The sequence below is a fragment of the Balaenoptera physalus genome (genome assembly GCF_965194825.1).
Source record: "Balaenoptera physalus genome assembly, chromosome: 16".
NCBI classification, from domain to species: Eukaryota; Metazoa; Chordata; class Mammalia; order Artiodactyla; family Balaenopteridae; genus Balaenoptera; species Balaenoptera physalus.
In genome coordinates, this window is record NC_138898.1 from 27,677,528 (window position 1) to 27,749,616 (window position 72,089).

General features: G+C 36.9%; 1 protein-coding gene across 1 annotated transcript; it reads left to right on the plus strand.

Moving 5' to 3' along the window:
* The first annotated feature begins 23,434 nt into the window (after positions 1 to 23,434).
* DEFB129 (defensin beta 129) lies at positions 23,435 to 49,647 on the plus strand. Its single transcript, XM_082432277.1, has 2 exons — positions 23,435 to 45,940; positions 47,618 to 49,647. The coding sequence occupies exons 1-2, from the start codon at positions 45,883 to 45,885 to the stop codon at positions 48,061 to 48,063; spliced, it is 504 nt and encodes a 167-aa protein (XP_082288403.1). The 5' UTR covers positions 23,435 to 45,882; the 3' UTR covers positions 48,064 to 49,647.
* Positions 49,648 to 72,089: the final 22,442 nt, after the last annotated feature.

Sequence of the window (72,089 nt, forward strand, 5' to 3'; positions counted from 1 at the left end):
AAAAATCATATGGATAGCATGAATGTGTGATGTGATGCAAATGGCACTTCACCTTTGCCATCTTCCTTCCAAAAACCCATAACCCAGTTTAACAATGAGAAAAACCCAAACTGAGTGGCATTCTGCAAAATATCTGACCAGTACTCCTCAAAACGGTCAAATTCATCAAAACCAAGAAATTTCTGAGAAACTGTAGCAGACCAGAGGAAGATAAAGAGACATGACAACTAAAGGTAATATGATATTCTGCATGGTCTCCTAAGACAGGAAAAGGAGGTTAAAGAAAAACTATTATAATAAGGGCAGAACTTAACTAATATCAATGTACTTAACTGTGACAAAGGCATCATGGTCTTATAAGATGTTAACAATAAGGAAAACTGGATGAGCAATATACAGGAGCTCTCTGTACTATCTTTGCATTACTTTTCTGTAGATAGAAAACTGTTCTAAAATTAAAAGTTTATTTAAATTAAAAAACGAAACACAGAATCAATTTGGCAGGAGTCTCTGTTTTCCTATTTATCCAAGAGCTTTCGTAGTATACCGTCATTAAACATTTGATGGAATCAACTGAGATTCAACTCTTTATAGGAAGTATACAAATTATAGGTTGTTTCTTGAAGATTTAAAGGACAATTCTCATTTTCTATTTCTTTTAGTTAGCTTTTGTATTTTTACTTTATTATTTTTCCCATTTTATTAAGATTTTCAAATGTATTTCCCTAAAATAATTTGTAAAGTCTTCTTTTTCTTTTTAATGTCTGTAAGATATATAGTGATGTCTACTTTTTCGTTTCACCATTGTCTGTGTCTTCGCTTTTTTCTTGATGTCTCACTATTCACTTATTAATTTGATAAGTCTTTACAAAAACCAAATTTTCTTTATTAATTTTTGTTTAGTTTCCATTTCTTTAATGTCTTTATTAATGTTTTTATTTTCACTTATTTTTCAAACAACTTCACATACAATAAAATCACCTGTTTTAAATGTGTAATATAAGGCTTCCCTGGTGGTGCAGTGGTTGAGAATCTGCCTGCCAATGCAGGGAGCACGGGTTCGAGCCCTGGTCTGGGAAGATCCCATGTGCTGCAGAGCAACTAGGCCCGTGAGCCACAACTACTGAGCCTGCGCGTCTGGAGCCTGTGCTCCACAACAAGAAAGGCCGCGACAGTGAGAGGCCCGTGCACCGCGATGAAGAGTGGCCCCCGCTCGCTGCAACTAGAGAAAGCCCTCACACAGAAACGAAGACCCAACACAGCCAAAAATAAATAAATAAATAAATAAATAAAATTTTAAAAATAAATAAATAAATGTGTAATATAATGTCTTATTTCTACATTGTTAGTTTTAATATGCCCTTTTTTCTAACATTATTAGATGATGTTTACCTCTCTTATTTTTAGCCTTTCTTCATTTCATACGTGAGCATTTTTTAAAATTTGTTTATTTTTTTATTTTTGGCTGCGTTGGGTCTTCATTGCTACACGCGCTTTTTCTCTAGTTGCAGTTAGTGGGGGCTACTCTTCGTTGCGGTGCACGGGCTTCTCATTACAGTGGCTTCTCTTGTTGCACGGGATCTAGGCCCGTGGGCTTCAGTAGTTGTGGCTCATGGGCTCCAGAGTGCAGGCTTAGTAGTTGTGACACACGGGCCTAGTTGCTCTGTGGCATGTGGGATCTTCCTAGACCAGGGCTCGAACCCGTGTCCCCTGCATTGGCAGGCAGATTCTCAACCACTGCACCACCAGGGAAGCCCCGCATACATGAGCATTTTAAAGCTATAGATTTTCCTCTCTACATAGCTTTAGCAATATCCCACAAATTTTTAGCATATAATATGTTCATTATTATATTTAAAACCTTCTTATTTTTCTTAGATAAGAGTACATAAATAGAACTTAGATTACATGAGGACTATGGGGACAAATATTGACCATGAAATTTTCTCAATTGTAATTACAAATATAGTAATATTGCTTTAATTATATGTAAACAAAATCAACTAAACATCAAAACTTAAAACAAACAGAACATATCATACACAGAAACGTTTACACACTTGTCCTTCATACAGTTTGTTTTCATTATGATCCTCTGTCTTGCCATGAACTTTTATGTGGCTTAAAACTGGCATTTATTTTTCTTTTATATTGACCTCTGTTATGATTCTTCTAGTCCTGGACTTTCTACATCAGTTAATTTTTTACAATTTTTTTTACTTACAAAAGTTTGCTAATACCATTATCTATTAATACCATTATCTATTAACAATTTCTCTTTGTCACCATCATTTCAAAAGTGAAAGAAATTTTACCACCAAGAAAGATGTATAAATGGCATAGTAGGAAAAAAAGTCAGATTTTTAACTAAATTCATCCAATTTCTTAAAATCTCATTGCATTATTCTAATTTTTCTAAGTTTATTACAGACTGGTTTAAACTTTATCATGAACTACATTGGGGTACATGGATCCTTTTAAGAATTCAATTATTTAGTTTTTAAATTCTCAAATTCACAATTTATATAATTACTGATACTCAGTGGGCAGTAGTCTTCTAGGGTGTGTCTACTGCACTATGTCTTGTCTTCTATAATAACTCTGAATCTAAACTTCCCTTCAGTTATTTTCTTTTTCTTCTGTAGTTAGGTGTGGAAGGTGTTTGCTTACCTGTCTCCTCTATTTTAATAAATAATGTATACTGCATATCTTAATGGTTAGTGTTTTTGTTATTTTTCATCTGCTTGTGACAGATGGGCTCTTGGTCTGCTCTTGAACTCTGATAATAGTGATAGTCAATACCCATTCAAAGATCATTACGTCAAAATACACTCAATAGTTCTGGAAGTTTCTAGACAATCGTTCCATTTTTTTGAAGCTTGAGATCAATCCCACAGCCCTGTCCCACATGAGAGTCCTGTACACCAGTAATAACGTGTCTAAACATTCCAGTAAAAATATTAGATTTTAATATAATGTATAAACTATTATATTAAATATAAATGATCTCAATAAACCAATTTTAAAAGAGAGATTATAAGATTGGATTAAAAAAGAAGACCTAACTATTTGCTGACTACCAAAAAAGCTCTATAAATATAAAAAAAATGTAGATAAAATGTTTTAAATTACATATAACATTAATTAAAAGAAAGCTGAAGTGGCTATATTAAAACTGGGCAAAGTAGATTGCAAAACAAGTAATATTAGCAAGGATAAAGAGGGGCATAAAGAAGTTAATTTGCCAAGAAAATATAACAACACTAAATGTGAATGCAACTAAGAATAGAACTTCAAAATAAAAACTGGTGGAACTAAAAGGAGAAATAGAGAAATCCTCAATTATAATTGGGGATTTCAACACTCCTCTCTCCATATATTTCTCAACGTATTGTTCTCCTCTTAATCATCACCTTCCTCCTGCTTTACTTGCATTTAATTTTCTTTTTAAAAATTTAGGGTTTTTATCTCAATAATGTACAGCCTCTAAATAAATGCAGGAAAAGCGTTTGAAACATTCAATATCTATTTACGAGAAAACCTAGAGACAATGTGTCTCTTTATTGCCTGCACCAAGGCTGACCAATCTGTCCAACAGTTTCCCTACTGGTTAATAAAGTGAACCACAATAAAGGCATTTTTCATCAAGTTAAAAAAAAATGTTAGTACTTTATTGCACAATCTGAACAACCACAGTGCACTGATAAACCAGCTCCCAAGGTGGGGATGCGGACCTAATTTAAAGTATTTGCTAATTTCCTTGTGTAAATTCTCCCACATAGCTTACTTCAAGCTATAATGTGAAGTCACAGAATATGGAGTTGGAAAGAGATGCTCACAATTGGCTCTATCTACTCAGTACAAGCCAACACCAGCACACTGCTACCCAGTATGCTAATGCAGCAATCAGCGCCTGTGTCACTAAGAACCAGGCAGCTGCTGCCGCTGCATGAACATGGCCTCCTGGCTCCTCTGACCGAAGGAGCTTTCCAAAGCCTGGCAGACAGCAGTGTTAACTGCACTCCTACACAACCTGGATGCCAGGATGCATATCATGTGGTCAGCGCACACAATCCTCATTCACTCCCACCCCGCAGGTGAGGCAATCATATTAGGTTCCAAGTCTGGAGGGGATGTTGGGAATCAAGCCTCAGGAAACAGTGAGTGAATGAAAGAAGTGACCTCAGAAAAATCCTGGGATGCAGTCAGGACTGGGGGCTAAAGTGTGCATAAGTATGTCAGTGAATATGTGCAAGTTCTGAATGTGTGTGATCTTGTGTGCAATAATGGGTTGAAAACAACCAATCACATGAGGCAGTCTTAGAGGGGAAAATGTCTTAGAGTCAGAAGATGTCCCTTCCTCCATTTCAAGCCACTAGAGTTATAGTTCTAACCTGCACAAGGGAGGTGGAAGGATAAAATCTTTGAACTGGATACAAGACTGGAATTTTGGAAAAGGAAAAAAGTGGACAAAAATTTGTAGAATCCACCCAGGACATAAGTTGTCAGGAAACACTACTCAGCATAAAAGGGGAATGTAATATAGCTCAGTTAGGAAGAAATCATATATATATACACATATATAATGACTTATAAAAACATTTATGAGAAACTTTAATAAACTATCTTTTTTTGCCATGGCACACTCATTATACCTTCCAATAATGCAATGTCAACTCCTATTAATGTTTCCTTTGCTTCATAAAGTCCCGCCAGTCACTGTCTCCCCAAACCCTCTTGCTACTAGTTGAAGAAGCAATTAACACATGCTTGAACTGACTGAAATATGAAAGTGGTGCTTAAGTTAAATAATAAGTAAAGGGTTTTTTAAAGGACTCTATGGGGAAAGGATACAGAGAGAGAATTCAATGCACAGAAAACAGCCTGTGCTGAGGCCCTGAATTAGAAGGAATATGGTATATTCCCAAAAAATGAGGCTTGTGGGCAAAGAACAAGAGAAAGGATGATGTTGGAGAGTTACTTATTAGGCTAATAGACCATGTTAAAGATTTTGATCTTTAACTGAAGAGGAATCGGAAGCCATTAAATATTTTAAGCAGGGAGTGATGTGGTCAGGTCTGAACTTTTAAAATCACATTGTACTGAATGCATAAATGTGTTGAAACTGGGAGTAGATATGGAGAGAACAGAGAAAAGGTTATCACCATGGGCCAGGTGAGAGGTGGTTTGGACCAGAATCAAGGTAGTGAAGATGGAACAAAGTGGGTAGATTCAAGAGCTATTTAGCAGCAGTAATCATTGAATGTGATGGGAGTGAGGGTGACTAACTCCCTGGTTTCAGCCCACAGTGATATGAGAAACTGGGTTATGGTGGTATCACTCACTGAAGGATAGTCTATATCCTTGTGTTCCCTCATTATCACAACTCCAGCTTCTGTTTGAAGCCCCTTAAATGAATTCTGGAAGCTATGGATTGAACCTGTAGTATAGTTTTAAATATTATGGCACATAGAGTTGATAGTGAGTGAGATCACTCAGTGAGATCCTAACAATATACCAAGATGGCAGTAGGATTCTACATTTGATGCACATAGTAACTCTGTTGAAATAATAAATAAATTTTTCTTTATTTAAATGACTGTAGATGGTGCTGATTCTGCTTTCTTCAATATAGTCACCAAAGTCATCTACTCCCTCTTCCCAGAATCCACTGACCTTGCTACCATTTCACACCCCAATTCACTTTTTCCCCTTATCTAGCCCACTCATGGAGGGAAAGGAGACTGCGTCTTTTCTATGTCTAGGAATATGGTGTGATCGGAGATGAATTGGCTCTCTGAAGCTGAGTCAATGCCCTGAGAAATGCAGATTTTTTTCCTTGGACTGTGACCTAAGAGAAGTGTCCATTTTTTATCAATAAGTGAGCACTATAGGTTGTAGTGCAGTGTGTCTTCACAATACACCTGTAGCAGGAAACTGAGAGTTTCATGCATTATCTTAATGTGTGGATCAGAATAAGTCCACCATGTAATGAATGAATGCTGGTCAAGCAATGCAATAAAAGTGAGTTTCTTTGGGACCAAAGTGTTGTACTCCAGATGCATAACCCATTTGTGGTCTTATTTAGTCCTGATATAAATTTTAGTAGAGGCTGTCCTCAATTTTGACCCAAAGCATTTCTCTTCATCAGTGTTAATGCTGTGTTCCCTCACTGCTCTCAACTACCAGTTTACCCAAATTCCTAGTCAGAATTTCAGAAAGAACCCCCTTGATGGTCTCTGCTGAGTAACACATTCTACACCTGGCAGCCCTTGGATGAACTGCATTGAGTCAGATGCCCATCCCTGTGCAAGGTATAGCGTAATGCTGCCTTCCAGAGGGAAGGCTATGAGTAGAACAATTACAGCTACATGGAAACTATAAGGATGACAAGCACTGAACTAACTAACACACTGGAAGCTCTATCAGAATCTCCTATTTCCTGAAATATGCAAGCACTTACCCAGTGACCCAAGATAGAAACCTAAGGGGAATGCTTAAATCCTCTCTTCCCCATTCTCTGGTTCCAAGTAATCAACAAATTTGGTTGAGTCTATCTTCTAATTATTTTAAAAATCTAGCCTTACCTCCATATATTTTCTAACATTGCCTGCAAACAGGCATGCATCGTATCTTACCAGATGATTGCAGCTCCTTCCTGTTCTGTTTGCCCTCAGAAGTCTTTTCTCTCATCTGTCCCCTACACTATTCTCTGAGCTACATTTATATAATAAAACTTTGTGCTTTTATCTATTTCAAACCTTTCAAGTTTCCTCTGTTTCCTACAAGGTCAAGTCCAAAGATGTTTAAAAGATAAGTCTGTAGTTTCACTTTTCATTTTTTTCCCAAGCCTGAACATCTTAGCCCGTATTCCCTAATTAGGCAGCTCCCACCTTAGTAGCATCTCTAAGAACAGGCCAATTAGTCTGAATCTGTCCCTGAAAATCTTCTTTAGTTCCTGCAATATTAAAGGAAGAGGTTCTCTGCTCCTGAATTCTTATTTCAAAGCTGGTGTAGTGGACATTTGTCAGGCTTCTCAGCACTTTTCCCACCCTGTTTTATTTTGGTAGTAGGAATGAGTCTGTACATTCCAAAGTTGCTCCCAGGGTATAGGCATGTGACCAGGCTATTATGAATAATGATGCAATGAACATTTATGTACAAGCTTTTCGGTGGACATATGTTTTCCTTTCTTTTGTATGTATAACTAAGAGTGAAACACTCAGATCATATAGTAAATCTATGCTTAACATTTGAGGAATTGCTAGACTGTTTTCCAACATGGCTACACCATTTTACATTCCCATTAGCAGGGTATGAGGGTTCCAGGTTCTCCACATCCATGACAAAACTTGTTATTATTTGCCTTTCTGATTATAGTGATCCTAGTGAGTGTGAAGTGCTGTATCAATGTGGTGGGGTTTTTTTTAACATCTTTATTGGAGTATAATTGCTTTACAATTGTGTGTTAGTTTCTGCTTTATAACAAAGTGAATCAGTTATACATATACATATGTCCCCATATCTCTTCCCTCTTGCATCTCCCTCCCTCCAACCTTCCCTATCCCACCTCTCTAGGTGGTCACAAAGCACCAAGCTGACCTCCCTGTGCTATGCGGCTGCTTCCCACTAGCTATCTATTTTACGTTGGGTAGTGTATATATGTCCATGCCACTCTCTCACTTTGTCCCAGCTTACCCTTCCCCCTCCCCATATCCTCAAGTCCATTCTCTACTAGGTCTGCATTTTTATTCCCGTCTTGCCCCTAGGTTCTTCTGACCATTTTTTTTTCTTTTTTGTTTTTTTACATTCCATATATATGTGTTAGCATACTGTATTTGTTTTTCTCTTTCTGACTTACTTCACTCTGTATGACAGTCTCTAGGTCCATCCACCTCACTACAAATAACTCAGTTTCATTCCTTTTTATGGCTGAGTAATATTCCATTGTACATATGTACCACATCTTCTTTACCCACTCGTCTGTTGATGGACACTTAGGTTGCTTCCATGTCCTGGCTATTGTAAATAGAGCTGCAATGAACATTTTGGTACATGACTCTTTTTGAATTATGGTTTTCTCAGGGTATATGCCCAGTAGTGGGATTGCTGGGTCGTATGGTAGTCCTATTTTTAGTTTTTTAAGGAACCTCCATACTGTTCTCCATAGTGGCTGTATCAATTTACATTCCCACCAACAGTGCAAGAGTGTTCCCTTTTCTCCACACCCTCTCCAGCATTTATTGTTTCTAGATTTTTTGATGATGGCCATTCTGACCGGTGTGAGATGATATCTCATTGTAGTTTTGACTTGCATTTCTCTAATGATTAATGATGTTGAGCATGCTTTCATGTGTTTGTTGGCAATCTGTGTATCTTCTTTGGAGAAATGTCTATTTAGGTCTTCTGCCCATTTTTCAATGTGGTTTTGATATGTAAATGAGCTAGTGATGGCTAGCTCACTAGCCATATCTGATGGCTAGTGATGTTGCACATTTTTTTCATTTGCTCAACTCTTCTACTATTACATGAAAGTCTGTTGTTAGATGGTTCAATGTGTTGAATTATATCATTATCTCTAAAGGTACCCAGCTTTCATCCAAATTTAACCTGTTCCTTTAAAATTTTGTCTCCTGGTGAATTGAAATCACCAAAGCAATACTCAATTTGATGACAGATTTTGGCCTCCAGAGCAGCCAGTTTTTCATTATCACCATGTTTAGCCATTGTGACTCTTTAAGGTCCCTGTCTTCCAGAGCCATGCCAGGCACGTGATCACTACAGTAACGTGTGGCAACATGTGGACTTCCCAGAGTCACTGCTGGCTAACAAGTGTGAGAAAGATTGGGACCATTTTTGGTTCATTTTTAAATTGAGTTATTTGCCTTTTATTATTGAGTTGCAATAGTTCTTTATATATTCTAGATACAAGTCCCTTATCAGATACATGATTTGCAAAAAATTTTCTCCCTTTCTGTAGATTGTCTTTGTGCTTTCTTCATGGTGTCCTTTGAAGCACAAAAGTTTTCAATTTTGATGATGTCCAGTTATTCACTGCACTCTTTTAAAATAAAGACTTAAAAAATAAAGATAGGCTACATGCAAACTCTGGGGAATGTGATTTGTGTTTGTGCAAGTCATTAACTGTGTTACTTGAAATATGCTCTTTTTTATTCTTTCCCAGCATGGTAAAGCTTACCATGCCACTATTCTTCACTAAAGGATACAGATATTTTGCTAAATTTTTATTTTACTGCTTCAAAGTCATTGACTATATTTTAATTTAGTGACACACCATAATTCAGCTACTTATAGCCAAGATAACAGGATTATCTACTTTTTTGACAGGGCCCATAGAAATAGATTTGTTACCAAACCAAACTTGGGTCTGCTGACATGGGGTTGTGGTGAAGGAAAATGCAACGTTTATTGAAAGGCCATGCAAGGAGTATGAATAAAATGTTTAAACTCCTTGATTGCCCTCAGGGAAAGGTTTCTAAAGACTGGGTGAAGGAGAGGGTTGGCGGGTACTTGATCAGCTTCCATGGACATTCTTCTGATTGGCTGGTGGTGAGGCAATCGGGAGTCAACATCATCAACCTTCTGGTTCCAGCCAGTCTGGGATCTACATGCTTGTGGGCAAACTACAGTTCCACCTGGTGGGGATTTCAGCATCTGCAAAACAGCTCAAGAATATGGCTCAGAATATTATCTATAGCCCTTGAGGAGGAATTAAAGGTCCTTCATTTTGTTTAATGGCTAAAATATTATTTTGTCTTGCTTGACTGTTTTCCTTTGTTTCTGCATTTTCCCAATTCTCTGATTAAACTTGCTCTTTGGAACTCAGGGAAGGCTTAGGAGGCTAAAGTTTTTCTACAAATAAAGGGCAGCTGGAAGACATGGGAAAGGAGGTCTGTCCCAGGAAGGCCCCAGGAGGTCCTGCTTGGTTACATGTTCCCTGAGGAGGGCTATGAGCAAATTTTCTAAGAAGAGGTGAGTGTGGATAGGAAATGATTAATATCTCTGACAGCTTTCATGAGTATTGTCCAAGACTCCTAGGGAGATGGGTGGTTCCAATTGCTGACACTAACTAGAAAACTTTACCTAGAACATTTGGCAATTTAAAAATGTTCTGTGAATAAGGTTTTAGAGAATGCTATAAGACAGATCCAAGAAAAATAAGGTACCCATAATAGAGCCTATACCAAAGGGAGCATAACAAAAACATGGGATTTTAATTTAATTTTGCATATAAAAATAGGGCAGACAAATAAACATGCATCTAACAATACAAACCACATCCACTTCTCCTATGAGTATGGCAGGGATACAAGAAGGAGAATAGGGCAAAAGTCAAAGCAAAAAGTAGATCCATCCCTTCAAAATAGAATTCAAGGCTTAATTGTCTGTTCTGTTTACTACACCCCACTGTCCCAACTCAGAAGACACTTCACTGGTTGATCTGATACCATCTTAAGCCAAAATAGATTCTTGTATCTAATCTATCAATGGACTTATGCAGAGTAGAGAACACATATAAAGACAATGGGTAAGACCCATCTTCATGTTATAGAGCCAAATGCACCCTCCCTAAAAATGCCTCTGCTGATCCACAGTGATGGAAGACTGAAAAAGAGAGGCGCTTGTGAAGTGCTGCAATACAGAAAGGGCTTTCTAAAGCCTTTTTTAAAACTCCTCTGAGAATTAGGTTGATATGGTCATGTATTACCTTCCATGGTGCTGAAATCAACAAAAAATTCTAAAATTTTATAATCCAGTCCAGTCTTTGTTTGCTATATACTTCTCCAGAATTCTCAAAAGCCACAACTACTAAAAGGAAGGTCCTTGCAGGCTCTTAAAATAGTAACATAGCCATCTAAATATTTGTCTCTCTGTCCTCTCAGTGAAACAATATGGTGAGCTGCACATAGAGATAAGGCTCATTGATTTCTTTATCCAAGATGAGTAACTGTTAGCTCCATGAAAGTTATTTATGACAAATACTTCAAGCAAGGAACATCAATGGATGTCACCACAAAAGTTTCGGTTCTGTTCATTTGGAGAGCATTTCTTATGGTCATGACTTACTGAAATTTTATCTAGTTCCTGAAGAGCTTTTTAAATATGTCCTTCTCAATTTATAAGGCTTTAAATTTCACACTATTTCTTTAATTTTTTAATTTCAGCTTTATTGAGGTATAATTAACTAACAAAATTGTAAGATATTTAAAGTGTGCATCGTGATGATTTGATATATGTATACATTATGAAAAGAATCTCCCCCATCTAATTAATTAATACAGCTATTACCTCAAATTGTTTGTTTGCTTGTTTGTTTGTTTGTTTTGGTGAGAACACTTAAGTTCTACTCTCTCAGCAAATTTCAATTATAGAATACAGAATTGTCAACTACAGTCACCATATTTTACATAAGAACCCCAGACCTTTTTCATCTGAATAGCTAAAAGTTTATAAATTTCACACTATTGAAACAGACTATGAAATGCTTTCAAAGATCCTATGAGTAATATTTGCCTAATTGTGTCAAATGGACACAACTTAGTTCAAATTGCTACTAAAAAAGGAGATGAAGCATGCATGCTAAATGAGCTTCAAATGATGTATTGGAATCATCACTAGCTGTCATCACTGCCCATTAGACCTGCCCCAATAACTATTGTGAAAATATTCAAATGTCTTGCCTTCCCCTAATGAATTCTTGGTTGTTAGCCAAACCCTCTGTATTCATTCCCACACACACAAAGCCAGGACATTCAGATCTGCTTAGACCTAAGAAGCTTCATTAAAAAGAGGAGTAACATGAAATGCTATGAAATATTACCTCAAATAGAAAATGGAGGGGTTAACTGCCACCTCTATTAATGTGTTCACTTCATATCTGTATCACCCATGTTGCTACTATAATGCCTGGAACATGAAAAATATTCATTTATGTTTGAAGTGTTAAAAAATGAGTGAATTCATTAACAAATAAATCCAGGGAAAAGCATAGGACTTTATTATGTAGAGAATCAAGTTCACAAAAGAAGTAGATAAATCTTTTGCCCTAACCTGTTGGATTAGGTGGCACTTTTGGTTTAAGAAGAGTGGAGACCAGTGGAACAAGTGCTTGGTTTATAGTGGAGTTGTGCTAAGTGTGACAGTGGGTAAGATAGCATAGTCCAACTTCAAATCAGGCTTCCTTGAAGGTTCAGGTGGCTCTGTGACTTGTTGATATTGTCTCTTTTTGTCTTCATTAATACAACATAATTTTCCATTTACACATGCTATTTCATATGTTTCTCCCAGTTTGCATTTCTTCCTGCAGTAACCTGATATGTTACTAAAGCATTTTCTGTGTCGTGCTGCATCTATGCACAGGAAACAGCAATGAACAAGATTAGTTCCTGAGGCAGAGAAGTTATGTGGTTCCCCACAAGCTATGACCTCCTGTGGTCCCAAAGTGAACCTTATGCTAAGAGAAAACTCAGAGCCTCCTCCTTGAAAATCATCCCAAATTAAGACATCCAAAACCCCAGGTTCCTAGCCAATATCCAAAGTCAACATCCTGTCAACCCTACCACAGTCCAGTGTCCCCAGAAAATACGAACTTGTCACCATGGCATAATTCAAAGCCAAATTAACTTTTAAAAGAACATCACAGATAGAACGTTTAAAGTTAACAGTGTAATTGGGTTTCACACTCACTGACATGGACAGCAGAAAACTCCCTTTGCCAATACCTCAGGGGTCTCAGCATTTATTGCTGTTGAAAACTTCCCTCATTCAGCCTCTATGATTTTTTCACAACCTGACTCTTCCATCTCTTCTCTCTCTCTCTCTCTCTCTCTCTCTCCATCCTCCTTTTGATCTCAGATAAATGTGTTGTCCAGGGATCAAACTCAATTCCATGTATGCCTGTCTTCCCAGACATTCAAAATGTTACTTATGCAGAGCATTGCATTGAGGTCCTAAATCTGCTTTTCCAATTCTTTCTTTACCCTTGTACGCAAATGTGGACAAGCCCACAGAATAAAGATGAAGAACAAAGACATGGCTCTCCCTATTCTAAATTCCAGAACCAAGGAGCATCTTTGAAGGTTAAAAAGATATATTTTTTAACATCTTTATTGGAGTATAATTGCTTTACAATTGTGTGTTAGTTTCTGCTTTATAACAAAGTGAATCAGCTATACATATACATATATCCCCATATCTCTTCCCTCTTGTGTCTCCCTCCCTCCCACTCTCCCTATCCCACCCCTCTAGATGGTCACAAAGCACCGAGCTGATCTCCCTGTGCTATGCGGCTGCTTCCCACTAGCTATCTATTTTACGTTTGGTAGTGTATATATGTCCATGCCACTCTCTCACTTTGTCCCAGCTTACCCTTCCCCGACCCCATGTCCTCAAGTCCATTCTCTAGTAGGTCTGCGTCTTTATTCCTGTCTTGCCCCTAGGTTCTTCATGACATTTTTTTTTTTAGATTCTATATATATGTGTTAGCATACAGTATTTGTTTTTCTCTTTCTGACTTACTTCACTCTGTATGACAGACTCTACGTCCATCCACCTCACTACAAATAACTCAATTTCGTTTCTTTTTATGGCTGAGTAATATTTCACTGTATATATGTGCTACATCTTCTTTATCCATTCATCTGTCAATGGACACTTAGGTTGCTTCCATGTCCTGGCTATTGTAAATAGAGCTGCAATGAACATTAGAGAAATGCAAATCAAAACTACAATGAGATATCATCTCACACCAGTCAGAATGGCCATCATCAAAATATCTACAAACAATAAATGCTGGAGAGGGTGTGGAGAAAAGGGAACCCTCTTGCATTGTTGGTGGGAATGTAAATTGATACAGCCACTATGGAGAACAGTATGGAGGTTCCTTAAAAAACTAAAAATAGGACTACCATACGACCCAGCAATCCCACTACTGGGCATATACCTTAAGAAAACCACAATTCAAAAAGAGTCACGTACCACAATGTTCACTGCAGCTCTATTTACAAAAAGATATCTTTAAGACCACAAAAAGACAGGCTACCTTCCTACAATAGCAAAGAAGAAGGGAACTCTCACAGACAGAGCTCCCACCATGAATTTGGTGCTTCACATTTGTAAGCTCATGTAATCCTCACATGAAATAAAATCATTATAAAATTGAGTCATTATACTCACCTGACAGATGAGAAAACTGATTTTCAAAGGGAATAATTAACTCATTTCATACAAGCAGCCAATGATGAGGACATATTTTAACCTCACATCTACATGACTCCAAAGCTTGTACTATTCACATTACTGTTGTGGTGTAGGCTGAAAATGAATTTGGAAAATGGAAAAAGAGATGGCCAGATTCCTGGGTGAAAACTATGTTCAACATTGTAAAGGCAATTCTAGATGATGGATTCCTTCCTGCCTTTGGAGAGGACTTCTGATAGTAGAACGCTGACTTCTTACCTCCCTGGATGCTGTCTTCTAAGACACAGACTCAAGTCAGGGTCCGAGGACAGTGAGTATTTTTGATGATACCAGCAAGATATCAATAATCTTCAAGGCCCTGCCCCCATTCCTGTGAATAGTAATATTTCCTAGAATTTCATGGTACATTTGGACACATTACCTTTGGATACCTCAAACAGCAGAATAATGAGAACCAGAAACAGCTTCATGTTTACAGACTTCCCAAGACAAATAGACAGCAGAATTTCTTTGTCCAATGACCTGTGTCACACAGTCACAAAGAGTCTTTCAAGATGAGACAGAGTTTTGGGTGCTATCAGGGTTCTGAGCTCTCATTTTAACCCACATGGAAGGACAGGAAATCCAAGTCCACCCCCACTTTCATTCCCAAATATGGAGTTCACAGTCACAGAACATTTGATCACATCACACTTACTCCTCCTTCCTCAGGATATGAGCTCCCAAAGAGCAGGAACAATGATTTCTCCACCTGGGCCATCAACCCACTTGGGTCAAGGTTGGTTGGCCATGTATCCTGGTTTGTGTGGGACTGTCTTAATTTGTTCCTACTTTTCCAATATCCAATCCAGCTAGTGCCACCTTTCACTCACAAAGGTAATCCATTTGGAAGAATAATTGAATCATCAACTAATCCATGTAAACACATAAGCACATCCAATAATCATTTTTTTAATGTATGAGACTTCCAGAAAATCCTCTAAGAGAAAGATTGCTTTTAGGTTTGGCTAGATAAATTGATGTTATTTCAGAGTTTCCCATAAAGTCTTACCCATCCAGTAAAGCTCAATTCCACAACTAAAATCTTTCAAAAGATCAAATCTCTTTAGCACAGTTCCAACTTATTATGAACTGGTCCCCTCTCACCTCTCCTGGGTTTTTTTATGGAACCACTTTTATTTCTGCCAAATTAGTGTGGGTGCTGCTACCCAACTTACTTCCATAATGTTTTTCTTTGCACATTTAAATCCCTCTATACAAATATTACACCCCCCATCCCATCTACCTAATTGGCCCTGTCGATCTCCTAATTTTCCTTCAAAAACAAGTTCAATTATCTCCACATCTGTGAAAGTTTCCCTAACCCAGCTAAATAGAGCTGCAAACTCTCTTCTTTGTGCCACCACTGCATCTTGTAAATATTTTTGTTGGTGGTCACACCATGTCATGTTCTAATTATTTGCAATAATCTATGAGCCCCTTAAAGGCAGGCCACTGGTCTAATTCAGTTTGGAGATCTTAACACACGGCACAAAACTCACACTATATTCTCAGTATATAATTACAGGATGATTTCAAAGTACTGAAAAAATTATTGCTAAATAAAATACCCCCAAGACAGGGACTTCCCTGGTGTTGCAGTGGTTAAGAATCCGCCTGCCAATGCAGGGGACACGGGTTTGATCCCTGGTCCAGGAAGATCCCACATGTCACGGAGCAACTGAGCCCATGTGCCAGAACTACTGAAGTCCACGCACCCTAGAGACTGCTCGCTGCAACTACTGAGCCCACACACCACAACGACTGAAGCCCACATGCTCTAGGGCCCTCGTGCCACAACTACTGAGCCTGCATACTTAAAGCCCATGCTCCACAACAAGAGAAGCCACCGCAATGGGAAGCCTGGCACCGCAATGAAGAGTAGCCCCCGCTCGCTGCAAATAGAGAAAGCCGGCACACAGAAATGAAGATCCAACGCAACCAAAAAAAAAAAACAAAACCCAAAGACAGTAATAAAGTTAATTTAGACATTTCCTAAAGAATGCTGTTGACCTTGTTTACAATTTGTGGACACCAGAACCTTGAATTTATAGTAATTAGGGCCCATCCAAATATCTTTCTATGACAGTACCTGGAAGAATTTTGGAATTTGTGAAGGCTATATAAATATTTGTTGATGATGATTAAACTAGTATCATAACACAGGGTTAGGATTAGGGTTAGAAATAAGTATTGTATATAGCTTACTATGTTTACTAGTAACCAGAGGGAATTAAGTTTGTCAAGGAAAAAAGAGTGTCAAATATTGCTGATATGTCAACATGAGGAATGAGAATTGACCAGGCCCCTCCAGATTAGCCCCACCAGTATCCCGCTTGGTCTCAGCTCATTTCTCAGCTCCATAACCTCTTTTTTTTTTTTTTCCTGGCCGTGCCACACAGCATTTGGGATCTTAATTCCCCAACCAGGGATCAAACCCGCACCCCCTCCATTGGAAGTACAGAGTCTTAACCCCTGGGCTGCCAGGGAAGTCCCATTCATGACCTCTTAATGTGTGTCTACTAGATGACAAATGCATTTTATATGCATTTCTTACTGTTATCCTTGCAAGAAAACTATAATGTAGGAATTAATACCTCTTTTTTAAATTGTAAAACCACCATTTAGGGAATTGGTAATGTGTCCAATGTCACACAGCTAGTAAGGAATGAGCTAGGATCTACACAGGTCTGCATAAACCTTGAAGTAAAGGTCTTAGCCATTGTGCTAACCTACCTCTCCAGCTGCTTCCTTTGGGCCAATCTTTGGAAGATTGAAGACAAAACATCCAAATAAAAGATTTTGTTTTGTTCACAAAATTTATTGGTAATGCACTTGGCTGGGCATCCTCCCCCCACTCACCTCTTTATGTCCTACTCATAACTCAGAGAGTAACTGTATTGAGAGAAAAGCCTGTATTGTGAGAATTCATATTTATGATTTCCACAGATGACATTACTATTTCCTGAAAGTAGTATCGCCTGCCTACTTCAATAGATTCCTCAGTCTGTTTGCTTGTCTGTTCATCTGTGTCAACTCTTTAATATCAGAGAGCCTTTTTGCATTCTTGGCTAGGCACAAGATGCCCACAATTTCCTCATTTTCAAAGTCTTTTGTGGCTAAGCAATAGATTTTCCTTTTTAGTAGGCTGGAATAGAAATGTTGCTTTTTAGATGTTGGAAGGGAAATGTTGCCTTTTAGTCATGATCAGTTAAAAAATAATCACCCATCAACATTTGTTACTGCATCTCCCACTGTGATCCATAGCAGTAAAAATTGCTTTTAATGGCTTGCTTATAAATGAACTTTAAATGTGTTTCACTACTTAGAAATATTCTCTGAATTCTACTTAAGATGTTATCTTTCCAAACTGTTGGACAGACTGATCCAGGCAAGAAATAAGATTACTAATTCTCTCTTACAAAGACTGGGGGAGTCAAGCAAGATTCTTTTGTTGTTCTTTACTAAAGGATGAGAGGAAGTTGAATTAACATTTCATGCTAGAAAAATTAGATATACAGGTAAACAAAAAGAGAAAACAGAAACCACCCATAATCTCACCTCTCTGTGAACATTTTGGTGTTTAACCTTCTAAATATTCTTCTCCAAAAGTAATTTATTTTGACAGCTGGGTAAGAGGTAAGATGAAGCAAAGTGAGCTAACTTACTTTTCATCCACTCAGTTTAAAATAAATCCTGCTAATCAACACTTCCTGAGCACACACACCCTCATACTTGTAAAGTCTACATTCATCGCTCCAATTCAAAAAAGAGGCCTGTTGGCAAAACAGACATACACCAGTGCAGAGGAATCCCATATGAGCTGCCTTTACTAATCTACCTTTACGCCTAAATATATATCCCCAGATAGTTTCAGGAAAAAAAACAATATAAAAGAGAAAGACTTAAATAAATGATAAGAATAAATGACTTCAAAGGAAATAAAGCTAATGCTGAAGACAGAAAAGAATCATTAAAAATGATGAGTGACAGATTTGACTATATAAAATGCATAACAACTTTATAACAAAATGCATGCAGGAGAAGGTGCAAGCCAGTATGGAGTTTAAAGACAATCAAAGTTCAATAAAATTTGTAAATGCATTATATACCATGAAAGGATTAATATCCATAATATATAAAGAATGTTTACAAATCAATAAGAAAATGACAAATGACCTATTAGAGTAACAAAACATGTAAGCACCTCATTCAGCAGGTTGATATAAATTCAGAAATATAATATTCTTTTAAGAGAATCTGCTTTTTATCCATAAATTGTCTCACAAAATGAATTTGTTAGGTTAAGATTGAGGGACCCAGTTAGGGTTGCAATCTGCTATCCATTACTGTTCTTTCTCATTCCACTGTGTTCCTGAGACCAAAGTATTCTAGGAATGTGTCTTATACTTTATGAAAAGTATGTTTAGACCTCTATTTTTGTGTTTGGACAATAATTGTAAAACACTACACAAAAATATAAAAATGTCTAGGGTGAGAAATAATATTAGCCTGTAAACTGTATTTGCTTAAACTCTAAAGATGTAAGCAAATTAGCTTTAAGTATGCCATTTAACTATTGCTCTCCTTTTTTCCAAAACAATTAAAAAATTAAACTTTTTGAAATAAATAATGTCATGGTCTTGTCTCCCTGCTGCAGTGTGTTTCAGATTATTTTATAAAATCAAAATGAATCAGAGGTTTTATTTGTTTTTGTTATTTTTTGATAGTTAAGTAATACCATGATAGGTGGATCTAAAATAGAAGAGGTAACACCTGTGGCCTTGATTCACCATTCCATAGCATAACAAAATGAGAATTTTTGCCAGATGAGATGAAGTGTGTGTGTGTGTGTGTGTGTGTGTGTGTGTGTGTGTCTTCCCATGTCTGCCTCATACTTACTGTTTCTGGTTGATGAAAACTGCCAGAGTAAAGAGAAAGATCATATGTTAGTAATTAGAAGTAGATGGTTAATTCATACTTAGTGAATCTGGTTTCAGCAGATTAGTCTTAGAGATGGTCAGAACAGGTCTCCAGTAATAACTAAGGGTTGAAAACCTCAAAGTGATTTTTTTAAGTTAAGCTCAAAGAGTCTTGGGTGACTCAGATTGACTCTGTTTATGGTATGACTTGAAGAGAAAAATCACATACAGGTCCATGAAGGGTACGCTGTGCCCAAGGCCAGTTGGTCTAAATAGTCTTGCATTTTGGACTCTAGTTAAACATGAAGAAAGCACACCTGTCAATCAACAAGTGACATGCCAGATGCCTTCATGTTTCAGCCTCTATACATCTAAACCGAAGTTGAGGTCAGTTAAATATTTCTCTTTTCCTTCCTCAACAATAAAAAATTTACAACAGCAAAAACAAATAAATTATATGTACAATTTTGAGCCAGTTCTAAAGGTAGAAAAACAAAGTGTGTTAATATTTGTGGTAGGTGAAATAATGGTCCCCCAAAGATGTTCACATTCTAATACGTAGAACCTGTGAGTATGTGATGTTATATGGCAAGAGAGAATCAAGGCTGTAGATGGTATTATGGTTGCTAATCAGCTAACCTTAAAATAAGGAGATTGTTTTAGATTATCTGGATGGGTCCAATGCAATAACAAGGATCACTGGGGAGGTAGGAGAGTCAGTATCAGGGAAAGTCTGACAAGGTTACCTGGCTAGCTTTGAAGATGGAGGAAGTTTCCATGTACCAAAAAATTCAATCCCTTAGAAGCTGGAAAAGACAAAGAAAGATTTTCCCCTAGGACTTCCAAAGGGAATACAGCCCTGCTGACATCTTGCTTTTAAACCCACTGAGACTCATTTTGGATTTATAACCTTCAAAACTATAAGATGATAAATTTCTGTTGCTTTAAGCCACTAAATTTTTTTTGTAATATGTAGCAGCAGCAATAGGAAACTAATACAATATTCAATATCATACCAAGATGTCAGCACTCCTTACAATGATCTAGAAAAATTTCATGACTTGGCCAAGGGATAGTAAAAAGGCATGTACTGTCAGAAAGGAAAATACTTTTCCAACAAGCTTCCAAACCTGAACTGAGACTCTATTCACAGGGGACAACTGATATCTTCTAGCCCAGAAAATAAAACGTGTGATAACTCAGTTTCAGGGATTTTTCTTGAGAGTTTTTCAAGGTTTTAAAATCTAAACCAGAGATACATTTCATTCTTTGATAAGACACTCCAGAGAGATCAAAGTTATCTCTAAGCCAAATTACAGCCAGTTACCAAGTGAGGAAAGCTTATGTTCCCAGAAGGACCACATACACCTTCAGATGTCTGGAAAAATGAAGAAAAATTTTTTCTATAAAAATAATTTTAGTGTAAAAAGGTTATTTTGAAAATGCATCCATTCAGAGAAAACTAAGTATGTAGTGAAAAGCTCAACAAAATGCTTACCTCATTTAGACTTACTCCTGATTATTTTAGGTATAAAACAATAGTTACAGATAATTAAAAATGTTTGGAGCAATAAAATTGATATACCTCATAAATTATGGATAAACTTTCAGGTTAGTCAAAAGTGTGTTCTTAATCTATTCCCATCATATCAGACCAAGAGGCAATAGAAGGTATTAGACATATTTTTCCCCTTTGAAATACTGCATTTGATATTCCTGCAACCCTTGAAAAAACCCATTGCAGCCATGCATCTTTCTCCTTTTCTTCAATCATAAGCCCTGTGAATGGCTAGCCCCGGTTTTCATTGTCTTCCATTCAAGTGTTAAATTCAGCTATTCTGGATTTCAAGTACCACCTAGTGGACAAAGCAAATTTTCTTTCTAGCTGTCCTAATATTCCAAATTCCAAAACTTCAAGATAGCTCCCAGGAAATGATGAACATCACACTTCTGTAATTGTTCACTAAGGTCCATATACATCTAGAGACTTCAAAACATTGACCAAAGAATTCTCTAGTATCAAGGAGAACCTTAAAAATTCAAAAGGAATTAGAGACTGTTATAGTTTTTACCCTATGTAGGCAACTCTCAAAAAAGTGTAAGTATACAATATCTTCCGAAATTAAAAATCACTTCAGGGAATTCCCTGGCAGTCAAGTGGTTAGGACTCAGCACTTTCACTGCCGAGGGCCTGGGTTAAATCCCTGGTTGGGGAACTAAGAGCCCCCAAGCCACGTGGTGCAGCCAAAAAAAATAAAAAGTAAAAAAAAAAAATAAAAGTCACTTCAATGAAGAGGCAAGTTTTCCCAACCACACTTCTTGACACACCTGTGTCAAGCAAATGCGATGTTAAAAGAAAGCTTCAAATTGACTGGTCCTGGAGTGAATTTTAGTTTGAACAAATCAGCTGTTAAAAAAAGAAAAACACATTGGGATGTTAGAGATATTTGAAAATAGACTGAATAGTAACTGTTAAATATAATGGAAATTTTATTAATTTTGCTAAGTGTGATAATATTATGTTGGAAAATAACATTTTTCAAAAAATGTTTACTAGGATATATAGAAATGGAATATCATAATGTTTATAATTTACCTTGAAATATTTCAGCAAAGAATAATGGGGCAAGTTCCAAAAAGAAGGGTAAAAAAAGAAAATATTCCAACCAGCTGAACACTTTTTGAAATATTGGGCCACCATTTATTTAGAATGTTATTTTTTTACTGAAATCTTATCTATCATAGTCCTAGAAATGTTATTTTTTTAACACCTTTATTGGAGTGTAATTGCTTTACAATGGTGTGTTAGTTTCTGCTTTATAACAAAGTGAATCAGTTATACATATACATATGTTCCCATATCTCTTCCCTCTTGTGTCTCCCTCCCTCCCACCCTCCCTATCCCACCCCTCTAGGTGGTCACAAACCACCTAGCTGATCTCCCTGTGTTATGCGGCTGCTTCCCACTAGCTATCTATTTTACATTTGGTAGTGTATATATGTCCATGCCACTCTCTCACTTTGTTATTTTAAAAATGGACTATTTACTGGGCACAATGTATGTACCACAAGCTATATTAGAGACGTTTTACTTGGAGATAAGAAATATATATCTGAGGTTAAATAAATAAAACAGCTTCAAATTAACAACAAAAAGCATATACACTAAAAGGGCTGGTTAAGGAAAATATAATAAATGGAAACAAAATTAAGGAGAAGGCTGACCTGACTGTACAATAATGTAAGTCTTTTAGAAAACAGACATTGAAGATGCCTCTCAGAAAAATCTTAGTGCACTAAGTTCTGTTTCTTGTTGCCACTGGTAATGGTGGTGGTCTGGTTTTTTTAAAAAGAGCCTTCTTTAAAAAGAAAAAAAAAAAAGAGCCTTGTTAAAATATAATTGACATACAATAAACTGCACTTATTTAAAGTTCACAAATTTATAAGTATGACATATGTATACATCTGTGAAACCATCATCATCATCAAGATAATGAACATACCCATCACTCTAAAAAGCTTCTCCCTGCCCCTTTGTAATTCTTCTCCCCTGACCTCCCCTATCTTCCATACAGTGAACCACTGATCTTCTTTCTGTCATTACAGATTAGCTCGCATTTTCCAGAATTGTATATAAATAGAGTTGTACAGTATGTATTCTTTTTTAATTAATTAATTTGTTTATTTATTTATTTATTTTGGCTGCGTTGGGTTTTGTTGCTGTGCACGGGCTTTCTCTAGTTACTGCGAGCAAAAGCTATTCTTCGTTGTGGTGCACGGGCTTCTCATTGAGGTGGCTTCTCTTGTTGCAGAGCATGGACTCTAGATGCGCGGGCTTCAGTAGTTGTGGCACACAGTCTCAGTAGTTGTGTCTCACGGGCTCTAGAGCGCAGGCTCAGTAGTTGTGGCACACCAGCTTAGCTGCTCCGCCACATGTGGGATCTTCCTGGACCAGGGCTCGAACCCGTGTCCCCTGCATTGGCAGGCAGATTCTTAACCACTGTGCCACCAGGGAAACCCTATATATTTTCTTAATATGGTTTCTCTAACTCATTATAATTATTCTTAGATTCACCCATGCTGTGGCACATATTGATAATCCATTCCTTTTTATTACTAAATACTAAATTTATTTCTCCATTCACCTGTTGATGGACATTAGGGTTGTTTACATTTTTTTACTATTATAAATTATTATGTTATTATTATAAATTAAGGTGTGGTAAACATTCATGTACATAAGCTTTTTTGCATTTCCCTAATGAGAAATGATAATGAGAATCTTTTCCTGTTTTATTTACCACTGTAATTCTTTAGTGAAGTATCTATGCAGATCCTTTGCCCATTTTATACTTGGGTAATTTTATATTGTTATTTGTAGTTCTTTTATAGATTAAAAATTTTATTTGGGAGCTCGTTATGTATTCTGGCTATAAGTTCTCTATCAGATATGTGATTTGCAAATATTTTTCTCCCAGTCTGTTGCTTGTCATCTCATTCTCTTAAGAGTATCTTTCAAAGAGGAAGCTTTTTGTCCTGATGAAATCTAATTGATAATTTTTCTCTCTTATGGATTATGCTTTGGCTGTTGAATCTAAGAAATTTTTGCCTAGCTCAGATTCACAAAGATTTTCTCATATGTTTTCATTTAGAAGTTTTATAGTTTTAGGTTTTATATTTAGGTCTATGGTCCATTTGGAGTTAATTTTTATATACAGTATGAGGTGGATCTAAGGGAGCATTTGCATATGAATATCCATTTGTTCCAGAATCATTTGTTAAAAATTCTTTCTCCTCCAAATTGCCTTTCCACTCTTGTAAAAAATCAGGTGACCACATATATCTGTGTCTATTTCTCAATGCTTTATTCTATTCATATTAACTGGGGATATACAAAATATATATAATCATATATATGTATTTTTTCTTATGTATATAATGGAGACTTCGACATAAAGATGACAGATTGAACATGGACACACATATTTTCATCTATCTAGAAACAAAACTAAAAAGATAATTCTTAAAAAGTATTTTTAAGGCACTAATTCTCAAGAAAGGAAAATCAAAAGAGAAGATTATAGCAATAATTTTTTGGAATCATATTATTTGGGCACATAGAGGTAAATTACCCCCAAAAAATCAGATAAAAGATATGAATGCAGTTGACTCTGAGTAGGCAGTATGAGAGATAAAAGACTTGGATGAAACTCTCTTTATTGACAATTTTAAAAACCACTTGAATCTCTAAACTATGTACCTAATTAACTTAATAAACAGCAAAATCAGGAAGAGATGAAGTCAAAAAGGCAAGAAAAAGATAGGAAAGAGAAGGAAGAACAAAGAAAGGAAAGAAGAGGGATACATACTGTGGAGTGCTATGTATCTTTTATATAGAATAATGTGTATGTAGACTATACAGACACAGGGACTTCCCTTGTGGTCCAGTGGTTAAGACTCCACACTTGTATTGCAGGGGGCACAGGTTCAATTTGATCCCTGGTCAGGAAACTAAGATCCCACATGCTGCACAGCATGGCCAAAGAGGGAAAAAAAAAAAAAAAAAGACCAAGAAAAATGTGTAAACATTGGAAGGAAAATACTCTTTAAAAAAAAAAAAATATATATATATATATATATATAGAGAGAGAGAGAGAGAGAGAGACACAGAATAATTAAAGGTATGCTACTTCCAGACATGACAAAGACCCTATTCTCAGAGAAAACAACCATAAATTCTGAACATATTACAAAAATAAACTGTCTGAACATACTGAACTGAATAATGGTAGAAAGATTCTGGTTAGGAGCTCATGCTTGTTGGAAGAGGGATGCCATGGATTTATACAAGTCTCTAGCTCTGCAGTTTTTAGCCTGGGGCTAAGTGAAACCATGTGGTATGCATGGTGGTGACAAGAATGCATGTGGGAAAACTCACAGTCTTTCTGGTATGTGTAATGAGGAAAATAAAGCCAGAAAACAATGAATGCTGATGTGAGGGGTCAAATCCTGTGATAGAAATGGCCAGAAAGGGGAATCCCCAAACTCTGTTTGATGGATCCTTGAACCATCCATGCATGAAACAAACTCAGAATAGCTCAGCTAGAAAGAGAGAGGAAAGTGGGGAGAGAAATGAAAAAAAAGAAAAGAGACTAGAGCTAGTGCACAAGAAACAGTTTGCAGCTCAAATCCAGCCAGGAAAATTACTGTTAAAATAAAGAAAAATTACTCACTGGAGAAAAATTAAAAGTAACAGAATGCAAAATCTCCACAATTTAATACCATAATGTGCATAATACAATCCAAAATTGCCCAGCTTATAAAGAATTTTAAAAATACAACACATTCTCAAGAGAAAATAAAATCAGCTGGAACAAGCCATGAAAAAACTAGACATTAGAACTAAAAGACAAGGAGTTTGAAGCAATTATTATAACTAATCACAAGAAAGCAAAGCAAAATATGTTTTCAATGAATGAAAACCTCAGCCACAAAATGGGAAGTCTCAACACAAAAAATTAGAAACTATCAAATAAAAACCAAATGGAATATCAGAATTAAAACTTCAATTTATGAAATTAAAAAATGTCCTAAATAACCTAACAGCTTTATAAATATAATAGGGAAAGAGAAGTGAACTTGAAGATGATAGATCAATAGAAATTATCCAAGGTGAAAAAACAGAAAGAAAAATATTTTTAAACATGAACAAGCTCATAGACCTGTTAGATGATACCAAATTATGATGTGTTTATGCAATTGAAATGCCAGAAGTAGGAGAAACAAAATATGAGGAAGAAAAAAATTTTTAAGAAGTAATGGGTGTGAGACATTGGTTCAAGATGGCAGAACAGAGGGATGTGCACTCACCTTTTCTTGCAAGAGCACCGGAATCACAATGAACTGCTGAACAGTCATTGACAGGAAGACACTGGAACTCACCAAAAAAGATACCCCACATCCAAAGACAAAGGAGAGGCCACAATGAGATGGTAGGACAGGTGCAATCACAATAAAACCAAATCCCATAACTTCTGGGTGGGGGACTCACAAACTGGAGAACACTAATACCACAGAAGTCCATCCACTGGAGTGAAGGTTCTGAGGCCCACGTCAGGCTTCCAAACCTGGGGGTCTGGCAATGAGAGGAGGAATTCCTGGAGAATCAGTCTTTGAAGCCTAGGGGGATTTGATGGCAGGACTTTGACAGGACTGGGGGAAATAGAGACTCCACTCTTGGAGGGCACACACAAAGTAGTATGTGCATTGGGACCCAGGGGAAGGAGCAGTGACCCCATAGGAGACTGAACCAGACCTACCTGCTAGTGTTGTAGGCTCTCCTACAGAGGCAGGGGGTGGCTGTGTCTCACTGTGAGGACAAAGACAGTGGCAGCAGAAATCTGGGAAGCAGTCCTTGGCGTGAGACCTCCCAGAGTCCACCATTAGCTCCACCAAGAGCCCAGGTAGGCTCCAGTGTTGGGTCATCTCAGGCTCAACAACCAAGAGGGAGGGAACCCAACCACACCTATCAGTAGACAAGTGGATTAAAGTTTTACTGAGCTCTGCCCACCAGAGCAACAGCCAGCTCTACCCACCACCAACCCTTCCCATTAGGAAAATTGCTCAAGCCTCTTAGATAGCCTCATCCACCAGAGGGCAGAGAGCAGAAGCAAGAAGAACTACAATCCTGCACCCTGTGGAACAAAAACCACATTCACAGAAAGATAGAGAAGCTGAAAAAGCAGAGGGCTATGTACGAGATGAAGAAACAAAATAAAAACCCAGAAAAACAACTAAATGAAGTGGAGATAGGCAACATTCCAGAAAAAGAATTCAGAATAATGATAGTGAAGATGATACAGGAGCTTGGAAAAAGAACAGAGGCAAAGATCGAGAAGATGTAAGAAATGTTTAACAAACACCTAGAAAAATTAAAGAACAAACAGAGATGAACAATACAATAACTGAAATGAAAACTACACTAGAAGAAATCAATAGCAGAATAACTGAGGCAGAAGAACGAATAAGTGACCTGGAAGACTGAATGATGGAATTCACTGCTGCGGAACAGAATAAGGATAAAAGATTGAAAAGAAATGAAGACAGCTTAAGAGACCTCTGGGACAACATTAAATGAAACAACATTCGCATTATAGGGGTCACAGAATGAGAAGAGAGAGAGAAAGGACACAAGAAAATATTTGAAGAGATTATAGTAGAAAACTTCCCTAACATGGGAAAGGAAATAGCCACCCAAGTCGAGGAAGCACAGAGAGTCCCATACAGTATAAACCCAAGGAGAAACATGCCAAGACGCATAGTAATCAAATTGGCAAAAATTAAAGACAAAGAAAAATTATTGAAAGCAGCAAGGGAAAAACGACAAATAACATATAAGGGAACTCCCATAAGGTTAACAGCTGATTTCTCAGCAGAAACTCTACAAGCCAGAAGGGAGTGGCATGACATATTTAAAGTGATGAAAGGGAAGAACCTACAACCAAGATTACTCTACTCGGCAAGGATCTCATTCAGATTCGATGGACAAATCAAAAGCTTTAGAGACAAGCAAAAGGTAAGAGAATTCAGCACCACCAAACCAGCTCTACAACAAATGCTAAAGGAACTTCTCTAAGTGGGAAACAAAAGAGAAGAAAAGGACCTACAAAAACAAACCCAAAACAATTAAGAAAATGTTAATAGGAACATACATATCGATAATTACCTTAAACGTGAATGGATTAAATGCTCCAACCAAAAGAACAGGTTCACTGAATGGATTCAGAAACAAGACCCATATATATGCTGTCCACAAGAGACCCACTTCAGACCTAGGGACACATACAGACTGAAAGCGAGGGGATGGAAAAAGATATTCTATGCAAATGGAAATCAAAAGAAAGCTGGAGTAGCAATACTCATATCAGATAAAATAGACTTTAAAATAAAGAATGTTACAAGAGACAAGGAGGGACACTACATAATGATCAAGGGATCAATCCAAGAAGAAGATATAACAATTATAAATATATATGCTCCCAAAATAGGAGCACCTCAATACATAAGGCAACTGCTAACAGCTATAAAGAGGAAATGAACAGTAACACAATAATAGGGAGGACTTTAACACCTCACTTACACCAATGGACATATCATCCAAACAGAAAATTACTAAGTAAACACAAGCTTTAAATAACACAATAGACCAGATAGCTTTAATTGATATTTATAGGACATTACATCCAAAAACAGCAGATTACACTTACTTCTCAAGTGCACATGGAACATTCTCCAGGAAAGATCACATCTTGAATAACAAATCAAGCCTCAGTAAATTTAAGAAAATTGAAATCATATCAAGCATCTTTTCTGACCACAGTACTATGAGATTAGGAATCAATTACACGGAAAAAAAACGTAAAAAACACAAACACATGGAGGCTAAACAATATGTTACTAAATAACCAAGAGACCACTGAAGAAATGTTACTGGCACAAAAACAGAAATATAGATCAATGGAACAGGATAGAAAGCCCAGAGAAAAAACCCACACAACTGTGGTCAACTAATTTATAACAAAGGAGGCAAGGATATACAATGGAGAAAAGACAGTCTCTTCAATAAATGGTGCTGGGAAAACTGGACAGCTACATGTAAAAAAATAAAATTAGAACACTCCCTAACACCATACACAAAAATAAACTCAAAATGGATTAGAGACCCAAATGTAACACCGGACACTATAAAACTCTTAGAGGAAAACATAGGAAGAACACTCTTTGACATAAATCACAGCAAGATCTTTTTTGATCCACCTCCTAGAGTAATGGAAATAAAAACAAAAATAAACAAATGGGACCTACTGAAACTTAAAAGCTTTTGCAAAGCAAAGGAAACAAGACGAAAAGACAACCCTCAGAATGGGAGAAATTATTTGCAAATGAATCAACAGACAAAGGATTAATCTCCAAAATATATAAACAGCTCATGCAGCTCAATATTAAAAAAAACAAACAACCCAATCCAAAAATGAGTTGAAGACCTAAATAGACATTTCTCCAAAGAAGACATACAGATAGACAAGAAGCACATGAAAAGCTGCTCAACATCACGAATTATTAGAGAAATGCAAATCAAAACTACAATGAGATATCACCTCACACCAGTTAGAATGGGCATAAAAAGAAAATCTACAAACAACAAATGCTGGAGAAGGTGTGGAGAAAAGGGAACCCTCTTGCACTGTTGGTGGGAATGTAAACTGATACAGCCACTATGGAGAACAGTATGGAGGTTCCTTAAAAAACTAAAAATAGAATTACCTTGTGAGCCAGCAATCCCACTACTGGGCATATACCCAGAGAAAACCATAATTCAAAAAGACACATGCACCCCAATGTTCATTGCAGCACTATTTACAATAGCCAGGTCATGGAAACAACCTAAATGCCCATCGACAGGTGAATGGATAAAGAAGATGTGGTACATATATAAAATGAAACATGACTCAGCCATAAAAAGGAATGAAATTGGGTCATTTGTAGAAACGTGGATGAATCTAGAGACTGTCATACAGAGTGAAGTAAGTCAGAAAGAGAAAAACAAATATTGTATAATGCATATATGTGGAACCTAGAAAAATGATACAGATGAACCGGTTTGCAGGACAGAAATTGAGACACAGATGTAGAGAACAAACCTATGGACACCAAGTGGGGAAAGTGGCGGGGGGGAGGGTGGTGGGGGTGGTGTGATGAATTGGGAGATTGGGATTGACATATATACACGAATATGTACAAAATGGATGACAAATAAGAACCTGCTGTATAAAAAAATAAATTAAATAAAATTTTTTTAAAAATACACTACTTGATAACCAAGAGATCACTGCAGAAATCAAAGAGGAAATCAAAAAATACCTAGAGACAAATGACAATGAAAACACTGTGACCCAAAACCTATGGGATGCAACAAAAGCAGTTCTAAGAGGGAAGTTTACAGCAATACAATCCCACCTCAAGAAATAAGAAACATCTCAAATAAACAACCTAACATTACACCTAAAGCAATTAGATAAAGAAAAACAAAAAAACCCCAAAGTTAGCAGAAGGAAAGAAATCATAAAGATCAGATCAGAAATAAATGAAAAAGAAATGAAGGAAACAGTAGCAAAGATCAATAAAACTAAAAGCTGGTTCTTTGAGAAGATAAACAAAATTGATAAACAATTAGCCAGACTCATCAAGAAAAAAAGGGAGAAGACTCAAATCAATAGAATTAGAAATGAAAAAGGAGAAGTAACAACTGACAATGCAGAAATACAAAGGATCAGGAGAGATTACTACAGGCAACTATAAGCCAATAAAATGGACAACCTGGAAGAAATGGACAGATTCTTAGAAAAGCACAACCTTCTGAGACTGAACCAGGAAGAAATAGAAAATATAAACAGACCAATCACAAGCACTGAAATTGAGACTGTGATTTAAAATCTTCCAAAAAACAAAAGCCTGGGACGAGATGGATTCACAGGTAAATTCTATCAAACATTTGGAGAAGAGCTACACCTATCCTTCTCAAACCCTTTGAAAATATACCAGAGGGAGGAACACGCCCAAACTCATTCTACGAGACCACCATCATCCTGATACCAAAACCAGACAAAGAAGTCACAATGAAAGAAAACTTCAGGCCAATATCACTGATGAACATAGATGCAAAAATCCTCAACCAAATACTAGCAAACAGAATCCAACAGCACATTAAAAGATCATACACCATGATCAAGTGGGGTTCATCCCAGGAAGGCAAGGATTCTTCAATATATGCAAATCAATCAATGTGATAAACCATATTAACAAACTGAACGATAAAAACCATATGATCTTCTCAGTAGATTCAGGAAAAGCTTTCAACAAATTCAACATCCATTTATGATAAAATCCCTCCAGAAAGTAGGCCTAGAGGGAACTTATCTCAACATAATAAAGGCCATATACAACAAACCCACAGCCAATATCGTTCTCAATGGTGAAAAACTGAAACCATTTCCACTAAGATCAGGAACAAGACAAGGTTGTCCACTCTCACCACTGTTTTTCAACACACTTTTGGAAGTTTTAGCCACAGCAATAAGAGAAGAAAAAGAAATAAAAGGAATCCAAATCAGTAAAAAAGAGGTAAAGATGTCACTGTTTGCAGCTGACATGATACTATACATAAAGAATCCTAAAGACACTACCAGAAAACTACTAGAGCTTATCAATGAATTAGGTAAAGTAGCAGGATACAAAATTAATGCATATAAATCTCTTGCATTCCTATACACTAATGATGAAAAGTCTGAAAGAGAAATTAAGGAAACCCTCCCATTTACCATTGCAACAAAAAGAATAAAATACCTAGGTATAAACCTACCTAAGGAGACAAAAGACCTATATGCAGAAAACCATAAGATGCTAATGAAAGAAATTAAAGATGATACAGACAGATGGAGGGATATACAATGTTCTTGGATTGGAAGAATCAACATTGTGAAAATGACTATACTACCCAAAGCAATCTACAGATTCAATGAAATCCCTATCAAACTACCAATGGCATTTTTCACAGAACTAGAGCAAAATATTTCACAATTCGTATGGAAACACAAAAGACCCCGAAGGGCCAAAGCAATCTTGAGAAAGAAAAATGGAACTGGAGGAATCAGGCTCCCTGACTTCAGACTATACTACAAAGCTACAGTAATCAAGACAATATGGTACTGTCAGAAAAACAGAAGTATAGATCAATGGAACAAGATATAAAACCCAGAGATAAACCCACACACATATGGTCACCTTAATTTTGATAAAGGAGGCAAGAATATACAATGGAGAAAAGACAGCCTCTTCAATAATTGGTGCTGGGAAAACTGGACAGCTACATGTAAAAGAATGTAATTAGAACACTCCCTAACACCACAGACACATAAAAAAAATCTCAAAATGGATTAAAGATCTAAATGTAAGGCTGGACACTATAAAACTCTTAGAGGAATACATAGACAGAACACTCTCCGACATAAATTGCAGCAAGGTTTTTTTTTTTTTGATCCAGCTCCTATAGTAAAGAAAATTTTTTAAAAATAATAAGATCTAATTAAACTTAAAAGCTTTGGCACAGCAAAGGAAACCATAAAAAACATGAAAAGACAACCCTCAGAATGGGAGAAAATGTTTGCAAATGAAGCAACTGACAAAGGATTAATCTCCAAAATATACAAACAACTCATGTAGCTCAATATCAAAAAAACAAACAACCCAATCCAAAAATGGGTAGAAGATCTAAATAGACATTTCTCCAAAGAAGACATACAGATGGCCAAAAAGCACATGAAAAGGTGCTTAACATCACTAATTATTAGAGAAATGCAAATCAAAACTATAATGAGGTATCAACTCACACTGGTCAGAATGGCCATCATCAAAAAATCTACAAACCATAAATGCTAGAGAGGGTGTGGAGAAAAGGGAACTCTGTTAAACTGTTGGTGGGAATATAAATTGATACAGCCACTATGGAAAACAGTATGGAGGTTCTTATAAAACTAAAAATAGAACTACCATGTGACCCAGCAATCCCACTTACGGGCATATACCTGGAGAAAACCTTAATTCGAAAAGATACATGCAGATTTAGATCAAGATGCAGAGTAGAAGGATGTGCAATCACCTCTTCTTGCAAGAACACTGAAATCACAACTAACTGCTGAACAACCATCGACAGGAAGACAGAGGAACCCACCAAAAAAGATACCCCACATCCAAAGAAAAATGGGAAGCCACAATGAGATGGTAGGAGGGGCAAAATCACCATAAAATCAAATCCCGTACTCTCAGGGTGGGTGACCACCAAATGCAGAATAATTATACCACAGAAGTTCTCCCACTGGACTGAAGGTTCTGAAACCCACGTCAGGCTTCCCAGCCTGGGGGTCCAGCAATGCGAGTAGGAATCCCCAGAGAATCCAACTTTGAAGTTCAGCAGGATTTGATTGCAGGACTTCCACAGGACTGGGGGAAACAGAGACTCCACTCTTGGAGGGCACACACAAAGTCTTGTTCACACCAGGACCCAGGGGAAAAGAGCAGTGACCCCATAGGAGGTTGAACCAAACCAACTTGCTGGTGTTGGCAGGTCTCCTACAGAGGTGGGGGGTGGCTGTGGCTCACCGTGGGGACAAAGGCACTGGCAACAGCAGTTCTGGGAAGTACTAATTGGTGTGAGCCCTCCTGGAGGCTGCCATTTGCCCCACCATACAACTTGTAAGCTCCAGTGCTGAGTTGTCTCAGGCCAAACAACTAACAGAGAGGGAACATAGCCTCACCCATCAGCAAACAAATGGATTAAAGTTTTAACTGCCTACCACAGCAAAAGCCTGTTCTACCCACCACCATTTCCTCCCATCAGGAAGCTTGCACAAGCCTCTTAGATAGCCCCATACATGAGAAGGCAGAAAGCAGAAGCAAGAAGAACTACAATCCTGCACCCTGCAGAACAAAAACCACAATCACAGCAAGTTAGAGAATGTGAAAAAGCAGAGGATTATGTCGGAGATAAAGGAACAAGATAAAACCCCAGAAAAACAACTAAATGAAGTGGAGATAGGCAACCTTCCAGAAAAGAGAATTCAGAATAATGATAGTGAAGATGATCCAGGATCTTGGAAAAAGAATGGAGACAAAGATTGAGAAGATGCAAGAAATGTTTAACAAAGACCTAGAAGAATTAAAGAACAAACAAACAGAGATGAACAATAAAATAACTGAAGTGAAAAAATACACTAGAAGGAATCAATAGCAGAATAACTGAGGCAGAAGAACAGATAAGTGACCTGGAAGACAATGGTGGAAATCACTGCCGCAGAACAGAATAAAGAAAAAAGAATGAAAAGAAATGAAGACAGCCTAAGAGACCTCTGGGACAATATTAAATGCACCAACATTTGAATTATAGGGGTCCCAGAAGAAGAAGAGAAAGGGAATGGGCCTGAGAAAATATTTGAAGAGATAATAGCTGAAAAATTACCTAACATGGGAAAGGAAATTGTCAACCAAGTCCAGGAAGCACAGAGAGTCCCATACAGGATAAACCCAAAGAGGAACATGCGAAGACACATAGTAATCAAATTGACAAAAATTAAAGGCAAAGAAAAAATATTAAAAACAAGGGAAAAACGACAAATAACATACAAGGGAACTCCCATAAGGTTAACAGCTGATTTCTCAGCAGAAACTCTGCAAGCCAGAGAGAATGGCACAATATATTAAAACAATGAAAGGGAAGAACCTACAACCAAGAATACTCTACCCAGTAAGGCTCTCATTCAGATATGACAGAGCAATCAAAAGCTTTACAGACAAGCAAAGCTAACAGAATTCAGCACCACCAGACCAGCTTTGCAACAAATGCTAAAGGAACCCCTCTAGGGGGAAAAGAGACTAACAACTTAAAAAATAAATAAATAAATAAAAACTTTTGTACATATATAGACTGCTATATCAAAACCTCATGGAAACAGCAAACCCAAAAACTGCATTAGATACACACACAAAAAAGAAAAAGCAACCCAAACGCAACAATGTTCATCAAACCAAAAGAGACGAGAACGAAAGAGGAAGGGAAGAAAAAAGACCTACAAAAACAAACCCAAAACAGTTAAGAAAATGGCAACAAGAATACACATAGTGATAATTACCTTAAATGTAAATGAATTAAATGCTCCAACCAAAAGACATAGACTGGCTGAGTGGGTACAAAAACAAGACCAATATATATGCTATCTACAAGAGACCCACTTCATACCTAGGGACACATACAGACTGAAAGTGAGGGGATGGAAGAAGATATTCCACACAAATGGAAATCAAAAAAAAGCTGGAGTAGCAATTCTCATATCAGAGAAATAGACTTTGAAATAAAGACTGTTATAAGAGACAAAGAAGAACACAACATAATGATCGAGGGATCAATCCAAGAAGAAGATATAACAATTGTAAATATATATGCACCCAACATACGAGCACCTCAATGTGTAAGGCACATACTAACAGCCATAAAGGGAGAAATCAATAGTAACACAGTAATAGTGGGGGACTTTAACACTCCACTTTCATCAATGAACACATCAGCTAGATAGAAAATCAATAAGGAAACACAGGCCTTAAATGGCACATTAGACCAGATGAACTTAATTGGTATTTACAGAGCATTCCAACCAAAAACAGCAGAATAAACATTCTTCTCAAGTTCACACAGAACATTCTCCAGGATTGAACACATGCTGGGCCACAAGGTGAGCCTCGGTAAATTTAAGAAAATTGAAATCATATCAAGCATCTTTTCCAGTCACAACGCTATGAGATTAGAAATAAACTACAAGGAAAAAAACTATTAAAAAAAACACAAACACTTGGAGGTTAAACAATATGCTACTAAACAACAAATGGATCACTGAAAAAAATCAAAGAGGAAATCAAAAACTACCTAGAGACAAATGAAAATGAAAGTACAATGATCCAAAACCTATGAGATGCAGCAAAAGCAGTTCTAAGTGGGAAGTTTATAGCAATAAAATCTTACCTCAGGGAACAAAAAAATTCTCAAATAAACAACCTAATCTTACAACTAAAGCAACTAGAGAAAGAAGAACAAACAAAACCTAAAATTAGTAGAAGGAAAGAAATCATAAAAATCAGAGCAGAAATAAATGAAATAGAGACAAAGAAAACAATAGGAAAGATCAATGAAACTAAAAGCTGGTTCTTTGAAAAGATAAACAAAATTGATAAACCTTTAGCCAGACTCATCAAGAGAAAAAGGGAGAGGACTCAAATCAATAAAATTAGAAATGAAAAGGGAGAATTTACAATGGACACCACAGAAATACAAAGGATCGTAAGAGACTACTACAAGCAACTGTATGCCAATAAAATGGACAACCTGAAAGAAATGGACAAATTGTTAGAAAGGTACAGCCTCCCAAGACAGAACAAGAAATAGAAAATATGAACAGGCCAGTCACAAGCAGTGAAATTGAAACAGTGATTTTAAAACTCCCAACAAACAAAAGTCCGGGATCAGATGGCTTCACAGCCAAATTCTATCAAACATTTAGAGAAGAGCTAACACCTATACTTCTGAAACTGTTCCCAAAAGTTGCAGAAGAAGGAAAACTCCCAAACTCATTCTATGAGGCCACCATCACCCTGATACCAAAACCAGGCAAAAATACCACAAAAAAAGGAAATTACAGGTCCATATCACTGATGAACATAGACTCAAAAATCCTCAACAAAATACTAGTAATCCGAATCCAACAACACTTTAAAAGGATCATACACCAGGATAAAGTGGGATTTATCCCAGAGATGCAAGGATTTTTCAGTATCTGCAAATCAATCAGTGTGATACACTACATCAACAAATTGAGGAATAAAAACCATATGATCATCGCAATATATGTAAGAAAAGCTTTTGACAAAATTCAGCACCAAGCTTTGTGACCACCTAGAGGGGAGGGAGGGAGACACAAGAAGGAAGAGATATGATGATATGTATATGTATAACTGATTCACTTTGTTATAAAGCAGAAACTAACACACCATTGTAAAGCAATTATAAAGATGTTAAAAAAAAAAATTCAGCACCAATTTATGATTAAAAGCTCTCCAGAAAGTGGGCATAGAGGGAACCTACCTTAGCATAATAAAGGCCGTATATGACAAACCTACAGCTAACATCATACTCAATGGTGAAAAGCTGAAACATTTCCTCTAAGATCAGGAACAAGACAAGGATGTTCACTCTTGCCACTTTTACTCAACGTAGTTTTGGAAGTCCTAGCTACGACAATCAGAGAAGAAAAAGAAATAAAGGGAATCCAATTTGGAAAAGAAGTTAAGCTGTCACTGTTTGCAGATGACATGATACTATATATAGAAAATCCTAAAGATGCTACCAGAAAACTACTAGAGCTCATCAATGAATCTGGTAAAGTTTCAGGTTACTAAATTAATACACAGAAATCTGTTGCATTTCTATACACTAACAACAAAAGATCAGAAAGAGAAATTCAAGAAAGAATCCCATTTACCATCATATCAAAAAGAATAAAATAACTAGGAATAAACCTACCTAAGGAGGGGCTTCCCTGGTGGCGCAGTGGTTGAGAATCTGCCTGACAATGCAAGGGACATGGGTTCGAGCCCTGGTCTGGGAAGATCCCACATGCCCCGGAGCAACTAGGCCCGTGAGCCACAATTACTGAGCCTGCGCATCTGGAGCCTGTGCTCTGCAACAAGAGAGGCCATGATAATGAGAGGCCCGCGCACCACGATGGAGAGTGGCCCCCACTTGCCGCAACTAGAGAAGGCCCTCACACAGAAACGAAGACCCAACACAGCCAAAAATAAATAAATAAATGAATAAAGAACTGAATTTATAAAAATAAAAAAAAAAGAATGTTTAAAGAAAAAAACCTACCTAAGGAGACAAATGACCTGTACCCCAAAAACTATAAGACGCTGATGAAAGAAATCGAAGATGACACAAACTGATAGAAAGATATACCATGTTCATGGATTGGAAGAATCAATATTGTCAAAATGACTATACTACACAAGGCAATCTACAGATTCAGCGCAATCCCTATCAAATTACCAATGGCATTTTTCACAGAACTCGAACAAAAAATCTTAAAATTTGTATGGAGATGCAAAACACCCCGAATAGCCAAAGCAATCTTGAGAAAGAAAAACGGAGCTGGAGGAATCAGACTCCCTGACTGCAGACTATACTACAAAGCTACAGTAATCAAGACAATATGGTACTGGCACAAAAACAGAAATATAGATCAGTAGAACAGGATAGAAAGCCCAGAGATAAACCCATGCACCTGTGGTCAATTAATCTATGACAATGGATGCAAGACTATACAATGGAGGAAAGACAGTCTCTTCCACAAATGGTGCTGGGAAAACTGGACAGTAAAAAAATGAAACTAGATCATTCTTTAACACCATACACAAAAATAAGCTCAAAACGGATTAAAGACCTAAATGTAAGGCTGGACACTTTAAAACTCCTAGTGAAAACATAGGCAGAACCCTCTCTGACACAAATCACAGCAAGATCATTTTCCCAGAATAATGGCTATAAAAGTAAAAATAAACAAATGGGACCTAATTAAACTCAAAAGCTTTTCACAGCAAAGGAAACCATAAACAAAATGAAAAGACAACCCACAGACTGGGAGAAAATATTTGCAAATGATGTGACTGGCAAGGGATTAGTCTCCAAAATTTACAAACAGCTCATGAGGCTTAATATCATCAAAACAAACAACTCGGTCAAAAAACATGGGCAGAAAACCTAAATAGATATTTCTCCAAAGAAGACATACAGGTGGCCAAGAGGCACATGAAAAGATGTTCAACATCATTAGTTATTAGAGAAATACAAATCAAAACTACAATGAGTTATCACTTCACACCAGTCAAAATAGCTATCATCAAAAAAATCCACAAACAATAAATGCTGGAGAGGGTGTGGAGAGAAGGGAACACTCCTACACTGTTTGTGGGAATGTAAATTGGTACAGCCACTATGGAGAACAGTATGTAGGTCCCTTAAAAAACTAAGAATAGAGCTACCATATGACCCTGCATTCCCACCCCTGAGCATATATCAGGAGAAAAACATGGTCCGAAAGGATACATGCACCACAATGTTCATTGCAGCACTGTTTATGATATCCAAGACATGGAAGCAACTTAAATGTCTATCGACTGAGGAATGGATAAAGAAGATGTGGTACATATATACCATGGAATATTACTCAACAATTAAAAAGAATGAAATAATGCCATTTGCAGCAACATGGATGGACCTAGATATTGTCATACTGACTGAAGTAAGTCAGAAAGAGAAAGAGAAATAACATATGATATCCCTTATATGCAGAAGCTAAAAAGAGATGATACAAATGAACTTATTTACAAAACAGAAACAGATGCACAGACTTAGAGAACGAACTTATGGTTACCAGGGGGGAAGAGTTGGGGGTGAAGGGATAGTTAAGAGAGTTTGGGATCGACTTGCACACACTGCCATATTTAAAATGGATAACCAACAAGGTTCTACCATATAGCACAGGGAACTCTGCTCAATGTTTTGTGGCAGCTGGATGGGAGGGGAGTTTGGGAGAGAATGGATACATGCATATGTATGAGTGAGTCCCTTTGCTGTGCACCTGAAGATATCACAACATTGTTAATCAGCCATACTCCAATATAAAATTAAAAGTTAAAAAAAGAAGTGCCCAATGTTCATTGCAGCACTATTTACAATAGCCAAGACATGGAAACAACCTAAATGCCCATTAACAGATAAACGGATAAAGAAGAGGTGGTACATATTTACAATGGAATATTACTCGGCCATAAAAAAGAATGTAAAATGTGGAACAAATGGAATTGTATGTGCTTTCAAAGGGTGATAGTTATAAGAAAGTGTGCTAAAAATGATTTGTTCAGAGTGAGGAATTTTAGAATGATAGGAAGTCTCTCGAGTTTAGCCTTCATGCAATTTGGTAGATTCAAACATAAAATTTGTCCAGAATTTAAAGATTTAGATGCCTTCCTAAATTGTTACAATGCTTTACCAAATCTGTGACTCCTACATAACACAAACCAGTGGTCAAATGTAAAACAGTGTATTGTAGATTCACTGTAGGTTTTCAACCTTTTTTAGATTTATGCATGTGGACATTTTTATAATGTAATTACAACCACCACAAAAGTAGCTTTTTAAATTGCAGACAGTAGTGCATGTCAAACTAATATGTGGTGGCCTTTTCAAGGCCTAGTCCCAGGGAAAACATTTTGTAGAGTATAGGGGAGAGGGAGGAAGGGAAGGAAAAATTTTTTATTTAAAGTTAATTTCTGAGGAATATTTTGTGACTTTAATTGGTAAATATGTTAACAGCAGCAAGTACTTAATCTTTTACATCATGTCTTCAGCTATTTGTATTTTAACTTGAGTAAGTTCAGTGGTCTGAAACATGATTCTGAGCTTCACATGAATTACATCTTACTGTGGAACTCAGAAGTTCCATCCCTGAATTTGGCAGTTGTTATTACCTAGGCTCCCTGCAGTTATATAGGTATTCAGGTACACGTTCCTGACTACAAAGCTGCTTTTGAACCTTGTTATGTTGAAATACTAGAAAAGTAACAATGATGGCAGCAATTAAGGTCACAGAAATCATTAGATAAAGGGACAACAACGAGGGGTGTCCTGCTTAATTTTCTTTTAATAAATAAAGTGAGACTTAGGTGGTGGGAAGAAGGAACTAGATACTCTACTTACCACCATGTGTGTGCGTGCGTGCGTGTTTGTGTGGGCACTCACGTGTGTGTATGTTATCCACTCCCTTTTCTTTGAAACTTCTAAGATTAAAATAGGGGAGAAATCCTGTATGTTGCAATGATAGAATTTTTTGAAATTTTAGGAAATCACAGTTCTCCAGGCTCTCCATCTTGATTTATGCTTGAGTTGTTATGTGCCATATTTGCTTTGAAACCTTTGATTATCAGTAGTTTTACTAAAATTTTGAAGAAATAATCCACTTTCATCTGCTTTCTAGATTTCTTAATCTAAGTTCATAAGACAGAACTTGTTGATAGCATAGTTTTCTAAGTGCTGCAAGTTTGCAGCCATTACCACTTCAAAGAGGTTTGAATGAGGGAATTTTTTTCCCCTGTTAAAATAGTTCCTGTTTCTGTAGAAACTTAATTTTTAGATCTGTGATGGATGAGCTATCATAATTCAAGTATACAGTTCTTTTTTTCTATCAACTCTTCATTGTCATCCAATAGTGAAGACATTAAAGATGCAGCAAGCTTATGAAGTACTACTTTCTAAAAGAAATAGGAGGCATTTTCGTCTTTACTATTGTACTTTTGGCTATGCAAACACTTTGATGATACAAATGTTTATGTCCCCCATAAATCTGGTCAGAAATCATTTTTGATTTTGTTGATTAAGTTAAACGGTCTAGTAGGATAGAGTACTGGGTACAAGTGGTCCAGAGTAAGATAAAAGACTACGGTAATAATGCTAGATCTTAAAAAAGAAACTGGTTTATGCACTAAACGTTTTGTACCTTGGTCTAATATTAACATGATGTCTGTGTAAAATGACAAAAGGAACCAGTGTTGAATCATGTTTTATTTCCTGTCGTTCTGCATTATCCCAGATTGCTAAATGTGTTTTTTCCAAGAAGTTTGATTGAATTACTGTATACATTTGTTGTCCTATGTGACAGTTTTGTCATTGTTAGAGATTTCAGTAATTAAAATGGGAAACAGAAGCTTAGGTTATTTTTCTTATCAAAACTTTTTTCCTTGGAGCCACAATATTATGATGGTTTTCGTGCTCTTGTACATTGGATGTCTTAAGCTAAGTGCAGTTTAGGGGATCCTTTCTAATTACAGGAAGGTACTTCTTTCCTTCAACACTGTGATCTGACCTGTGAGAAATCTGTACTATACACTATGTAAATGGCTAACAAGTCAATTGCAAACCAATTGAATGTACAAATCTTAGTGCTGGTGTTGAAATCTCTCCAGAATAATCATCATGATCTCAAAGTTTGTTTCAAAACTTGCAAGCATCAAGTGTCAATCAAAACAAGATGAAACACTAATGAACGTTGAAGTCTCATGCTTTAGGTGTACTTCCTTATTAGAGTTTTTGATTCTCTGCTATTTTTACCGTACTGTTTCATTTAAATTTCCTACATGCTAACTTCGTTTGTGCGATTGAAATAAAATTGCAGTATATACGTGAAAAAAAAAATGAAATAATGTCATTTGCAGCAACATGGATGGACCTAGAGATTGTTATACTGAGTGAAGTAAGTCAGACACAGAAAGACAAATATCATATGATATCACTTTATGTGGAATCTTTTAAAAAAAAAAAGGTACAAATGAAATTATTTACAAAACAGAAGTAGAGTCATGGATGTAGAAAACAAACTTATGGTTACCAGGGGATAAGGAGGGGTGAGAGATTAATTGGGAGATTGGGACTGACATATACACACTATTATATATTAAAATAGATAACTAATAAGAACCTGCTGTACAGCATAGGGAACTCTACTCAATACTCTGTAATGGCTTATATGGGGAAAGAATCTAAAAAAACAAAAAAAAGATTGGATATATATATATATGTATAACTGTTTAACTTTGCTGTATATCAGAAACTAACACAACATTGTAAATCAACTATACTCCAATAAAAAAAATTTTAAGGTGAAATTAACAAATACCTTGAGACAAATCAAAATGGAAACACAACACACCAAAACATATGAGATGCAGCAAAAGCAATTCTAAAAGAAACATTCATAGCAATAAATGTCTACATCAAGAAACAAGAACGATCTCAACTAAACAACATAACTTTACTCCTCAAGAAACTAAAAATAGAAGAACAAATTAAGCCCAAAGTTAGTAGAAGGCAGTAAATAATAAAAATCAGAGCAGAAATAAATTAGAGACTAAAAAGACAATAGAAAAGATTAATGAAACTAAGAGCTGGGCTTTTTCAGATAAACAAAATAGACAAAACTTTAGCTAGACTCACCAAGAAATAAAGAGAGTAGAGTCAAATACTGTAAATAAAATCAGAAAAAGAAAGAGGAGGCATTACAAGTGATACCACAGAAATACAAATGATCATAAGAGACCAGTATGAAAAGTTATACACCAACAAACTGGACAATCCAGAAAAAAAAATTGATACATTCCTAGAAACATACAATCTACCAATTCCGAATCATGTAGAAATTAAAAAGCTGAGCAGACCAATTAGTAAGGAGATTAAGTCAGTAAACAAAACCCTCCCAACAAAAAAAAAGTCCAAGACCAGATGCCTTCACCAGTAAATTCTATCAAAAATTCAAAGAAAAATCAATACCAATTCTTCTCAACTCTTCCAAAAAATAGAAGAGAGGGAACACCTCCAAACTCAGTTTATGAGACCAACATTACCCTGATACCAAAACCTGACAGGGACACCACGAGAAAAGAAAATTACAGACCAATATCACTGATGAACATAGATGTAAAAATTCCCAATAAAATATTAGCCAACCAAATTCGACAATACATTTAAAGAATCATAAACTGTGATCGAGTCGGATTTATTCTAGAGACCCAAGTATGGTTCAACATTCACAACTCAATCAATATGTTACACCACATTAACAAAATGAAGGATAAAAATCATATGATCATGTCAATAGATGTAGAAAAAAGCATTTGACAAAATTCAACATTCATCTAAGATGTAAACTCCCAACAGTGTGTATAGAGGTAATGTACCTCAACATAACGAAGACCATATGCGACAAGCCCACAACTAACATCATACTTAATGATGAAAAGCTGAAAGTTTTTCCTATAAGATCAAGAACAAGACAAGAATGCCCACTCTTGCCACTTTTATTCAACATAGTATTGGACATTGTAGCCAGAGCAAATAGTCAAGAAAAAGAGATAAAATCCATCCATATCAGAAAGGAAGAAGTAAAATTGTGAAGATTTGCATATGACATGATATTACATATTTTTAAAAACCCTAAATGCTCCACCAAAAAAAAAACAAAAACTGGTAGAACTAATAAACAAATTCAGTAAAATTGCAGAATACAAAAACAATAAACAAAAATCTGTTGTTTCTATACACTAATAATGAACTATCAGAAAGAGAAACTAAGAAAACAATCCCATTTACAATTGCATCAAAAAATAAAATACTTAGGAATAAGTTGAACAAAGGAAGTGAAAAACCTGTACACTGAAAACTATAAGACATTGATGAAAGAAATTGAAGAAAACACAAATAAATGGAAAGATATGTCACGCTCATGGATTGGAAGAATTAGTATTATTAAAATGTCCATACTTCCCATAGCAATCTATAGATTTAATGCAATCCCTATCAAAATTCCAATGGCTTTTTTCACAGAACTAGAACAAACAATTCTAAAACCTCTGTGGAACCACAAAAGACCCAAAATAGAAAAGCACTATTGACGAAGAAGAAAGCTGGAGGTATTACACTCCATGATTTCAAAATACATTACAAATCTATAGTAATCAAAACAGTACTGCATTGGCATAAAAACAGACATGTAGATCAATTGAACAGAAAGAATAGAGAGCCCAGAAATAAAACCACACATATAGGTCAATTAATTTACAACAAAGGAGCCAAGAATATATAATGGGGAAAGGACATCCTCTTTAATTGATGGTGTTGAGAAAACTGGACAGCAACATGCAAAAGAATGAAACTGGACCATTATCTTACATCATACACAAAAATTAACTCTAAATGGATTAAAGACCTGAATGTAAAACCTAAAACCATCAAACTCCATGAAGAAAATATAGGCAGTAAGCTCCTTAATATCAGTCTTGGCAATGATTTTTTTAGATTTGACACCAAAAGCAAAGTTAACAAAAGAAAAAAATAAACAGGTGGGAGTACAACAAACTAAAACACTTCTGCACAGCAAAGAATATCATCAACAAAATGAAAAGGCAACCTACCAAATGGGAGAAAATGTTTGCAAATCATATATCTGATAAGAGGTTAATATCTGAATTATCAACATATAAAGAACTCATACAATTCAATAGCAAAAAAAAATCAATTAAAAAATGGGCAGAGGAACTGAATAGACATTTTTCCAAAGAAGACATACAGATGGCCAACAGCTACACAAAAAGATGTTCAACATCACTAATCACCAGGAAAATGCAAATCAAAACCATGATGAGATATCACCTCACACCTGTTAGAATGTCTATCATCAAGAAGATGAGATAGGTGTTGGCAAGGATGTAAAAGGTGAGGAGAAAAGGGAACCTATGTACACTGTTGGTAGGAATGTAAATTGGTTCAATCACTATACAAATAATATGGAGGTTCCCCAAAAAAATAAAAATAGAACTACCATATAATCCAGCAATTCCACTTCTGAGGATATATACAAATATTGAATCCTTATGATATATACTTGAAATTAATATAATGTTATATGTTAATTATATCTCATTTTTTTAAGAAGTTAAAGTTATGCCAAGAACTGCCTCCCACAAACTCATTCAACAAACATGTATTGAGTTCTTATGTTGATTCAGTACCCATACTGGCCATTGGAAACAAAAGTACAAAAAAGACAGAGTCTCTATCCTCCAGGAGTCTATGGTTATAGCAAGTTCTGCTCTTCTGAATCTCATACACTAAATGCCTTAGGCAAAACTAGGCTCACGAATAGTGAAGCAGATGTATTACTCTTGCCCTGAATAAACCTTAAGAAGGAGAGGTGTAAAGGGTTTGGATTTTCTTTCATAACTTATGTGTCTTATATTTCCCCCCCAGGATCAAGAACAGGAAATTTGTTGCATGAGGTGTTCAGGAAAGGCTATTCTCAAACAGAATCATAGAAAACACAATTGCTGTGAGATTTGTCTGCACTTTACTGCTCATAGCCTAAGGCCATGAAGATGCCAATAAAGGCTGGAGCTCAAGAACACGAACCCAGATCCAAGGCTTCCTGTCTGGCACCCAGCCATGAAGCTCCTTTTTCCTATCTTTGCCAGCCTCATGCTACAGTACCAGGTGAACACAGGTAATGTGAAATCCTAGGTTTAAGAGGGAGTGGTTTGAGGAAGCAGGGATTTGGCTGTCCATGATAATGGGAACCCAAAGAGACGCTAAAAAATGAGATGCCCAAGATATGGCTGAAAAGTTTATGTACTGCATCAGTCATACACCATCCCCCACGTATCCCCATAGGCTCCAACCCCAGACTGTGTCTGATGGGGAAACACAGGAAGCTACAGAGAAAGTAGGGTGTTGTTTGTGTACTCAGAAGTTATCCAACATATAAAACTGCCTTCTTGCCCTCTAATAGCTGTCATCTGGGACTTATGCCAAGTCTACCTCATTTTTGCTCTTTTTCTAATTTAAACCATCTCTTGAAGTAAAAGTTCCTATCAGTTTGTACCTTGGTATAATAAGGAGGAAGTCCTTACCCTTACATTCAGAAAATCTCCTCTCGGGATCCAGTAAACAGGTCTATGTTCTCCATCGCAAATTTTTCAGATTTTTATAGAGTTTCATTCCTTCTCTCAGCCTTTGTTTTATTAGAAATCCCCAAATTACCCATAGGAGCATCTAGGAACACATCATGGCAAAAAGCTGAATCAGAGGATTGGCCACTGTTTTTTGAAAAGAAGATAGAAACATTGAGACTTGTTTCAAAATACAAGAATCATCCAGATATTAAATTGGCAATGGGTCTAGGAAGGGAAAGAAAAAAGAGTTAAAGATGTTTCTTTTTTTTTATCTTGGGACCTTAAATGAAGGGCTATAATATAAGCCAGTATGGCTGTGTCATCTTGGGTAAAGTCAAATTTGAGCCTCAAATTCCGAGCCTCAAATTCCACATAAGATAGTAGGGTTAATCAGTGTAGCTGCTTAAAATACAAGAATTTTACAGTGTTGTCTTCGGTGAGAAACAATATTGAAATGCATGTGAACGTTAGGTACTACATAAATCTCTTGTGCTTTACAGAAAATCAGTTGAATTGTTGAGTGAGGGAGAAGCTTCTTGATTTGGAAAAGAGAAATAGATGGAACAATGGGATGGAAAAATCATCCAGCAGATGAAGATGAGGTACTACTCTAAGCAGGGAATTTAGAGATATAGATAACAATGTGGGAGTTATCTTCATAGAGATGAGGTTAAGGCTATGATAATAAATAAGACCTCTGAGGGACATAGTGTCCAGAGAGGCTGAAAATGATAGAACACCATGCCCCAGGAACCACAGGTCAAGTGATTGTCAAGGAGAGTGAGGTCATGGACCACTGAGTTTGGCAAGAACCCAGAACTTCTGAAAGTCTTATTGATTATCTTTTGAAATTCTTTCTTGAATTAGTTTTATGGTAGATTTTACTCTTGTTGGTATTTCCTAGGATCATGGGGAGAGATAGTGATATTCTACAAGTGTCTACGATTAGAGGTCTAAGATCTTATCCTGAAGCAAATAATTGCATTCCCTTTTCCTCTTTAGATTTTTTAAATTATTCAATGAAGGGAGACTAGAGATTTATTTTTGATTTCAGAGGTGTACAAAGACTCTCTTGGCCTGCCAGTTGCCTCCACCAACATCCCTAACCACTGTACTTAAAATTTAGCATTAACAAACTCCCTCTGCCTCTATTCCTCTTGCTCCAGCAATTTTAATATCATATCTAGTTATTAACCTTAGCACTTTGGTTTTCTCTTTTCTTTGTGCAGAATACTTTGGTTTGGGAAGATGTGTAATGGGTTTTGGGAGATGCAAAGACCACTGCACCATGGATGAAAAAGAGGTAGATAAATGCAAAAAGAAAAAATGTTGTATTGGACCAAAAGTGGTTCGATTGATAAAAAGCTACATACAAAATGAAATGCTCCACACACTTGAAGAGGACTCTCAGGAACTGCTAAAAATTACCAAGAATTTTAGTGTTGTGATGCAAACAAAAAATCCTATTTTATCTCTTCTGCCCAAATTCAGAAGTGTCAACCCTTTTGCCAACAGCAACACCATCGTCATCCCAAATGCCACCACTGTGAACTCTGCCACCACCAACCCCATGATCGCAGGAAAGATAATACACACTGCTACTTCTACCAAGAGTGACACCAAAAAAAGAAGAGATTCAGCCACTGACTCCCCACCACAAGCATCACCACCATAGACACTGCCGACAACATGACTGGAGCTGGAGGAAGCAGATGAGCAGGGATGTGGGTCTTTCCTTTAAAACACCAAGTTCCTCTTTATCTTTGCTGTCTATAAACTGAGACATAGAACTGTTTCCTTTATCATCAGTCATTCAATAAACACTGTTTAAGCACCCACAGTTTACATAATGTTATCATTCTCTCAGGAGCCTCACAGAGGAGATAGAGCTAGAAAGAGATAGAATTTTAGTTTACATGCCCAGGAGAAAGCAAGCACCAGGAATGCTGACTACAACATTGAATTTGGTCCATGGATGGCCCAAAATAAGCCCCTGTAATGAAGATTTATGGTTCTCATATTATGTGCTTTTCTTGGGGCAACAGTAATGAAAACAGCAGACATATTTTCTTTTTTCATAGATTTTTCCCACAGAAAGAACGATATGCAAAATCGAATGTGAGGAGAGCAAGTCTACCTTCTCCACAGAAGAACATAACCTAAATTCATGAGGCCATTTAAGATAAAAATATGGGGGACTGAGAGGAGGGAAGAGGGGTAAGGGAGACGATATATGACTTCTATCTCTGAGCCAAGGCATTTTCAACATGATTCCCAGTGGGACAACAGGCAATAGGTAGAGCAGTGCTTCCCATAGATACAGGATACGGACCACAGATGCAAATCATGTAGGTAATTTTTAATTTTCTAGTAACCACATTAAAAAAACGTAAAAATAGGGTCTGAAAAGCTAAAAAGCATTTAAAAATGTTTTTAAAAAGCATTGCCCCACCAAACGCAGCCCTGCCCACCAGAAACACAAGATCCAGTCCCACCCACCAGAGCACAGGCACCAGTCTCCTCCACCAGGAGGCCTACACAAGCCAACCTTACCCACTGGGGGCAGGCACCAAAAACAATGGGAACCACAAACCTGCAGCCTGTGAAAAGGAGAACCCAAACACAGTAAGTTAAGCAAAATGAGAAGACAGAGAAGTATGCAGTAGATGAAGGAGCAAGATAAAAACCCACCAGACCAAACAAGTGAAGAGGAAATAGACAGTCTACCTGAAAAATTCAGAGTAATGACAGTAAAGATGGTCCAAAATCTTGCAAATAGAATGGAGAAAATACAAGAGATGTTTAACAAGGACCTAGAAGAACTAAAGAGCAAACAAACGATGATGAACAACACAATAAATGAAATTTAAAATTCTCTAGAAGGAATCAATAGCAGAATAACTAAGGCAGAAGAACAGATAAGTGACCTAGAAGACAAAATAGTGGAAATAACTACCACAGAGCAGAATAAAGAAAACAGAATGAAAAGAATTGAGGACAGTCTCAGAGACCCCTAGGACAACATTAAATACACCAACATTCGAATTATAGGGGTTCAAGAAGAAGAGAAAAAGAAAGGGTTTGAGAATATATTTGAAAAGATTATACTTGAAAACTTCCCTAACATGGGAAAGGAAATAGTCAATCAAGTGCAGGAAACTCAGAGAGTCCCATACAGGATAAATCCAAGGAGAAACACGCCAAGACACATATTAATCAAACTATCAAAACTTAAATACAAAGAAAAATATTAAAAGCAGCAAGGGAAAACAAGAAATAACATACATAAGGAAAACAAGAAATAACATACATAAGGTTAACAGCTGATCTTTCAGCAGAAATTCTGCAAGCCAGCAGGGAGTGGCAGGACATATTTAAAGTGACACTTTCACTTTTGTAGGAAAAACCTACAACCAAGATTACTCTACCCAGCAAGGCTCCCATTCAGATTCGATGGAGAAATTAAAACCTTTACAGACAAGCAAAAGCTAAGAGAATTCAGCACCACCAAACCAGCTTTACAACAAGTGTTAAAGGAACTTCTCTAGGCAGGAAACACAAGAGAAGAAAAAGACCTACAATGACAAACCCAAAACAATTAAGAAAATGGTAAAAAGAACATACATATCAATAATTACATTAAATGTAAATGGATTAATTGCTCCAACCAAAAGACACACACTGGCTGAATGGATACAAAAACAAGATCCGTATATATGCTGTCTACAAGAGACCCACTTAAGACCTAGGGACACATACAGACTGAAAGCAAGGGGATGGAAAAAGATATTCCATGTAAATGGAAATCAAAAGAAAGCTGGAGTAGCAATTCTCATATCAGACAAAATAGACTTTAAAATAAAGACTATTACAAGAGACAAAGAAGGACACTACATAATGACCAAGGGATCAATCCAAGAAGATATAACAATTGTAAATATTTATGCACCCAACATAGAAGTACCTCAATATATAAGGTAAATGCTTAACAGCCATAAAAGGGGAAATCGACAGTGACACAATCATAGTAGGGGGCTTTAACACCCCACTTTCACCAATGGACAGATCATCCAAAATGAAAATAAATAAGGAAACACAAGCTTTAAATGACACATTGAACAAGATAGAATTAATTGATATTCATAGGACATTCCATCCAAAAACAACAGAATACATTTTCTTCTCAAGTGCTCATGGAACATTCTCCAGGATAGATAATATCTTGGGTCACAAATCAAGCATTGGTAAATTTAAGAAAATTGAAATTGTATCAAGTATCTTTTCTGACCACAATGCTACGAGACTAGATATCAATTACAGGAAAAAAAGATCTGTAAAAAATACAAACACATGGAGGCTAAACAATGCACTACTAAATAACCAAGAAATCACTGAAGAAATCAAAGAGGAAATCAAAAAATACCTAGAGACAAATGACAATGAAAACACGATGATCCAAAACCTATGGGATGCAGCAAAAGCAGTTCTAAGAGGGAAGTTTATAGCAATACAATTCTAACTCAAGAAACAAGAAACAACCTAACCTTACTCCTAAAAAAATTAGAGAAAGAAGAACAAAAAAACCCCAAAGTTAGCAGAAGGAAAGAAATCATAAAGTTCAAATCAGAAAAAAATGAAAAAGAAATGAAGAAAACAATAGCAAAGATCAATAAAACTAAAAGCTGGTTCTCTGAGAAAATAAACAAAATTGATAAACCACTAGCCAGACTCATCAAGAAAAAAAAGAAGACTCAAATCAACAGAATTAGAAATGAAAAAGGAGAAGTAACAACTGACACTGCAGAAATACAAAGAATCACGAGAGATTACTACAAGCAACTACATGCCAATAAAATGGACAACCTGGAAGAAATGGACAAATGCTTAGAAAAGCACAACCTTCTGAGGCTGAACCAGGAAGAAATAGAAAATATAAACAGACAAATCACAAGCACTGAAATTGAAACTGTGGTTAAAAATCTTCCAACAAACAAAAGCCCAGGACCAGATAGCTTCATGGGCAAATTCTATCAAACATTTAAAGAAGCACTAAGACTTATCTTTCTCAAACTCTTCCAAAATATAGCAGAGGGAGGAACACTCCCAAACTCTTTCTATGAGGCCACCATCACCCTGATACCAAAACCAGACAAAGATGCCACAAAAAAAGAAAACTACAGACCAATATCACTGATAAACATAGATGCAAAAATCCTCAACAAAATACTAGCAAACAAAATCCAACAGCACATTAAAAGGATCATACACCATGATCAAGTGAGGTTTATCAAATGAATGCATGGATTCTTCAATATATGCAAATCAATCAATGTGATACACCATATTAACAACCTGAAGGATAAAAACCATACGATAATCTCAGTAGATGCAGAAAAAGCTTTTGACAAAATTTAACACCCATTTATGATAAAAAAAAAAAAAACTCTCCAGAAAGTAGGCATAGAGAGAACTTACCTCAACATAATAAAGGCCATATATGACAAACCCAGAGCCAATATTGCTCTCAATGGTGAAAAACTGAAACCATTTCCTCTAAAATCAGGAACAAGACAAGGATGCCCACTTGCACCACCATTATTCAAATAGTTTTGGAAGTTTTAGCCACAGAAATCAGAGAATAAAAAGAAATAAAAGGAATCCAAATTGGAAAAGAAGAAGTAAACCTGTCACAGTTTGCAGATGACATGATACTGTACATAGAGAATCCTAAAGATTCCACCAGAAAACTACTAGAGCTAATCAATGAATTTGGTAAAGTAGCAGGATACAAAATTAATGCACAAAAATCTCTTGCATTCCTATATACTAATGATGAAAAATCTGAAAGAGAAATTAAGGAAACCCTCCCATTTACCATTGCAACAAAAAGAATAAAATACCTAGGAATAAACCTACCTAAGGAGACAAAATACCTGTATGCAGAAAACTATAAGACACTGAGGAAAGAAATTAAAGATCACACAAACAGATGGAGAGATATACCATGTTCTTGGATTGGAAGAATCAACACTGTGAAAATGACTATACTACCCAAAGCAATCTACAGATTCAGTGCAATCCTTATCAAACTACCAATGGCATTTTTCACAGAACTAGAACAAAATATTTTACAATTTGTATGGAAACACAAAAGACCCTGAATAGCCAAAGCAATCTTGAGAAAGAAAAACAGAACTGGAGGAATCAGGCTCCCTGACTTCAGACTATACTACAAAGCTACAGTAATCAAGACAGTATGGTACTGGTACAAAAACAGAAATATAGATCAATGGAACAGGATAGAAAGCCCAGAGATAAACCCACACACACGTGGTTACCTTATCTTTGATAAAGGAGGCAAGGACATACAATGGAGAAAAGACAGCCTCTTCAATAAGTGGTGCTGGGAAAACTGGACAGCTACATGTAAAAGAATGAAATTAGAATACTTCCTAACACCATACACAAAAATAAACTCAAGCTGATTCACTTTGTCATACAGCAGAAACTAACTCCAATAAAGATTGTAAAGCAATTATATTCCAATAAAGATGTTTTTAAAATGTAAAAATAAATAGGTGAAATGAATATTAATAATAAATTTTACTTAATGCAGTAAATCCAAAACATTATCATTTCAATGTGCAATTAATGTAAAAATTATCTGAGAGATTTGCATCCTTTTATTGTACTAAGTCTTTGAAATCTCGTATGTATATTACTATTACAGCATATTTCATCATACTAGCCATATTTCAAGTGCTCAATAGTCCCAGACGACTAGTGGCTACCATATTGGACAGCACCAGGTTAGAGAGTTTGAGGGCACAAGTAGCTGTAGGGCTATTAGACAAATGTGATGATGTTGATCTAGAGAAGACAGCCATATCTCTGAGGGCTGTGGTACAGAATCTAAGAGTATAGAAATACAGATCCAGTGCTCCTGGGCTAACATTCTGGGTCTGGCACTTTTTAGCTGTGTGGCCTTGAACAAATCACTTATCCACATATGAGCATTTGTTTATAAAATGGAGATGTAAACATTATATTATATTCCAGAATCTGCTTCCTTATATCCCAGGACACACTTCATTTTATTGCTCAAATTACAATGGCATGGACAACTAGCCCAGTTTTTTTAACATATTCCTCTCTGCTACACATCACCTCCTTCAATTTAAAGACCACCTTTCCTTCACCTACTGGTTCTTTACTACAATTTCACCCTAAGGAAAACAAAGATTTCCCCACAATGCCCCACAGTGATACTAGAGCGCAACTTTTTAAGATGTGTCTCAAACTGTTTGTACAACAGAAAAGAGTTACCACACAAAGAATAATTTGAACTCCTGCTAGATACGTGTTCCCAGAAGAACCTCAGGTATATCTTATGAGTGTTAGATTCTCTCTCTGCTACAGCTATTTGCCAAACTCTTGAAAGTCCAGTTTATCTTCTCATAATTGGAGTGCCCTCTTCATTTTCCACTCACAGAAAGAAGAGAAAGTTTCTTTCTCGCCTAAGTTTAAGGGCTTCTTTTGAGTCCTGATTTCCTGTCATAGAACTCACCCATCTCTTCTCAGGATGAATGATACTGGAGAATATCCTTTTCCTTAGAGAAATCCCGCAACCACAACTATGGTAAGTCTCCAATAACTGTCCTCCCCTTTCATTACAGTAGTAGAACCCTCCTAATGTTAGCTTGAGCCAAGGCCAGTCAGAGTAAATGCTACATTTCCCAGACAGAATTAGCCAGTCTTCAATACAGAGAAGCCAGAAATGACCACCCTTGCAATTATTCATTAATATTCTTAGTGAAAATATCTTATTTTTCTATTTTAAAGTCAGAGAGGAGCCTTTTTCTAAGCCTTGGGAGCCCCACCGTGACTGCAAGTTCTCCCCTGGGATTCACCATAGCACATCCTAGTACAATCCCCAGACTCCACCACTCAACAAGGTTAAGATTCACACTGACACATCCAGTGATGCCCCGAAACCCTACCATTCAGGGGTTATGTGACTCTGAATTTTTTAACTTCTCAGAGATAATCTTCAAACCCAGACTGATCAGATTAGAAGCCCATGAACATTCCACTAGCTAGCACTACTTCTATACAGCACTTTACAGTGAACCATCAATCAATCAATCAGTCGATCAATAAATAAACTGCTTCCCTACCCTGAACTATGTATGAAGTTGAATCCTTCCTACTTTGCCAGGTAGCAGATTAATCCCATATGTAAGGATGAAGTTGCTGCTTTTATGGCAGTGGAGAATACAGGGTAGGACTAATAGGAAAAGAGGGTTTGAGAGGGAACCTTAACTTATTAGAAGACCTTCCTTTTACTACCCACATCACTTACAATAGCCCAATTTCCAGTCCAAAACTACTTTGAAAATACTGTTTATGAACATGAACTGTCACTTGTAAAAATTATAAAGCTCGAGACTATGATGAGTATATATAGATCCAGCTGACCTATAAAAAACCTAAGATGATGAGGAGAAGAGCACAAAACTACAGAGTAAAATTTGGGAGCTGGAGATAATGTCCAGAAAAATATTAATTAAAGTAAAAGGCCTCTGAGGCTCAGAAAGTAGGAAGGGGAACGGAGGGTCCCGGAGGACAAGGGAGGCACACAGCAGCTGGCACTGCTTATCTAGGCTCCAGCCTGTACCCAACTGAGTGGAAAAAACTTTGAGCAGGAAACAACATCATGGCTGACTTCCCTGCTCTCTACCCATCTACTCAGAGAGCCAGAGACTCTTCTGACCTGGCCAGTTCCCATGGAAGACAGAGGTTATCTACCTCCTTTGACAACACACTAAATGATCCAAGGACCATGTTATAGACTGAATCGTGTCCTTCAAAAATTCATATGTTGAAGCCCTAACCCCCAGTGTGACTATACTAAGAGAAAAGACCTTTGAAGAAGTAATTAAATTTAAATGAGGTAATATGGTTGGGCCCTAATCCAATATTACTGGTGTCCTTATAAGAAGAGGAAGGGCCATGAAGTGTGCACACGCACAGAGGAAAGACCATGTAAGACTATCTACAAGCCAAGGAGGAGACCCCAGGGGAAACCAAACCTGGCAACACTTTGATCTTAAACTTCCAGCCTCCAGAACTGTGAGAAAATACATTTCTGTTGTTAAAGCCACCCAAACTATGGTATTTTTCTTTAGCAGCCCGAGCAAACTAATGAGAGTCATAAAAGAGATGATATCCTTTTTCTCCTTCTTTCTGAGCTCTGTGTAAAAAGAGGTAGGAACAACAGATTCCTCTTAAAACACTCTAAGGCCTCTCTGCCTTCGTTCTGGGTTTGTCAATAAGGAAAACTGAGCAACCTTAGTAGGATTTGTATACTCAAACCCAAGATACCAGTTTATATAAAGTTATAGTCAGACGTGACTGTTTATTGTAAACTCTGAGAATAAAAGCCACAGAATGCATACTAGAAGACAACAAGCATGGAATGATTATTTAATGATTGTCAAATAATTTGAATTTTTGCACACAAACTGGGTTTGAATTTACTAATAAATACCAAAAGTTGCTATTTTAGGGGGAAAATAGAGGAGTCCATTTGTGCTTAGTGTCATAATTTGCAAGTGACAGCACCATAAGTCTGACTTCCAATTCCAGCATATGAGTTGAATGGATCACGGCAGTTACCGTTGCTGCTGGGACAGTTGCAACTGGTCATCTGGCTTACAAAAGATTTTATGTTAAGATCACTGCAGCAAATCTATGGTAAGCCTTCATATCCAGAAAGACAACTTCAAGACAGTACATGTTTTAGCTTGAGGATTTAGAAAATAAAGGTGTGTACTGCCATTATTGGAGATCTGAAAATTTCCCATTATGTGATGTGTCTCACATAAAACACAACAAAGAGACTAGGGGGAATTCCCCAGAAGTCCAGTGGTTAGGACTCAGCGCTTTCACTGCCTAGGGCCAGGGTTCAATCCCTGTTTGGGAAACTAAGATCCCACAAGCCACGTGGAACAGTCAATAAATAAATAAATAAATAAATAAATAAATAAAATAAATAAATAGACTAGAGACCACATGGGACCTCTAATCATTAAGAAAAAGAAACTTAAATGCTGCAGACCAACTTGTCATGATGTTACCTGACTGTTTAATTAGAATATCACTTCTGTCTAATTCACTTCCCCTGGATTCTAGATATTGCAGACTGCAAGTTTCATATTCATGGCATTCACCTTACTTGAAACATTGTGGTGCATACTTGTTTAAAAAAAAAAAAGGAGAGAGGGCTTCCCTGGTGGCGCAGTGGTTGAGAATCTGCCTGCCAATGCAGGGGACACGGGTTCAAGCCCTGGTCTGGGAAGATCCCACATGCCACGGAGCAACTGGGCCCGTGAGCCACAATTACTGAGCCTGCACGTCTGGAGCCTGTGCTCCGCAACAAGAGAAGCCACGATAGTGAGAGGCCCGCGCACCACGATGAAGAGTGACCCCCACTTGCTGCAACTAGAGAAAGCCCTCGCACAGAAACAAAGACCCAACACAGCCATAAATAAATAAATAAAATTAAATTAAATTTAAAATTAAAAAAAAAAAAAGAGAGAGAGAGAAAATAAAGACCGACTGACCTCGTGGCCTGTGTGTTATTTTGGTCTTATAAGGATCTGTTTCTTTAAATTTAAAATAATGACATCAGAATATAGTTGTATATTGAAGTTAACATGTTAAATTATTCTTAAAATCATGTATACACAGATTGTAATTGTTAGTTTGAAAAAAATATTAATCACACTTTCGTATTAGTTAGTTAACCTAGAAAGTAAATCAGGTGTGATTAAGCTACATTAATTTCTTAATATAATCCAGGAAAAATCTGTTATGACCTTGAATTTCTTCTTGACAGAGACAATGATCTTGCGAAAATATGACTTCTGTGTTTTCACAATTTTTAATCAAAATGAACTCTGAATGCTATTCCACTTAACTGTAAGTAGGCCAGGTCAATAATAAAAGGGTGGTAAGTTTTTTATATTCATTTTTTTAAGTACATTTTTATAATTTCTTTAGTCATTCAACAAATATTTATTAGCATTTACTCCTTCTTGGTCTCTGGCCAAGACACTAAGGATTAGGAGCCTCCATCCCCAGATAGGCAAGGGGGAGTGGGTGCTGAGGATGTGGATGAGAGGAAATAGGAATGGGCTCCCAAAAGAGTGATACCTCATATGCTCTTAAAGAATGAGTAGAGGGACTTCCCTGTTGGTGCAGTGGTTGAGAACCCACCTGCCAATGCAGGGGACACGGGTTCAACCCCTCGTCCGGGAAGATCTCACATGCCGTGGAACAACTAAGCCCGTGTGCCACAACTACTGAGCCTGCATGCCACAACTACTGAAGCCCACACACCTAGAGCCCGTGCTCCACAACAAGAGAAGCCATCGCAATGAGAAGCCCGTGCACCACAACAAAGAGTAACCCTTGCTTGCCGCAACTAGAGTAAGCCCACACACAGCAACGAAGATCCCAATGCAGCCAAAAATAAATAAAATTAAATTAAAATAAAATAAATTTAAGAATGAGTAGAGTTAGATAACTGTATAGGGGCTGTAGCTTTTGGACACTGAGGATCAGAGGAACCCTTTGCTTCCAGAGTACCCCTCCCCACCCTCAATCCAAGGCAGATTGTTTCCTTTTGCTCCCTCGCCCTGCTCTCTCACCCAGGCTCTCTGAGAGTCTGCAAGCCTACAGCCATCCAACTACTAACCAACCCTTGTTAAATGCTGACTGATCAGCAAAGGAATATGTAAAGAAATTCTGGTCACTTGTTCCATCACTGAATGAACAGCTGCCATTTTCTGAATCTAGTTCTCTCCCCCTCTCCCGAACCAAATCATCTGTGTCTGTCAATCACACTACCACCTTCCCTTGACCAGAGTTTGGGTGCTCAAACCAGGCCTCCCCTATTTTGATTGAATTTGGCCAGGCATGTGGCTCCAGCTGGACCAATCAGAATTTTTTTCCCAGGATATTTCCATTTGGAACTAGGACCGTGCATCAGGGACCTCATCCTGGAAAGGTATAAATCTGGTGCTTCTTTGGGTCACATTCTCCATCACACAGAGAAAGCCTGTCTGCAGAATGAAAGAATAAGATGAAGACCCAGAAAGAAATGTTAGAATCACTGGACCAGGCCTGCTAGAAGCAGCTGTATTTCTAGATACCTCAGATACTTGAGCTGATAAATGTCTTTTCATACGTAAACTGTTTTGAGTTGGTTTTCTCTCTATTGCAAATGATCCCTGCCTCTATATTTACTCAGAGAAATTTGTCTGTGGTGTTCACTGCCTAACACATAAGCAAGCATGTGCCACTAGGCTATGCCTGCTTCATATGCTTATCCCAAGTATTTTGGATATAAAGTTTGAGCATTTAATTCAATCAATGAGAAAATCATGAGACATTTCTACCACTGATTGTCTGCAATGCCTTGATGAAGGCCTGTGGAGCTCAAACTGAGCTAACCAATAAGCTAAGGCCAGATCTAGAAGCTTGGTGCTATAGTCTGACTGTGTCCACTCAAAATTATGTTGAAATCCTACACCCAATGTGATGGCATTAGAAGGTGGGGCCTTTGGGAGGTGATTAAGTCATGAAGGCAGAGCCATCATGAATGGATTGTAAAAGAGGCCCCAGAGAGCTCCCTCACCCCTTCCACCATGTGAGGATATAGTGAGAAGACAGCCATCTATGAACCAGGAAGCAGGCACTCACCAGACACTGACTTTGCTGGCACCTTGATCTTGGACTTCACAGCCTCCAGAACTGAGAAATAAATGTCTGCTTATAAGCCACTCAGTATCTGGAATTCTGGTATAATCGCACAAATAGACTAAGACACTTGATCATTCAGCAGTTATCCCAGGCTTGACAGGTATGAAATAAAGAACTGAGTGATCAGAAGGCTGGTGGGGTGCCCAGAGAAAAGTGGTTTTAAGGACAAGGATGGTTCCTTAAATTCAGCCAGGACCTATCTGAAAGATCATCTCCCTAACAATAAGCACTCTTGTATCATTTCATCACAATATATAGTGATCATCCTCAAAACATGCACGCCTCACATAATAGAATGAGAAAATCACCAATTTGAAATGCTAAATGAAAAAACTGACTCAGGGCTTCCCTGGTGGCGCAGTGGTTGAGAATCTGCCTGCCAATGCAGGCGACATGGGTTCGAGCCCTGTTCTGGGAGGATCCCACATGCCACGGAGCAACTGGGCCCGTGAGCCACAATTACTGAGCCTGCATGTCTGGAGCCTGTGCTCCGCAACAGGAGAGGCTGCGATAGTGAGAGGCCCACGCACCGTGATGAAGAGTGACCCCCACTTGCCACAACTAGAGAAAGCCCTCGCACAGAAACGAAGACCCAACACAGCCATAAATTAAAAAAAAAACTAAAATAGCTTAAAAAAAAAAAAACCTGACTCAGATAAGAATCATAAATGGATACTAAGAAAAAATTAGGTGAAGTGTTGGAGAACTAGATATTTGCACAGTTTCAAAGTTTTACCCCATAGATTATTAGCCAATGACAAAGATTGGTGGGGGACAGGGGGGATGTAACTTTAGAAGGTAGAGATCCAGCAACACCACCTTAATCCAATGTTCAAATTTACCATTACTAACACTGACACATTCTGAAATTGCACGCCCCCTGATGGGACAGAATATGAAACACACAGCATCACCCATGAAATACTATCATCAAAATGTTTAACCTAAATGAAATTAAGTCTTTACATTTAACCACAAGTTTACAGAAAATTCAGAGAATTTAAAGTATTCCCAGTCTCATTGGCAAGATAATCTTATTGTATATTTTCATTCATTCATTAATTTACCACATATATGTTAATCACCTACTAATGTGCTAAAATTCCATGGCCAGCTCCTTCTGACCTAGAAAGTCTATAGGAATGCCATGCCCTGCATTAGCTTCTGAGAAGCTCATTTATCCACGTTTCCTCTGCAGACCTTGCCCTTCTGCTTGGCATGTTCTTTCTTTAGCTAGATGAGTACCCCTGTGGTCTTCACTCTGCTTTCTCCTCCTGCTACCTCATTAGAAAGGATTCCTGTAGATCACATCCTAGGCCACAAAATAAGTCTCAGTTAATTTAAGAAGCTTGAAATCATATCCAGCATTTTTTCCAACCACAAGAACCATGAGACTGGAAATCAACTACAAGAAAAAAAGAACTGCAAAAAGCACAAACAGTGGAGGCTAAACAATATGCTACTAAACAACCAATGGATCATTGAAGAAATCAAAGGTAAAAATCAAAAAATATTTGGAGACAAATGAAAATGAAAACACAACAATCCAAAATCTATGTGACATAGTAAAAGCACTTCTAAGAGGGAAGTTAATAGCAATACAAGTCTACATCAGAAACAAGAGGAAAATCTCAAATAAACAATCTAGGCTTACACCTAGAGGAATTAGAAAGTGAAGAACAATTAAAACCCAAAGTTAGTATAAGGAAAGAAATAATAAAGATCAGAGAAGAAATAAAATAGAGACTAAAAAAATAGAAAAGATCAATGAAACTAAGAGCTAATTCTTTGAAAGGATAAACAAAATTGATAAATCTTTAGCCAGACTCATCAAGAAAAAAAAAGAGAGAGAGAGCTCAAATGAATAAAATTAGAAATAAGAAGTTATAAGAAACACCACAGAAATACAAAGGATCTTAAGAGATTACTACAAACAATTATACACCAATGAAATGAACAAACTAGAAGAAATGGGAAAATTCCTAGAAATGTACAATCTCCCAAGAATGAATCAGGAAGAAATAGAAATACAGACAGGGAAATTACCAGTAATGAAATTAAATAAGTAACTTAAAAACTCCCAACAAACAAAAGTTCAGGACCAGACAACTTCATAGGTCAATTGTATCAAACATTTATAGAAGAGTTAATATCTACCCTTCTCAAACTATTCTAAAAACTTAAAGAGGAAAGAACACTCCCAAATTATTCTATGAGGCCAGCATCACCCTAATACTAAAACCAGACAAAAACACCACAAAAAAAATTAGCAAACCAAATTCAACAATACTTTAAAAGGATCATACACCATGATCAAGTGGGATGTATCCCAAGGATGCAAGGAGGGTTCAATATCTGCAAATTAATCACTGTGATATTAACAAATTGAAGAATAAAAACCACATGATCATCTCAATAGATGCAGAAAAAGATTTTGACAAAATTCAACATCCATTTATGATTTTTAAAAAACTCTTCAGAAAGTGGTGTATAGAGAGAACATACCTCAACATAATAAAGTCCATATATGATAATCCTACAGCTAACATCATCCTCAACAGTGAAAAGTTGAAAGCATTTTCCCTATGGTCAGGAATAAGACAAGGATGCCCACTCTTGCCACTTTATTCAACATATTATTGGAAGTCCTAGGCACAGCAATCAGACAGGAAAAATAAATAAAAGGAATCCAAACTGGAAAGGAAGAAGTAAAACTGTCACTGTTTGCAAATGACATGATACTATACATAGAAAATCCTAAAGAACCGCCAGAAAACTACTAGAACTAATCATTGAATTCAGTAAAGTTTCAAGATACAAAATTAATATAATACAGAAATCTGTTGCATTTCTATATACAAATAAAACTATCAGAAAGAGAAATTAAGGGGGAAAATCCCAATTACAATTGCACAAGAAAGAATAAAATACCTAGGAATAAATCTAACCAAGTAGGTAAAAAAAAACCTGTACTCAAAATAATAATAATAAGAAGAAGACATTGATGAAATAAATTGAAGATGACATGAACAAATGGAAAGCTATATCTTGCTCATGGACTGGAATAAATAATATTGTTAATTCAAGACAATCTACAAATTCATTGCAATCCTTATCAAAATTCCAATTGCATTTTTCACAGAACTACAGCAAATAATTCTAAAATTTGTATGGAAACACAAAATATCTCAAATAGCCAAAACAACCTTAAGAAAGAAGAACAAATCTGGAGGTGTCATGCTCCCTGATTTCAAATTATACTAAAAAGCTGCAGTCATCAATAAACCAGAAATAAACCCACACTATTATGGTCAATTAATGAATGGCAAAGGGGGCAAGAATATGCAATGGGGGAAAAGACAACCTCTTCAATAAGTGGTGCTGGGAAAACTAGAGAGCTACATGCTAAAGAATCAAACTGACTACCTTCTCACACCATTTACAAAAATAAACACAAAATGGATTAAAGACTTATATGTAAGACTTGAAATCATAAGACTCCTAGAAGAAAACATAGGTAGTGTGCTCTTTGACATTGGCCTTTGCAATATTTTTTTGGATTTGTCTCCTCAGGCAAGGGAAACAAAAACAAAAATAAACAAATGGGACTTCATGAAAACTAAAAAGCTTTTGCACAGTGAAGGAAACTGTCAACAAAATGAAAAGGCCACCCACTAAATGAGAGAAGATATTTGCAAATAATATATCTGACAAGGGGTTAATATCCAACATATACAAAGAACTCTCACACAACAACAACAACAAAAAAAAAAACACAACCTGATTTTAAAATGGGCAGAGGACCTGAATAGACATTTTTCAAAGAAGACATTTTAATGGCAAAGAGGCACATGAAAAGATGCTCAACATCGTTAATTATCAGAGAAATGCAACTCAAAACCACAATGAGATGTCACTTCACACCTGTCAGAATGGCTACTATCAAAAAAGACAATAAATAACAAGTGTTGGCAAGGATTATGAGAAAAGGGAATACTCGTGCACTGTTGGTGAGAATGTAAATGGGTGTGGCCACTATAGAAACAGTAGGGAGGTTCCTCAAAAAATTAAAAATAGAATTACCATATGATCCAGCAATTCCACTCCTGGGTACTTTTTCAAAGAAAACAAAAACACTAATTCAAAAAGATATATGCACACCTATGTTCATTGCAGCATTATTTACAATAGCCAAGATATGGAAATAACCTACATGTCCATCAATAGATGAATGGAAAAAGAAAATGTAATATGTTTATGTATAATGGAATATTACTAAGCCATAAAAACAGATGAAATCTTGCCATTTGTGATAACACTGATGGCCCTAGAGGGTATTATGCTAAGTGAAATAAATCAGACAGAGAAAGACAAATATCATATGATTTCATTTATATGTGGGGTCTGAAAAACAAAACAAATGAACAAACATAACAAAATGGAAATAGATTCGTAGATACAGAGAACAAGCAAGTGGTTGCCAGCAGTGAGGGGGTGAGAGGATGAGTGAAATAAATGAGAGGCATTAAGAGGTACAAACTTCTGGTTACAAAATAAATAAGTCACAGTGATTAAATGTACATAATGGGGAATATAGTCATTATATTGTAATATTCTTTTACAATGACAGATGGTAACTAGACTTATCATGGTGATCATTTTGTAATGTATTGAATTGTTGAATCACTGTGTTGTATACCTTGAACTAACATAGTGTGTAGGTCAATGATATTTCAATTAAAAAAAATATGTAGACACTGGGAGGAAATGCACCAAAATGCAGATTGTGGTTATCTCTGGGTGGTGGAGATTATGCATGATTGTTATTTTTCACTTTATGCTTTTATGTATTTCTAATTGTCTGCAATAAACATGTATTGCTTGTAAAGTTATTGATTAAAAGAAAACAATAAAAGTCACTAAAAATGAAAAAAAAAAAGAATTCCTGAATGCATCCTCTGGCTGCAGCCTCACTTTGAAACATAATTGTAATTGCCTCTCTCATGGCCTTGACACCATTCCTCCTCCTGCTGAGGTGCCAGACTTTCAAACACACAACCCTTGGAATCAGATTGACACTGGTGTGAATTTTATTTCTGCCACTTACTTATTGTACGACCTCTGCTCAGAAACTTGAATTCGAATTGCCTCCAATTCCTTATTTGCAAAATGGAGAGAATATTCCTTGCCTTGAATAATTGGCAAAAATGCTAAATGATATAACTTAAATAAGACACCTGGAACCCTCTGTGTCCCACAGTCATACTCAATAGAAATTATTCCTTTTCCTTCCATGTCATGAATCATGACAGCTCTGTATTCATTTTACATTTCTGGTCTTTCATTCATTTGTTTGACTATTTAATGAGGACCTAGTATGTGTCAGGTAAGTGGCAAATCCTTGGGGCTCTGAAGTGAACAAGATAAATAAGGTCTTGTTCCCATGGGGATTACGTTCTAATGGCAGAGGACTGACATAAAATGAAAAATAAATTAATACATTATGATGTAAAACAAAGCAGGTCCTTTAATATTTCCCATATTTTAGGTTTACTGCAGACCCAAGTTCACGAGTTGTTGTTATAAGATAATGCATGTGACACTATGTAGGGTAGTACTTAGCATTTCCTTCCATTCCTGGGCCTCTGAAACTTGTTCTCTTGGGCATGAATTTCTTTCACATGGGAAGTTGTTCTCTTCCATCCTCTTTCAGTTCCTTGTTTATTAATTGGTCCCCCGGTGGAGTGCATCTGACCCTCCAGCAAAGGCCACTGTGACCATCCCAATTTGCATGGGGAAGAAGTAGCCTGAGGCCCCTTCTTAGACCCACACTGTTTTCTCTTTCCCCCAGGCTTGAGTGTGCCTACCAATGCCAAGCTGGGCTGACAGTTAAAGTGGAAAAGACATCATTTATACCCTTCAGGACCTCTCAGTCCAAGGATGCAAGAGGCTTTGTCTCTTGAGACTTCTCCAGGGTGCTATAAAGGACCACCTCACACAGGGTTCACAGCTGACTGCTCCAGACTCCAAAGTAAATCAGTACCTCCATCAATCATGGATCTCCTGAGCTCTGAAGAAATATGAATGCTGAAGTGAGAGTCTAAAGGTACATGAGTCCAGCCCCTCTGAGTGCCGCTCCATCATGAAGCTTTCTCTCCTGATCTTGGCTGCCCATCTGGATGTGACCCCAAGAAGCTTAGTTGGGGTAAGAAAAACATCGGAATAAGAAAAAGCAAAGCATGGGAGAGAGAGGATGAGCCTAACCATGGAGCCCCTCAGGATCCAACAATCCCTGGAAAGAAGAACAGGGCCCAAGAGTAATTTGTTGCTGCCCAACATTAGAAATGTTTCTTTTCAGGGTAACTCCATGGGCCTAAACCCAAAACTGTCTCTGATGAAGCACCCAAAGTTGCCTCCAAAGTTAGCAACCACATGTAGCACCCTGAACTGCCCTCACGGGTCCAGCCAGACTCCTCTTGACTTTCACACACAACAGCCTTTCCCAGTGAGTAGTAGTTTCCTTCTTTGCAGTGATGAGCCCTCTACGTAAACTCCTGTTCTGAGAAAGAGAACAGCTTTGACATTTTCAGCTTTATTTTGTTTTAATTTGGGAGGAGGGAGAGTAAGTTGGTGAGTGGTCCTTAAAGGGCTTCCTCTAAGCTCCTGGGATTTGCTATCCAGATCTGTGGCCCATGTCATCATCAACTTTGGGATTTATCAAATTGGAGTGATAACTCCCTGTCAGTCTTTTTCTTTCTAGATAACTTCTAGAGATCAACATGGGTGATTTTTAGTGATCATAGAAGAAATAAATTGAAAGGACAGGACAGGATAAGACATATTTTAGGGGAAGAATTACTTTAGGAATGATTTTGTTGTGGAGGAGGGAACACTTAGACTGTGTGGTTTTAGCTTGTCGACTGAGTGTCTTTATCAGATTAAGGGAGATGCATTCTATTCCCATTGTGCTAAGAGTATCTTGATGACTTTCACTTTATAATAAGTTTTGAAATCAGAAAGTTAAAGTCCTCCCACTTTGTTCTTTTTTCAAAATTGTGTTTATTATTTTTTGCCTTGTTATATAAATGATAAGATCAGTTTGTCAATTTCTAAAAAAAATCCTGTTCAAATTTCGGTAGGGATTGTGTTCACTCTACAGTCAACAAAGCATATAAAGAGATGTTTAAATTCACTGGTAATGAGAGAAAAGCAATTTAAACCAACAATAGGATTGGTAAAATTAGAAAACTGGGTAATGGCACACGTTAGGGGAGATGTTGGAATATGGGAATCTTCAAATACTGCTTTTAGAAGTATGGACAGTTCCTCTTGAGAACAATCTGCTACTACTTACTCAAATTTATTATACACTGATCTCATGATCCAAGGATTCTACTCCTCAGTATATCCCAAAGATATTCTTATGCAAGTCCTAAGAGAACATGTATTGTACTATGTTGTTAGTTGCAGCATTATTGCTATTGACAGGCATTCTAAGGCACTCTGGGTAGCCATTCTGGGGTAGTGGATCCGTAAGATTATATAGATACACACTTTAGAATACTATACATAGGTTAGGAGGAATGGATTCAATAGACACAGAGCTATTATAGCTCTGAGTAAAATATAAGAAGAAAAAAGACATACAATACAATGATTCTGTGTCATGAATGGAGGAAAGTTACTAATTCAATAGCTGGAATTTTTTTAAAAATTGGTGGGAGTGAGAGGGATGGATACCAAGTGACAAATTAGCTTGCACTGCAGCCTGGACCAGCTAGAAAGCTGTTGCCTGCTCTTGGCCCCAGTAAAATCTTGAAGACAGAGGCCAGAGAACGCTCTCAACATGCCTTGAAAATTCAAAAGGGCTGAGCTAGCTAGCATGTAAGTGTGCAGGAGGAGCAGACTGTCTTTCTCTTTGGGCCCTGGACTATGGATCTACAGCAACTCGGCTAAAATGGAAGACTCCATCATTTTCATGGAGTTTTTGCTGCCTCTTTTGGCTTATATCCAGTAGGTAATTAGAGTATCACCTACTTTCTCTTCATCAGGTCTGGTGCCCAACCTGTGGACGTATATGATGTTCTGTGAAATGATAAGATTATCAAGCTTCCTGTGGATCCAAATTATGGAAAAAATTTAAGACAAGATAATGAGAGTGCACAACAGTCTCTACTAGGTGAAAACAAACTGCTTAAGAACTGCATGACCAGGAGCCATTGATACTGTTGGATGCTGCTCCCTGTCTTGACTCTGGGAAAAGAAACCTTTTCTTAGCTTTTGAACTTTTGAGCACAGTTGAAGAAACTAATGCATAATTATGACAAAAGTACCATTTGATGCTAATGGTAAGATCACCTTGGCTCTAGAGATTCTATGCATCTATGGCAAAACCACCTTATAACTCTGAATTCCATGTATCCAGGGCTTATTGATGATGCAGTCTAACTCTCAGAGAACCTGAGAATTGAAAACTGATCCTGGTGAACAAGATCAATATATAGACGCTCAATTCAAAGGCAATCCATTGAATTAATAAGTGCTCTGTGACAATACCAAAGGGTATTAAAGAAAGAATAGCAATCTGGAGGAAGATCTATAGAGAAGCAATATTAATGAGAATATTTAAGAGTGATAGAGCATTTTCAAGTTCCAGGTACAGTACTGAGAGCTTTGAACGTATTATCTCATTTAGTCCTTAAAACAACGCTATACACAAATAAAACAACTGAGGTGTAAGTTAAACTGCTGAAGGTCACAGATAAGTTGTACAACCAGGACTTGAATTCATGTCTTTCTAACATCAGAGCCCTTACACATAGTTGCCATGCTACCTTGACTCCCAGTGGCAACAACTTTGTAGCATGTGCCCACTGCCAGTTCTATAATAAGGCATCTACATGGATAACCTCATTTCATACTTTGAGAAATGATGTGGAAGAAGCTATATAAGTCTTGATTATTACATCTATTAGTGACCCAGTATAAGGAGGGGGAGGAATGAATATGCCTATCCTAAAAGACTTCATAATCCTAAAGGACTTCAACAGCTCCTGCAATTGCCAAACTTAAGTGACCTGGTTAGTTCACCCTTGGATTATTGCATTTATTTCTGGCCACCACACTGTAAAAGGAATTTAGAAAAAATGTAATTAGGGTACAGAATAGGAGTTATGAAATGAAAGTGCTAAAAATTCCCATTAAGAAACACACACTCTTGAGAAATTGGGATTAACATATATACACTAATATGTATAAAATAGATAACTAATAAGAACCTGCTGTATAAAAAATAAATAAATAAAATAAAATTCAAAACTTAAAAAAAAAAAGAAACACACAATCTTTGTAAGTCATAAAGTCAGTGATGATATCTCTTTGATATCTCAATGCTTTCATTTTAAGAAATGGGAAAGAAACAACAGTCTTACAATCAGTTCTCTCCATTTACCAGGGATGCTTCTGGAAGGAAAGAAGAAAACAAAATGGACTGCATCAGATTTCCCTTATAAACATGCTAACTCCAGAAACTCAATAAACTGTATTAACTAGTAGCATAATCTTTATCTAGCAGAATGCGTCTGCTCCATCTAGCATTGTTTCTGGTAAACAAAACCTGGAATCTATGGATTACAGGGCATGGCTCCTTGAAAAAATGTCATGTATTTTTCATACTACATAATTTTCAGAGAATAAAATGGAGAAGTTTCTCACTGAAATAGCCCCCATTTTGTACTCACATGCATCACTCAGACAGAGATCTCTAACATTAAACCCAATCCACAGCTCATTCTAATTAGGCAAGAAAGGACCTGAGAAGTGGTGTGGACACCCCAGACTTGTGCATGTCTTACCTGTGCTTCATGATTACTTGTATCCTTGAAATTATTACCAAAGTTTAATATGAGAAAGATCTCTGATTTGAATCCAATCAATCTTGTGTTAGTGAAGAAAGAAAGCAAATATTCCTGTGTGAATATATTTATTTCAAAACAGGGGACCTCCCTGGTGGTCCAGTGGGTAAGACTCCACGCTCCCAATGCAGGGAACCCAGGTTCAATCCCTGGTTGGGAAACTAGATCCCACATGCATGCCACAACGAAGAACCCCACATGCAGCAACTAAAAAGATCCCACGTGCCACAACTAAGACCTGGCACAGCCTAAATAAATAAATAAATAATAAATTTAAAATTTTTTTTAAAAAATAAGAAACAAAAACTTATGGCCCAGAAATAAATGCTAAAAAACAAAAAAAAAAACAAAAAAACTTTTCAAAACAGATGTTTTTCCTACATGGAAATAGCTTAATTTTTTTTCTCATTGTGAAGTTACATGTAGCCATTTTATAACATTTAGATGAAATGTAAAATTATGGAAAATAAAATAAAATCACAAATAATCCTTCTCAAAGATAAAAACCCTTAAAATTTTTGGTATATATATTTTCAGATATATATGTGTATATGTGTGTGTGTGTCTGTGTCTGTGTGTGTCTGTGTCTGTGTGTAACAAAGACTAGATCATACAATATATATTTTCTCATAATTTTCCTTTTACACTAATGTATCACTGAGAGCTTATGTCACAAATCCTCAGTTATCACCGTTGCTTAAAATTGCATGGGATTCTAATGTGCCATGTGTCATAAATTAGCAAAGTCTCTATTGATGGGCATTAAGACTTTCACATACGCATTATGAGTAATGCTAAGAAGAAAATATAGTACTTACATCTTTATGATTTATTTATTTCATGATTTATTTATTCTATGTGTGTTAATTCTGAGTCAAATGGCAAGCATAGTTTTGTTTTGTTTAATTTGTTTTGGAGATTGGATATTTATCAACAAACTGGTCTCCAAAATATATTGTATCAACTTAAAATCACAGGAACAGTACACAGCTGTCCCTGTCTTGCCTCACCTTTGCCAACGGTAGCCAGAAAGCGTATATGCAAAGACTGGGGCTAGTCTTCTAGATGTTTTGTGCATACTCGGTAAATTTATGCAGTAGCCAATTAGACAGTCTAACCAAATCTGTTTGGCCTGATGGCAGAGCTTTCTGCTTTATCATCTGCCCACTGCCTAATTTCTGATCTCATTTGAAGTCTAATAAAGGTTGGAGTTCCAGGCAAGTGACACAGGTAGCTGTCCCATCCACCCCACTGCACTCTCCCCAGGCATGTCTCCATCCTTCAGGCATGAAGTTCTTGCCTCTGGCTTTTGCTGCTGTCGTGTTTCTGGCTTCAGTAACCTGAAGTAACCTGAAATTCTTCATATTGAGAAGAGAGTGATGGAGGGGAGGGGAAACAGAAACAAAAGCACTAGATACATCTATTTTTAAAAGGAAGGAAAAATTTTAAATGCACGTCTATGGGAGGAGGAAGAAACAAGAGAGAAAGGAGAGGTTTTTTAAAAAGCTAGACTTCTCTGAATATATCCTGTTTTGAAGATTTGACTTTGAAATTATTTAAGTATCTTACCTAATATAAGTAGGTAAAATGTGTATTGAATTGATGGCATAACCACAAATAGAAGAGCTATTTGAAGTAACAAGATATAATCACTCCCATTTTGTTTGTAAAAGGAAAAATTGGGAAAAATAAAATAAATGTGCATCAATAGGGTTTAACTAAACCACTGTATGTTCATATATGTGAAGTTATGTAAAATTAGAAAAAAATCATGGAGATCTACATTTGTGCTCTTGGACATATTAAATTTTAAAAAGGAAGCTGAAGAACACATAAGTACAGGATGATACTATTATTTACTTTTTATAATTTATTAATATCATAGAGTAAATTTGGCTTTTTTTCTTTCAGTGTACAGTTCTATGACTTTTAACATCTTTAGATTCATGTAACCACCACCACAAACAGAACATTGTTTCATCATCCTAAAAGTACCCCTTTGTATTCAAACTCTCATTGCACCATAATTCCTGGTAACCAATGATGTATTTTTCATCACTGTCGTGGCCCGAGCGCGGGTTGAAAAAGAATTTCCAGACACAAGGCAGAATGTAAGAAAGATAGAATTTATTAAAGAGAAGGGTCGCTGCAAGAACAGCGGGCTGACTTCCTGGTAGCCAGGGAGAGTCCACAATGAGCATGGGTTGCTTGTCTGTTTTTATAGCCAGGGAAACTGTAAGTCATCTGCTGACTGGGCAGAGTATGTATACTTTCAGTGTGCTAAGAGGGAGAAAAACGGGGCAAATATCTTTCCTTATATGGGATGGGAAAGGGACAGGGCATGCGGCTTGGGAGGGCTCTGGGACATTACAGTGGTCACACTGTGACCAAGTGATAGGAGTCCTGTAACTCTTTGTTCCAGCAATATTGGCCCTTTGAGTTTTTCTTGTTCTTTGTCCTTGGAGCACACCATAATCACTATACTTTTGCCTTTTCTGAGAATATCACATAAATGGAATGTTTGAGGCTGGCTTCTCTCATTTAACATGTCTTTAAGATTCATTCAAGTTTCCAAATATATCAATAACACATTCCTTTTTACTGCCTAATAGTCTTGTATTCTAGGGATACAATACTGGTTTTTTATCCTTTCACTGACTGAAGGACATTGGCTTGTTTCCGGTTTTTTGGCTAACACAAATAAAGTTGCTATAAACATTTGTTTACAGATTTTTGTGCCATCATAAGTTTTCATTTCACTAAGGTAAATACCCAGGTGTAAGACTGCTAGGTTCTATGGTAAAGGTATGTTTAACTTTAAAGGAAACTGAAAACCATGTTGCAAAGTGACTGTGCCATTTTGCATTTCCACCCCTGAAAATTAATCAATGGAAACCTCATGTATTGATAAAATGGAGTCGGGAAGTCAGAAGGGGGAGCTCTCACATTCTACCACTCA

Coding starts and splice junctions, on each gene's coding strand:
- DEFB129 (XM_082432277.1), top strand. CDS start 45,883: ATGAAGCTCCTTTTTCCTATCTTTGCCAGCCTCATGCTACAGTACCAG. Junction 45,941..47,617: donor ACAGTACCAGGTGAACACAG/GTAATGTGAAAT, acceptor TTCTTTGTGCAG/AATACTTTGGTTTGGGAAGA.